General features: G+C 49.4%; 2 protein-coding genes across 6 annotated transcripts; one reads left to right on the top strand and one right to left on the bottom strand.

The window, feature by feature from the left end:
• The first annotated feature begins 8982 nt into the window (after positions 1-8982).
• MFSD4A (major facilitator superfamily domain containing 4A) lies at positions 8983-32922 on the top strand. Its single transcript, XM_058856082.1, has 10 exons — positions 8983-9339; positions 16072-16270; positions 17450-17689; positions 21686-21854; positions 24049-24164; positions 25133-25306; positions 26860-27007; positions 27562-27632; positions 28411-28531; positions 31797-32922. Exons 1-10 carry the CDS (start codon positions 9110-9112, stop codon positions 31859-31861), a joined length of 1533 nt encoding a protein of 510 aa, XP_058712065.1. The 5' UTR covers positions 8983-9109; the 3' UTR covers positions 31862-32922.
• Positions 32923-33282: 360 nt separating this feature from the next.
• Positions 33283-57535, bottom strand: ELK4 (ETS transcription factor ELK4). 5 transcript variants are annotated; one of them, XR_009279435.1, is made up of 8 exons: positions 57363-57476; positions 50274-50557; positions 47770-47985; positions 45567-46499; positions 43704-43820; positions 40595-42554; positions 34227-34290; positions 33283-33828 (listed from the first exon to the last, which is right to left on the bottom strand). XR_009279435.1 is itself a non-coding variant. In XM_058856086.1 (6 exons), the coding sequence occupies exons 3-6, from the start codon at positions 47974-47976 to the stop codon at positions 42456-42458; spliced, it is 1356 nt and encodes a 451-aa protein (XP_058712069.1). In that variant the 5' UTR covers positions 47977-47985; positions 50274-50557; positions 57363-57476; the 3' UTR covers positions 34533-42455. The 5 variants fall into 5 exon arrangements, 3 of the variants coding, with proteins under 3 accessions (XP_058712069.1, XP_058712070.1, XP_058712071.1); XR_009279434.1 differs by having other exon boundaries at positions 33283-34290; XM_058856086.1 differs by lacking the exons at positions 33283-33828; positions 34227-34290 and having other exon boundaries at positions 34533-42554.
• Positions 57536-59366: the final 1831 nt, after the last annotated feature.

Here is a 59366-nt window from a genome sequence, read left to right on the forward strand (position 1 = left end):
GGATGGGGACTGACATTTGGGATGGGGACTGACATTTGGGATGGGGACTGGCTCCTGAGACTGGCACTTGGGATCAGGATTGGCATTTGGGAATGGCTCCTGGGATGGGAACTCTGACACTTGGGATTGGGACTGGCACCTGGGATCAGGATTGGCACCTGGGACTGGCACCTGGGATCAGGATTGGTATTTGGGACTGGCACCTGGGATCAGGATTGGTATTTGGGACTGGCTTCTGGGATGGGGACTGACACTTGGGATCAGGACTGGGGACTGGGATGGGAACTGGGATGGGGACTGGCACCTGGGATTGGGACTGGCATTTGGGATTGGCCCCTGGGATCAGGACTGGCTCCTGGGATCAGGACTGGCATTTGGGATTGGGACTGGCATTTGGGACTGGCACCTGGGATTGGGACTGGCATTTGGGATTGGCCCCTGGGATCAGGACTGGCCCCTGGGATTGGGACTGGCATTTGGGATTGGGACTGGCATTTGGGATTGGCCCCTGGGATCAGGACTGGCCCCTGGGATCAGGACTGGGATGGGGACTGGCACTTGGGATCAGGACTGGCATTTGGGATTGGGACTGGCATTTGGGACTGGCTCCTGGGATCAGGACTGGCTCCTGGGATCAGGACTGGCATTTGGGATTGGGACTGGCATTTGGGACTGGCTCCTGGGATCAGGACTGGCCCCTGGGATCAGGACTGGCATTTGGGACTGGCTCCTGGGATCAGGACTGGCTCCTGGGATCAGGACTGGCTCCTGGGATCAGGACTGGCTCCTGGGATCAGGACTGGCTCCTGGGATCAGGACTGGCTCCTGGGATCAGGACTGGCATTTGGGACTGGCTCCTGGGATCAGGACTGGCTCCTGGGATCAGGACTGGCCCCTGGGATCAGGACTGGCCCCTGGGATCAGGACTAGCCCCTGGGATCAGGACTGGCATTTGGGATTGGGGCTGGCATTTGGGACTGGTCCCTGGGATCAGGATTGGCCCCTGGGATTGGGACTGGCATTTGGGATTGGGGCTGGCATTTGGGACTGGCCCCTGGGATCAGGACTGGCCCCTGGGATCAGGACTGGCATTTGGGACTGGCTCCTGGGATCAGGACTGGCCCTTTGCTCCGGGATCCAGCTCTCCGTGGGGCTGTTCCCTCCTGGAGCAGGGAGTCATTCCTTCACCAATCCTTGGGAAATGCGCAGTGGGAGGAACAATGAGCCCCTGGAGCTCCCTGGGCGGCTCCTCCCGGTGCCCCCAGAGCTGTGTCCCAGCCCAGGCCCCAGACATCTGCATTGTTTGAGGTTTGCCCATCCCTGCTCCGTTCCCTTCCCGCTGTTTCCAGCCCACAGCCGCCCGAATTGTTCCCTAATTAATTCCAGTGGGTAGGGAAGAGCAGGAACAGCCCCCAGTGACGCGTTTGGGGCCGTGTTTTCCTGGTCCCCATCCCCGGATCCTGCTGAACTCTCCCCCTGCCATCTTTTCTCCCACCAAGGAATTTCCTTGGGATCAGAGCTGAGCTTCCCAGGGCTCCTGTCAGGAATTGGCAGGATGTGGACACGATTCCTTCAGCTGGGGAGAGGAATTCTGGTGGATCCAGGGATTCTGCTTCATCCAGAGGTGAATCCTGCCCCATCCAGGATATCCCTGAGCTGTCTTTGTGCAGTTTTCCTGCTCTTTTTTCCCCATTCCCACACTCTGAGAGTGGGAATAAACTTCCCAAGGGCACTGGGTGTCCAGCTGAGCCATCCCACATTCCCACTGGGCCACCAGATCCCATATTCCTGCTGAAGGTCAAGGCAAACTGGGGAGAATTCTGGGATCTGGGAAAGGCCCTGGTGGCTCCTGTTTATCCTCTCACAGCTTTTCCCTTTTTCCCTACAAATCCCCCTGAAAGGGGCAGATTCCCTCTCTCATGAGAGAATCCCCAACCTTTGGCAACGCCCAAAACCCTGGAAAAACCAGGAATTTCTTCCCTCCTAAACTTTTTTATGGAGCAGGGCATTCCTTTCTTTAGAATTCCAGCTTTCCCAAGGAGGTTTTGCCGGATTTTCCAGGATTTTTTCCCCTCTGGAATCACCCCCAGAACCCCCAACTTTCCATCAACGGAATTCCAGAGAATTCCAAAGGGTTCCAGCCCCCCTGAAAGGAGACACCGTCATCCATCAGCCCCAATTCCAGATATTATCCAGGTTTTATCCCAGGGATTTGGTGGATATTTGGAGTGTAAATATTTGGTGCCGCGCCGCGCTCCGATCTCCACAGCTGGGAAAAAAAAAACAGAGCAGGGAATAAATCCTGGAGTGAAATCCCTCTTTTCCCACCTCTGGGATAAAATTCCAGCCCTTTTAGGCTGGGTTTAGTGGGAAAAAACCTCCTGGATGCCCCATCCATAAAAAAACCTCCCGAGCAGAGCAGCTCCCCCGCTCCTGCCTCATCCCTGGGCAGCATTTCCCAGGTTTCGAAGCCCTGATTGGAATTTCCATGAAAATGTTGGGAATTTCCGTGGCTTTCCAGCATTTTTTCCCAACATTTCATGGATTCTCCCATGGAGGAGCAGCAGGGAGGGGAGCTGTGGCAAAAGGAAGCGGTTGCTTTGTCTTCCATGAGTCTTTCTTGGAATTTTTCCCTTTTTTTTTAAGCAAAAAACGGGATTTTTGGCTGGAAAATCCATATTCCTGGAATTCTTTTGTCTCCCCAGCCCATGGTTGGGTAAAGGAATAGAAATAAATCCATGATTGAGGTCAGGGTTTGGGAAAACAACAACAACAAGACTTGGAGGCAGAGCTGTTCCATCCCATCCCATCCCTCCATTCCCACATGGATCCGCCTTTCCTGGCCCAAATCCACGTGGAGAATTTAAACAACAAAAACTCCCTTGGATTTTGGAGATTCAGGATTCAATAAGTGCATTTTATTTCCTTCTTCTTCATACAAAAAAAAAATGAAAAAAAGTGGAATTAAAGGGAATTTTCCCCGCGGTTTTTCCGGTGTTTTGTTGTTTTCCAGCTGTGCTGCACATCTGTACACTCAAATTGTGCAAAATTGGATTTTTGGGTGTCCCTGTGAGCACAAATAATGAGAAAAATCCACATTTCCTCATTGCCTCAGCATCCTGCTCATCCTCCAGCGGGAATAAAAACCCCGATGGAAGTGGCCAGGATGGATCCCCCAAACTGTGAATGTTCTCTGGGGTGATTGGGGGGCAGAAAAACGATAAGAAATGTATTTAACTAGTGCTGTACAAATGAAATGTGCATTTTAAAATAAATGATTTTGAAGATTTATTCCGAAAGAAGTAATGATTTTTTTTTTTTTTTAATATATATATATATAGAAAGAGAAAGTTTTTCTGGGATAAACGGAAAGGTACGAACAAAAAATAAAATAATAAAGGATTTTATCCATCTGTCAACCTGTCTTTCTGTATTTTTTATAGGAATATTTTTATATATAAATATATTTTATATAGAAATATTTTATATATAAATATTGTATATATAAATATTGTATATATAAATATTTTATATATAAACATTTTATATATAAATATTCATAAATATTTATATATATTTTATAGTAATATTTCCATATTTTTATTTCAGATGTGACCTGGATGATTTTGTGCTCCTTATTATACAAAAGGGGGAAAAAAAGGGCATTAAAGAGCATTTTCCCAAGGTTTTCCAGTGTTTTGTTTGGAGTTTTCCATCTGATCTGTTGGATTATGAATTCTCCAAAGACCAGACATTAAAATTTATGGAATATGGGATGGGTTTGTAAATATAAATGTTAATATAAATATATAAAAAATATATATAAATATATAAAAATATATAAAATATATAAAAATATATATATATAAAAATAAATAAAAATAAAAATAAAAATAAAAATAAAAATAAAAATAAAAATAAAAATAAAAATAAAAATAAAAATAAAAATAAATAAAAAATAAATATAAAAATAAAAATAAATATAAATATATATAAAAATATAAATATATATATATAAATATATATAAATATATATAAAAATAAAAATAAAAATAAATAGAAATAGAAATAGAAATAGAAATAGAAATAGAAATAGAAATAGAAATAAGAATAGAAATAGAAATAGAAATGAAATATAAATATAAATATAAATATAAATATAAATATAAATATAAATATAAATATAAATATAAATATAAATATAAATATAAATATAAATATAAATATAAATATAAATATAAATATAAATATAAATATAAATATAAATATAAATATAAATATAAATATAAATATAAATTTTTTTCTCTGTTTTAATTTTGACAGGAGAAGGATCTGGGGGTTTTTTGGAGTGGAAGGAAGGTGGCAAAAGCAGCTGGATCATTCCACGTCCACCTTCCATCCCCAAATCTGCTTTCCCTGCAGCTCCAGGACCCTTTCCCCGCTGGAATTTTGACCTTCCCAAGGAGAGGAGCTTTGCAGGAGCTGGGACCGCCCCAGGAAAACGTCCCTGGTGTCCCTTGCAGGGATCCCAAGGCCCTGAACAAATATTGGCACAACCCAATCGGGCAAATAAAAGCCAGAGCTGGCAGGCCCAGCCCAGGCTGGGGAAGGGACCAGGGAGACTTTTCCCACAAATCCCCCGGGATCGGGGATGGGCAGCTCTGGGGGTCCCCTCGGGATATTCCTGCAGCCCCTGGAGGTGTGGGGAGCTGGGAACAGCTGGAGCAGCTCTGGGGGGTCTCTGGGATCTTTGGAGCTGGGATTTGGGAAGGGGACGGATCCCTCCATCCCCGCCCAGCCTGAGTCACGTCCCGGCCGAGGGCAGCTCCCCGGGCAGGGCCGGTTCTCTAAACCTGTTCCTCCGTGTGCCACCCTCATTCCTGCACCGCCGGATCCGGGGAATGCTGCCCGGTGTCCCCTCCAGCCTTCCAGATGTTCCCAAATATCCCCAGTAGCCCCGGATCCCCTCCCGCCTTCCAGATGTTCCCAAATATCCCCAGCAGCCCCGGATCCCCTCCCGCCTTCCAGATGTTCCCAAATATCCCCAGCAGCCCCGGATCCGGGGAATGCTGCCCGGTGTCCCCTCCAGCTTCCAGATGTTCCCAAATATCCCCAGCAGCCCCGGATCCCCTCTCGCCTTCCAGATGTTCCCAAATGTCCCCAGCAGCCCCGGATCCAGGGAATGCCGCCCTGCATCCATCCCCTCCCGCCTTCCAGATGTTCCCAAATATCCCCAGCAGCCCCGGATCCAGGGAATGCTGCCCCGTGTCCCCTCTCGCCTTCCAGATGTTCCCAAATATCCCCAGCAGCCCCGGATCCAGGGAATGCTGCCCCGTGTCCCCTCTCGCCTTCCAGATGTTCCCAAATATCCCCAGCCCCGGATCCTGGGAATGCTGCCCTGCATCCCCTCCGGCCTTCCAGATGTTCCCAAATATCCCCAGCAGCTCCCCGGGGATGCTCCAGGGTCCCCTGGGGTGACACCTGCTGCCCCAGAGGAATGATTTGGGTGTCCCTCTGTCCCTGGCTGTCCCATCCTGGCACGGATTTAGGGCAGGAGAGGAGGAAGCTCCAGGGGAGTGGGTGTGGGAGTTATTTCAGCTGGGAGGGGACCCAGGAGAGCAGAACTTCCTCCTTCCAGACGAGCCTGGCGAGCTCTGCCACAACTGGGCCGAGACTCCGGGCTCGTGCTTGACCTAGAACTGGAGCCAAGCTCCCCAAAGCAGCTCCCCCAGCCCGTTTGGGAACTCCTGACCCCAAAACACACGAGGTGAACTCCCCTTTCTCTCTCTCTCTGCACTGCTGAGCACCTTTCCCCCAGCCAGGAGCAATCTCACCCCTCAGACACGGAGCTTGCCCAGGATTTTCTCCTCCAGGTTCAGAGTTATTTTCTTATCAGCTCAAGCTTTGGGTGTTGTTGGGGTTTTTGGCTGATCCCATCTCACACGGAGCTCCTGGTCCCATCACATGTGGCTGCTGGGGGAACTCTTGGGCTTTTAGGGGTCTCTCAGCCCCAATTTGCCCTAAAGGGAAAACTTTACCAATATCTGAGCTCCGAGTCCTTGGCCAAGCTGCCAACCCAAACATTGGGGAAAGCCTTGGAGGAGCTCCAGGAATCTGCTGTCCTGTGGGGCCTCAGGTGGTTCCACCCCAAGGAAACCCTTGGAAAATTTATATTTAGAGCTGGATTTCCCCACTGTGCTGAGGCTGGGCTGAAAGAGGCGATTCCAACAGCACAACAAATCGGGGTTGGAGCCCTGCAGCCGCTGCAAGCAGGACCCAGCATGATAAAAAATTGCTCCTCTGGTTGGAAAGATTACTTTATATACATAAAAAAAATCCTTTCTGCCCCAGGAATGTGCGAGGGCATGGAAAAACGAAGGGAAAGTTGTTTCCCAAAGGCCACCTGGACCCTTTGGAGCTCTCCAGGGACGCGGTGGCTGCAGCTCTGCCCTCCCCTCATTCATGGTTTCACTCTGCAGCCTGCAGCAAGTGCAGGACTGGGGGTGTTTTAATTCAGCTCGAGCACAACATTGATTGGAGTTTGGAAAACAGCCTGGAAGTGCCTCCTCGTGGAGCTAATTCGGGGCTTGCATCTCCTCGGAGCCCTGGGGCTCGCATTTTGATGAGCTCCCTCCGGGGAGAGGAGCTGCATTTCTGTGGAAGCAGGAGGGATCTGTGCGTTCCTGTGCTGACTAAACCCACCCACGCCTCGGGGCTTATTTGCAAGCAGATCCTGCATGGTTTGTGTCAGTCCTGATGGAAGGGACTGATATTCCCGGGAGATGGCATCCCGATATTCCTGGCAGCATCCAGGTCATTCTCGGTGTGGCTGTGGGGTTAATTTTTGTCACCTTGGTGCCTGCAGAGGTGGGGAGGGCATTGCTGAGCCATTTTAGGGCTGGGAATTGGAGCCCTGGAGAGCTGGAGAGGGGGATGGAGCGGTGAGTTCAGGTCTCCCAGCTCCCTGGATCTCCTTGATCTCCAGATAAAGATCTGGAATGCGGCCCAGGAAAAGCTTTGTCAGTGGTTTTTTTTGGGGGGGGCAGAGCCCCTGGAGCGAGGGAGATGAGGATCAGCTCCTCCATCAGCTCCACGCACAGGGAGATGGATGGAAAAGGGAGCGGGGACATCTCAGAATCATGGAATTGTTTGGGTTGGAGCAGAGCTGTGGAGATCACGCAGCCAGGGTCACCTGGAGCGGGTGACACAGGAACAGGAGCATGTCCAGGTGCTCCTGTCCGCCTTTCCCAGCAGTTTGGGATGGAAAAGCTTTGTTATCCCCGTCCTTTCTCCCCCACCCTCCGCCTGAGGACGGGGAAGGGAAGCAGAGGCTGCTGCAGCAGCGCGGCCTCAAATGGAGATTTTCCCTGGCAGGGAGAGCCCGGGGCTGTGGCTCAGCAGCCCCATCCAGGCCGGTTTGGGAGGTGTTTATGATAAATAATAAATGAGAGATGATAAATTCCGATTTCCTCCCGTGCCCTTGACTCATTCCCTGTCCAGGGGCCTCATTCCAGCCCATCAGGCAGCGGGATGAGGACACCGGGCTCTCCAGCACCTCTTTTATTCTTTAATAGTTCCCGGCAGCCTCAGAAACCCCGAATTTGGGGCAATTTGGGGTGGTTTGGGTGCGATTATCACGCGTCAGAGCCCCTTTGTGCCCCGCGGTGGCTGCAGGGGTGGTGATGGCAGGATGGCACGGCGGAACAAGGGCTGGGATAAATTCGGGCTTGGCTAAACATTAATCTGTGGCCAGGTGGGAACGAGCAGCATTCCAGAGGCACGGGTCACAGGATGGGTGAGCACCTGCAGCCGTCATGGCCCAGCTCCGCCGGCTCTGCTCTGCCTGGAAAGAGTGTTCTAAAAATTGCCAGCCTTCCCCCAGCTAAAGTAGGTGAAATATTTATAAACCCATCCTCTAGAGAAGACCTTTTTGCGTAAGCATCAACCGCTCCGGCTTTAAAACCCGCGCCCTCCCCCCGCCCCGAGGCGGCTTGTGCTGCTCATCCGGGGAAGGGGCAACTTTAATTGCGTTTGTCGGGCACGGTGACACCTTTTCGGTGCCGCGGGGACCGCGGGCAGGGCTGGCAGAAGGGAGGGAAATAAATAAAAATGGGATTTCTGGATTTGCCGCCTCTGTTCCATCGGGTGTAGCCGGGATTTAATGCGGGGAGGGGGCGCGGATCGCGAACAGGGGTCACCCAGATTTTGGGAGGATGATGAGACCCCCGCGGGGGGCAGCTGGGAGGGGAGAGGGTGAGGAGGAGGAGGAGGGGGATGAGGGAGAGGATGAGGGAGAGGGTGAGGATGAGGATGGGGATGAGAGTGAGGATGAGGATGAGGGTGGGTATGAGGATGAGGATGAGGATGAGGATGAGGATGGGGATGAGGATGAGGAGGAGGGAGGGGATGAGGGAGAGGATGAGGATGAGGGTGAGGATGAGAATGAGAATGAGAGTGAGGATGGGGGTGAGGATGAGGATGAGGGAGAGGGTGAGGATGAAGATGAGGAGGAGGATGAGGGTGAGGAGGAGGATGAGGGTGAGGATGAGGATGAGGAGGAGGATGAGGATGAGGATGAGGATGAGGAGGAGGATGAGGATGAGGATGAGGATGAGGATGAGGATGAGGATGAGGATGAGGATGAGGATGAGGATGAGGATGAGGATGAGGATGAGGATGAGGATGAGGATGAGGGAGAGGGTGAGGATGAAGATGAGGAGAAGGATGAGGGTGAGGAGGAGGATGAGGATGAGGAGGAGGAGGAGGAGAAGGAGGAGGAGGATGAGGACGAGGGTGAGGTTGAGAATGAGAATGAGAGTGAGGATGAGGATGAGGATGAGGATGAGCAGGGACACACGACGCTGCTCCCAGCGCCCGAGGAATGCGCCGATCTCCGGCGGGGCGGCTCCGGGGGCGGTGGGGATGGAGCGGGGCCCCGCTCCGCCCGGCCCCGGAGGCGGAGCCAGCTCCCGGCGCGGCGGGATCGGGAGCCACATCCCGCAAAGGAGGAGCGGGGCCGGGCACGGCAGCGGGGCGGCGGCGGGGCCGGAGCCCAGCGCCGGAGCTCCAGCAGCGGGGCCGCCCCGCGCCGCCGCCAGCACCGCGCACCATGTGGTGGGACGAGCGGGTGTCGGCGCGGTTCCGGAGGAACCTGCAGCCCACCCTCACCTACTGGAGCGTCTTCTTCAGCTTCGGCCTCTGCATCGCCTTCCTGGGGCCCACGCTGCTGGACCTGCGCTGCCAGACCCAGAGCTCGCTCTCGCAGATCACCTGGGTCTTCTTCTCGCAGCAGTTCTGCCTCCTGCTCGGCAGCTGCCTCGGAGGGGTCTTCAAGAGGACGTAAGAGCCTGGAAAACTCTGAGCTCCCCCCCAGACCCCCCTCCTTGAGCCCGGCCGCCCCTTCCCCGGGGGCTGCGGGGCCGAGCCGGGGATGCCGCGTGGGGAAAAACCATTCCCGAGTGGAATGGAGCTCGGGGGGCGTCGCGGAGGGTCCGCAGCTCTCTCGGCAGGGAGGGGAGGGGTCTCCGCTGCCCCCGGCAGCCGCAGCTCCGCTCCCGGTGCGGCTCCATCCCCTTGGAGAGGAGTCTCCGCTCCCTGGAGCCCCGCGCAGCCACAGCCTCAGCGTGAAGTTCCAGCCAGAACTTCCCGAGAGGGTTTTTTTTTTATCATTATTATTTTTTTTTTTTTTTCCCTTAACCTTGGTTGTTTATCGCCCAAAAAATTTATTTTTGGAAGCGTGTTTTAATAACCTCGGCGTCGGAAATGGTGGCGGCGCCGCGTTTTCCAGGAGTTTGGGAGAACACGTGGAGGGATGCGAGTGGTCCTCGTGGTCTGGCTGAGGTGGGGGAACACCGGGCCAGGGGCTGGGGGGGTCAGCAGGGACCTTGAGGAGCCGCCGAGAGCCCCGAGCAGGGATTCTCAGCCAGCCCCGTGTCCAGGATGTGTTGTTAATAAATAATCCACGCTGGCTCAAGGCTGAAGATTGCCAGGGAGGCGTTTGATTTGGGGCTGGGTGACAGCTCCGGGGATCAGCTGATTATTTACGGGGCGGTGATGTAACGTGTCAGCTCCGTGTGTGTGTGAGAGATCCACGCACCGCGAGTGGGGCTGGGCTGGGGACGGAAAACTCCCCAGGAATCCTTTAAAAACCTCTTTAAACCCGCTCGGTGTCGAACATTTGCGAGCTGAGGGTTCACCTGGAGCTCACAACACCTGGAGAAGGTGTTGGATCTCCAGCGGGGGACGTGGAGCTGTGGCCGGGGAGGAGGGGGCGAGAGGGGCGCGGGGGGATTGGGGACAGTTCGTGGGGGTTGGGGACAGCTCGTGGGGTTGGGGACAGCTCGGGGGGTTGAGGACAGTTCGTGGGGTTGGGGACAGTTCGTGGGGTTGGGGACAGCTCGGGGGGTTGGGGACAGCTCGGGGGGTTTGGGGACAGCTCGGGGGGTTGGGGACAGCTCGTGGGATTGGGGACAGCTCGGGGGGTTGGGGACAGCTCATGGGGTTGGGGACAGCTCGGGAGGTTGGGGACAGCTCGTGGGGTTGGGGACAGCTCGTGGGGTTGGGGACAGCTCGGGGGGTTGGGGACAGCTCGTGGGGTTGGGGACAGCTCGGGGGGATTGGGGACAGCTCAGGGGGATTGGGGACAGCTCGTGGGGTTGGGGACAGCTCAGGGGGATTGGGGACAGCTCGTGGGGTTGGGGACAGCTCGTGGGGTTGGGGACAGCTCGGGGGGATTGGGGACAGCTCGGGGGGATTGGGGACAGCTCGGGGGGTTGGGGACAGCTCGTGGGGTTGGGGACAGCTCAGGGGGGTTGGGGACAGCTCGGGGGGATTGGGGACAGCTCGGGGGGTTGAGGACAGTTCGTGGGGTTGGGGACAGTTCGTGGGGTTGGGGACAGCTCGGGGGGATTGGGGACAGCTCGGGGGGATTGGGGACAGCTCGGGGGGTTGGGGACAGCTCGTGGGGTTGGGGACAGCTCGTGGGGTTGGGGACAGCTCGGGAGGATTGGGGACAGCTCGGGGGGATTGGGGACAGCTCGTGGGGTTGGGGACAGCTCAGGGGGATTGGGGACAGCTCGTGGGGTTGGGGACAGCTCGTGGGGTTGGGGACAGCTCGTGGGGTTGGGGACAGTTCGTGGGGTTGGGGACAGCTCGGGGGGTTGGGGACAGCTCGGGGGGTTGGGGACAGCTCGTGGGGACCTCGCTGCGGCTCTGCCACCTCTCCGCCAGTGCTGGCTCAGCAGCAGAGCCTCTGCCAGCCCCCGGGCTGCCTCGCATGTTTGGAGGAGCGGGGAAGGAAAATGCAGAATTCCTGCTGTCGGCTCCTTCCCAAATCCATCGGGGGGGTTTTTGTGCTTGGAGGTTCCCGAACTTTTAACTCTGAGCTTTGAGAGGGGGGAAAAGCGTGTTCGGTGCTGGTTGTGATGCCAGGGTTTGGGATTTTGGAGGAAAAGGGATTTGTGGAGTGCCTGTGAGCCCCACTGGGGACTGACAGCCCTGCCAGGCAGGCAGGAGGGAATATTTGGGATATTTGGAGCCTGTGAGTGTTGTGGGGGTGTTACTCAGAGCCTTGCAGCCTCCAAATGTGTGGGAATAATAATTGTTCAGGCTCCAGGAGCTCCGGTACAATCCCTTCTTCAGGGATGGATGGATTGAGCTGTCCTGCCAAGGCTTTATAAATCAAATTACGCCGCCCTCGGGGCCTCGGTGCCAGGCAGGGAGGAGCAGTGGCCAGGTCATCTTTTCCAGTTAGGAGATGGAAAGCTGCCGTGGAGCATCCCTGGAGCTTGGCTGAGGGCTGAGTGGGATTCCTGGTGCCTCGAGGGACGCAGATTTTGCTGCTTCCTTTGGATGAAATCGGTCTGGGTGACTCGTGAGGGGTCTGGGGCAGGAATGGGTGGTGGCACCTCAATCCAGGTTCTGCTGTCCCCCAGGTGCTGCTCCCTGCTCCTGGAGCACTGGGAGGAGGGGTTTTAGTGCTGGTCTGTCCCTTCAGCTCCAAAATTCCCTCTTGTGCGAGATTTGGAGGAAATAGGAAGTTTGATCCTGCCACGCTCTCTGGGGGATGGAGGAAGGGATCTGCTGCTCTGCCCCAGAGCCCTGGGATTGCTGTGGGTCCCTTCCCTGGGGGCTTTTGGGGGAGCAGCCCCCTAGGAAATGTGGTTTGAGGTTGGCCTCAGGCTGCTGCTCCCCGGTGATGCTCCCTGGGTGACATTTCCCAGGAAATTCAGCTTTTCCAGGGGGGTTTTTGCATCTCTGGGCTCGGGGTTTGAGCCCCCCTGAGCCCCTGGTGCTGCTGGGGGGGCTCCAGGAGCACAGCGAGCCCTGAGGACTCCTCTTGCCTGGAATCACCTGGAAAAGATTCCCAGGATGGGATGGGAGTGCTGGGAGGACCAGCCTGGGCTCAGATATGTGAAGAGGAGGTGAAATTTTGGGGAAATTCCCCCTCCTGGCACTGCCAGCTCCAGGAGGGAGCTCTGTCCACCCGCATTTCACTTTCCTTCCCCATTTTGCTGCATTTCAGGCTGGAATTGTGAAATTAACGTCCTGCACACGCCGGTGACAGAAGCACCAGAGTGCCCCAGATTGGTGTTGGGATTTTTTTAATTCAGGAACGGCATTTTTGTGTCTTTTTGAAAACTCGCTTCTGCTGGCAGGGTTTGGGGCTGATGCCAGTGGTGTGGGCAGAGATGAGGAGGGCACTGGGCAAACTGGAGCTGTGCTGGGCAGGCTCCTCCCAGCGTGATCCACCCCATTCCTGCAGGGCTGAGGAGATGCGAGCCTTTTATTCTCCTGTCACCAGCTCCCAGGGACGGCCCTGTTCTGTCCCTGCCCCCAAATTCCCGGCTCCTGGAGCTTTCTGGAGCTCTCAGGACACTTCACCTGTCACTGCCGCCTCTTGTTGATCAGAGAGCAGCGCAGGATGAGCTCCTCGGGGACACAAAACTGCTCCCTGCAGGAGACGAGGGGATCTGGAGGCTGCTGTGGGATAATCCTCGCCTCCTCCACGTCCTCACCTTGTCCCCTCGGGCCTTTGGGTTTTTAATGATCAGTTTTGCAAGTCTGACTTGGCCTGATTATCATTTTCCTCCTTGATGTGAGGGATTTGGGAAAACGCTCCCTGAGGTGGGGGAAAAAAAACCCCAAACCTGTGCTGGGAGCTGAAGAAATCCTGCTGCAACCTCGGGAACACCGAGCTGGGGGCTCCTGAATCCCTGTGCGAGGGAGAGGGGGAGCTTTGCTGGCTGGGATTTGCTGTGGAATTGCCCTTCCTGACCCTATGGATCAGCCCAAACCTCTCACGGGCTCGTGATGGGGTCAGGAAATGCTCTGGGTGCTCCCAAAATGAAATCTGGGGCGTTGTGAGCCTCGTTTCACACCCTGCTGGAGCAGAGCCTGCCCTGGGCTGTGCCAGAGCTGTGCTGGGGACACAGAGAGCAGGCTGTGACACCCGAGCTGCTTCTCCAGCCCTTTGGAGGGGTTTGGCACCATCAGGACACGCTGAATTCACGGGGTTTTGGGAGCTTTCCAAGGGTTTTGTGTCTCAGGAAATCATTCAGGGCCCCCCAACCCCACCTGGGGCCTGGCATTGGCAGCAGCAATTCCTCCATCCCCCCTTGTGCCAGGGCCAGCAGGGCTGGTGCCACCCCGGGCTGGTGGCATTTCCAGGGGGTGTCGTTAACCCACGGCTGGAGGCAGGAATTGTTAACCGGGGTGACATTTTTAGTGCTCATTAAACACATAACATCCCCCCCCAAGCCGTGTTTGGCTGTGCTGATGAACCTGCTGCCCAGCCAGGCGGGGAGTTCTGCAGAGGAGGCGTTTTGGGAATGATCCCTGAGGTTTTCCCATCGCTCCCGGCCTCGGATTCAGCAGCTGCTGGTGCCTCTCTCCCCACCCTGGAGGGAGCAGCCTCGGAGCTGCTCCTCTCTCATTTGCCAGGCGCTTTTCCTGCCGTGACTGTGCACATCTCGCCCGGCTCCCTCCCTCCTTCCCTCCCCCAGAAATCCCACGGCTCTGCTGGCAGAGGGACCATCAGGAGTCACCGCTCTGCAAAATATTGTCTGCTCCTGCCCTGCCCTGCCCTGGGCACCGCGGGGCTCTGGCACGGCCAGGAGGACAGAGGGGTGCAGGGGGTGCAGGGGATGCACGAGAGGTGCAGGAGGGATGCAGGAGAGGTGCAGGGGATGCACGAGAGGTGCAGGAGAGGTGCAGGAGAGGTGCAGGAGGAGAGGTGCAGGAGGGGTGCAGGAGAGGTGCAAGAGGGATGCAGGAGGGATGCAGGAGGAGAGGTGCAGGAGAGGTGCAGGGGATGCACGAGAGGTGCAGGAGAGGTGCAGGAGGGGTACAGGAGAGGTGCAGGGGAGGTGCAGGAGGGGTGCAGGAGAGGTGCAGGAGGGATGCAGGAGAGGTGCAGGAGGGATGCAGGAGGGGTGCAGGAGGGATGCAGGAGAGGTGCAGGAGAGGTGCAGGAGAGGTGCAGGAGGAGAGGTGCAGGAGGGGATGCAGGGGATGCAGGAGAGGTGCAGGAGAGGTGCAGGAGGGGATGCAGGGGGTGCAGGAGAGGTGCAGGAGAGGTGCAGGAGGGGATGCAGGGGGTGCAGGAGAGGTGCCCTTGGTCTCTTTGCTCCAGTGGGTGCAGCAAGCAGGACATGGAGGGCCAGGTCACTGTGGGGCTGCAGGGGTGGCTGAGGGCTGTGACAGGGCCAGGGGGCTGTGAAAGGGCCATGGCAGTGCCAGGGCCATGTCCAGGCTGGCTTGCACCCTCCTCCTCCTCCTCAGTGCTTTCTCCAGCCTGGCTGGGGCAGTGGGGCAGGGATGCTTTTCCTGGCTGGGGATGTTCCTTTCCCTTTCCCTTTCCCTTTCCCTTTCCCTTTCCCTTTCCCTTTCCCTTTCCCTTTCCCTTTCCCTTTCCCTTTCCCTTTCCCTTTCCCTTTCCCTTTCCCTTTCCCTTTCCCTTTCCCTTTCCCTTTCCCTTTCCCTTTCCCTTTCCCTTTCCCTTTCCCTTTCCCTTTCCCTTTCCCTTTCCCTTTCCCTTTCCCTTTCCCTTTCCCTTTCCCTTTCCCTTTTCTTCCACCTTCCCTCTTGGCAGCCCTGGGGCCGTGTGGTGCCAGCCCTGGGAGGGGACACATCCCAGCTCTCCCAGGGGACACATCCCAACCCTCCCAGGGGACACATCCCAACCCTCCCAGGGGACACATCCCAACCCTCCCAGGGGACACATCCCAACCCTCCCAGGGGACACATCCCAACCCTCCCAGGGGACACATCCCAGCCCTCCCAGGGGACACATCCCAGCCCTCCCAGGGGACACATCCCAGCCCTCCCAGGGGACACATCCCAACCCTCCCAGGGGACACATCCCAGCCCTCCCAGGGGACACATCCCAACCCTCCCTGGGGACACATCCCAACCCTCCCAGGGGACACATCCCAACCCTCCCAGGGGACACATCCCAACCCTTCCAGGGGACACATCCCAGTGCTCCCAGGGGACACATCCCAGCCCTGGGAGGGGACACATCCCAGCTCTCCCAGGGGACACATCCCAGCTCTCCCAGGGAACACATCCCAGCCCTCAGGATGCTCCCAGGGAGCAGGGATGGTGCTGCCAGGGGCACAGAGCACGGAGAGGGAGGTGCAGAGACTTCCCTGGGAGCAGGTCAGCCCCTCCAGGCAGCTCTGGGATTGCCAGCAGCTCTGCTGTGAGCAGGAGAAATTCCCTGGAGCTGCTCAAAAATCGGGATGTGGCCTCACCTGCAGAGCCCCACGTCCCTTTCTGCGCCCCCACAGAAAGGCCAGGTTGTTATTCCGCCTCCAATACAGGTTTGGAGGGATGGTTGTGCTTCTCCTCAAGGGCTGGGTGGAAAATCTGCCTCTTGGAGGCATCACCCTCCAGGCAGGAGGAGCAGGGTGACAGCGGCCTGCGGGGTGTGGAGCATCTCCCTCAGCGGAAAAACCGCGGCTGCCGGAGCTGGAGCTGCAATTCCTGGGGTTGGGAACGGGAGGTGAGGGTGGCGTGGCCGCTCCTCTGCTGGTGGCGCTGATTCTGTGCTGCCTTTCCCCTCCCCAGGCTGGCCCAGTCCCTGCTGGCCCTGTTTGCCTCGTCCCTGGCCATCTCGCTGGTGTTTGCCATCATCCCGCTGTGCCACAACGTGGTGGTGCTGGCCGTGGTCATGGCCGTGGCCGGGCTGGCCATGGGCTGCATCGACACCATCTCCAACATGCAGCTGGTCAAGATCTACCAGAAGGACTCTGCCATCTTCCTGCAGGTGAGAGCGGGGCCCTCATCCCCCTGGGAAGGTCTAGGATGGATTTTAGGAGGAATTTCCTCTCAGGAATGGTGGGTGGGCATTGGGATGGCATCACCATCCCTGGAGGTGTTTGAGGAAAGCCTGGCTGTGGCACTGCAGGGCCCTCATCCCGCCTGGGCAGGTCTAGGATGGATTTTAGGAGGAATTTCCTCCCAGGAATGGTGGATGGGCACTGGGATGGCATCACCATCCCTGGAGGTGTTTGAGGAAGGCCTGGCTGTGGCACTGCAGAGCCCTCACCCCGCCTGGGCAGGTTCAGGATGGATTTTAGGAGGAATTTCCATCCAGGAATGGTGGATGGGCACTGGGATGGCATCACCATCCCTGGAGGTGTTTGAGGAAGGCCTGGCTGTGGCACTGCAGAGCCCTCACCCCGCCTGGGCAGGTTCAGGATGGATTTTAGGAGGAATTTCCATCCAGGAATGGTGGGTGGGCACTGGGATGGCATCACCATCCCTGGAGGTGTTTGAGGAAAGCCTGGCTGTGGCACTGCAGGGCCCTCATCCCCCCGGGAAGGTTTAGGATGGATTTGAGGAGGAATTTCTTCCCAGGAATTGTGGATGGGCACTGGGATGGCATCACCATCCTTGGAGGTGTTTGAGGAAAGCCTGGCTGTGGCACTGCAGAGCCCTCATCCCCAGGAAGGTTTAGGATGGATTTTAGGAGGAATTTCCATCCAGGAATGGTGGATGGGCATTGGGATGGTGGAGGCCCCATCCCTGGAGGTGTTTGAGGAAAGCCTGGCTGTGGCACTGTGGGGCCCTCACCCTGCCTGGGCAGGTCTAGGATGGATTTTAGGAGGAATTTTCTCCCAGGAATGGTGGATGGGCATTGGGATGGCATCTCCATCCCTGGAGGTGTTTGAGGAAAGCCCGGCTGTGGCACTGCAGGGCCCTCATCCCCCCGGGAAGGTTTAGGATGGATTTTAGGAGGAATTTCCTCACAGGAATGGTGGGTGGGCATTGGGATGGCATCACCATCCCTGGAGGTGTTTGAGGACAGTGACACTCAGGTCCTGTGACAAGATTGCACTCAATGACCTCAAAACTCTATTGGGACTGAATTAATTCTGCGATTCCTCGGAGGAGGAGCCGGCGGCTCTGCCACCCTCCCTCTCCACCTCCTCACCTCTTGCAGGCCCTGCACTTCTTCGTGGGCTTTGGGGCTCTGCTGAGCCCCCTGATCGCCGACCCCTTCCTGTCGGACACCAACTGCATCCTGTCCAACGGCACGGCCAACGCCTCCAGCAACCTCCCGCACATCCGCAAGTCCCTGCTGCCGCACCACCCGGGCAACCTGTCCCACTTCGACCTGCCCATGAAGGGCCTGGTGGTGACACGGGTGTCCTACGCCTTCTGGATCATGGCCCTCATCAATGTAAGCGCTGGAATATCCCGCCGGGAACGTCCCCGCTCCGCGGTTTGGGGGGTTCTGGGAATGGCTGTGGTGGCTCACAGCACACGTGAAAGGTTTATTTGGTGCCAAATCCTGATTTTATCAGGGCACTTCACTGCTGGGAGCGATGCTGGGATTTGTCCGAGCTCTCTGGGAGAGGTTGGTGCCTCCAGCAGCTCCTGGGCAGGAGCTGGAGCAGCAAACCCCGCTCAGATCCAGAATTTTTCCTTCATGCTCAGCTGGCAGCTCAGGGATGGACACGCAGAGGGGATTCGCAGGGATATTCCCAGGAAAGAAGTGATCTGAGCCTCTCCCCATTTATTATTTTCCCTGGAGGTCACAGCAAGATGTAAAAGTCCTTCCTCTGAGGGGGAGATGAGGGATCTGGTGTTCCTTTTGCCCACCTGAGGGGCTCCTCAGGGTGATCCTGCCTGGCAGGATCCGGGCAGATCCAGAGGATTCCTTCCCTCTGGAATTCAGCTCTCAGGGCTGGAGGATGTGCTCATTTCCCTGCTCCTGTCCCTGGCCACCAAAGCAGGCCCAGGTTTGCCACCAGCACCAGGAAAAGGGAGCTGTGGTTCCTTTTCCTGGGCTCTCCCCATTTATTCTATATTCTATATTCTATATTCTATATTCTATATTCTATATTCTATATTCTATATTCTATATTCATTACTATTATTATTATTATTACTATTATTATTATTATTATTATTATTATTATTATTATTATTATTATTACTATTATTATTTTCCCCCATCCAGGGGTTTTCAGGCCCTCCCAGCTCCCTGTGGGAGGAGCTCAGGCAGGTGCTGGGATGAGTTTCTGGGCAGAGTTACCCAAAAAAGGCCCAGCCTGGGAGGAGAGGCAGCTTTAATTACCTCCAGCTCTGCCTGTGCCACGGGAAATGTGCTTTTAATTACTCCAGAGCCAGCGGATCCTGAGCAAACCGATTTAGTTTGGAAGCAGAGTTTAACACCTGCTCTGAAGCCGATGTTGTGCCTGATTTTGGGAGCTCCAATGGGAATTTCCAGCCCCGTCTCTGCCCCCAGCAGAGTCCTGTGGGTGTTTTTGGGGCAGGCTGTGGGTTTGAGCTGGGTTTCTGCATCAGGACACGCTCAAGTGCTGCATGCACGGGAGGGTGGGTGGAATACAGAATTCCCAGGCTGTGGAGGAACACCAGGAATGTGGAAAGGAGGGTGGGAGACTGGTTTTGGGATAAGGGTTAAATAACAAATACAGAGGGGGGAGTTGGATGTGCTCAGCTCTGGAGCCAAGATGTGATTGCCTTTCCCAAATCCTTGATTTTATTCCATGTTCAAACCACCCCAGCCCACTGGAGATGCTCAGCTCCAAACTGCTGACCCTCCTCAAGGTGGGAACAGCCCAGGAAAAATGATGGGAAGGGGTTTTTAAACCCCCAGGGGATGTGGATGAAAAGAGTTAACAACAGAAATGGAAACCAGGAGCAGCAGCTCGGTTCTAAAATGGCCAAATCCCACATTTCCATCCCGGTTTTTGTGTGGATTCTGACAAGGCACGAGCTGAAATGATTCATTTCGAGCTCTTGCTTTTGTTTAGAGTGGAAATGTCTCAATCTGACTCTGGCACAAGTGCTCTGTGCAGAGCTGACAGTGGAGTTGTGCCGATGTTTTTGAAGCAAAATGGGTTTGCTTTGGGAAAATGAAGCAGCTCAGCATAATCAAAACAAAGCGCTTGGATCGCTCCCAGCCAAAATCTTTCACTCAAAGAGAAAAAATTTTTTGCCTTTTCATCCCGATTTTTTGGAACGAAACCCCCATATTTTAAATTTCAGTTCACCCACAGAAGGGAAATTTCATCACCCAGCCCGTTGCAAGGGGTTAGAAATTAGGGAAATGTTCCTTGGAGAGGGATGTGTTTGTCCGGAAGGTGCTTCCCCAGGGGAAGTGTGGGACACTCCATTGTGCTCTAAAGCAGCCTGGGATACAATGGCAGGGAATAATCCCGGATTCCTGGGGGGAACAGACTGAAATAGCAGCGGGAGGGAAGGAAGGAGCTGGAATATCCCCACGCTGAGCTGGGGGATGCAGCAACTTGTTGAGTTTTTGAGGATGGATAAAAGCTGCCAGGAGAGGGGAGGGAGAAGCTCTGGGAATTTGGGAAGTGGAGCTGGAGCGCTGGGTGAAGGGAACTGGGGGCTCCTGGTGGGGGATGATGCTCTGGTTCTCTTTTTTCCCTTGGGGAAAGAAAATCTTCCTGCCAAAATAACCCCAAAATAACCCAAAAAGCAGCAAAAATATCCTGAGAAGGAATTCTGGGAGAAAATGGTTGTGGCACCAAAATCTGGCTGTCCAGGAGGGATGGTCAGGGGTGGGATGGGGGATCCAGCGTGGGGGGCACAGCCATGGGTGGGACCTGCTGGAAGTGTCCCAGCCTGGTGTGGAGAGCAGGGATAACCCAGAGTGGGACTGGGAATTGGGGAATCCCAAACTGGGGATCAGGGATAACCCACAGTGGAATTGGGAATTGGGGAATCCCAAACTGGGAACCAGGGATAACCCAGAATGGGACTGGGAATTGGGGAATCCCAAACTGGGGCCCAGGGATAACCCAGAGTGGGACTGGGAATTGGGGAATCCCAAACTGGGAACCAGGGATAACCCAGAATGGGACCGGGAATTGGGGAATCCCAAACTGGGGCCCAGGGATAACCCAGAGTGGGACTGGGAATTGGGGAATCCCAAACTGGGAACCAGGGATATCCCAGAATGGGACTGGGAATTGGGGAATCCCAAACTGGAGCCCAGGGATAACCCAGAATGGGACTGGGAATTGGGGAATCCCAAACTGGAGCCTTGTCCTCGAGGCTGGGAGTGTCCAGGGCTGTTATCTGCACAGCCAGGCCCTCTGGGGGTGGAATATTTTTGCTAAATCTGCAATTCAGAAGAATGAAATCTGCTCCTGACCTCCGGAAGGATCAGAACTATCAAGCAAATGCGTTTTTCTTCCATGGGACCGAACTCACTGTTCCTATTCCCATTGTTCCCAGAACAATGCCGACCTCATAAACGAATTCAGGCACGAGGGGCGGGGTGTGAGGGAGGGGGGGGAGTTCTCCATACATTTAAATCATGCCACGAGCCAACAAAAGGCAGGAAATTCGGAGCTGGAGCTCACACTTGCTCCCAGACATGTAGAAAACAAGGGAATGAGCTGTCACTTAGGATTTCCTGGCTTTCTCCCCCAGTTGGTTGCAGTGTAAACACCGCTGGGTTGTGCTGGGAGGAGACGGGAGGGTTTCGTTCGCTTCCCTCTGTTTCCTCGCCGGGGAAAGAAAAAGCAATTCCCTGTGGAACTGGAGGCACCACGGAGTCGTGGGTGTGAGCTGGGAGCCGCTCATCCCATGGGATCAGCTGCCCCATGGATCCTGGGGTGGGACTGTGGGAATTGTGGTGGGATCGTGCTGGAGCATCCCTGGATGCTGTGGCTGGACCCTCTGCTTCACTCAGGCTGTCCCTGTTGGCCTGGGAACCACGGGCTCCTCTCTCAGGAGATGCTGAGCAACCCCTGGGGATGGGGCTGGGAGCAGCTCCCTCTTCCTTCCCGCAGAATTCCAGCCCCAGCTCCAACCGCTCCCGCTGGGGTTTCGTTCTTTGGGCTGGAGCAGAAGGTTTGGGGTTTGCAGGGCTGCTGTGGCGCTTTGGGAGGTTTGTCCTGGGGTCTCTGTGCCCATCTCCAGGTGAATGCTGGAACCTGGGACAGGCTGGGGGTGCCCCAGCACATCAGGAGATTTTTCTCCCGGTTTTCTCCCTTTTTTCCCCCCCACTCTCTCCCATCCCACCTCAGCATCCCCTTGTCCCATCCCTCCTTGCTCTCGGGATTCCCTTCAGGCGCCTCCCCTGCGGATCCCAGCGCCTGGAAACGCTGCTGCAGGGGAGCTGGGCTGTGCCTTTGGGATGTCCAGGAGCTCACCCAGCTCTCTGTCCCCTCCCCAGCTGCCCGTGCCCATCGCTGTGTTCTTCCTGCTCTACAAGGAGAGGATGGTGCCCTGCTTCAACGGCAGCAGCCACCCGCTGCTGTCCGCTGACGAGCTGGCCCTGGAGACACGGCCTGGGGACAAGGACGAGCTCTCCACCGCTGCCCAGAGACCCCACACAGCCACAGGTGAGCTGCAGGTGCCTCTCTCATGGATTTTGGGGGGGAAAAAGCCGAATTTGAGCGTGTCTGGGTGTAAGGGAAGAGGCAGCGCTGATGTCTGAGGAGGAAACGTCGCCAAGTGTGCGCAGGGATCTAATCCAGGAATACCCAAACAATCCATTTGGTGCCCAATTGCCCTCAAATTAGATGGAATCTTGAACAGAGATCGGTATCCCAGTCCTAATGAGGTCTCCAGGCCGTGTTTCTCCATTCCATATTTCTCTGAGCCATCCTAAAGCCAACCCTGGTCCCCCCAACCCTTCAGGGACACGTGGCAGTTGTGCCCCTTCATTCCCTCCTGGTTTGGGGTCACATTTCTTACTGATTTTTCAGTTTAAAAGCAGTCATTGCGCTGCAGACACTGATTTTTATAAGAAAGGAATAAGAAATATTTAATTTCCCCTGCCTCTTTTGAGGGGAAAAGTGAAATCCAGCAATAGTTTGCTCTCCAGCTCATGGCTGCACCCTGCCTTGGGGACAATGGTGACATTGTTCTTTGCCACCCAGGAGAGACGTGTCAGAGTCAATTCTTTGGGTAAACAGTGAATCTCAGAAGTAAATAGGGTTTGGGACCGTGGGGAGTGTTCTGTGTTATTCCTGGAAGGATGGATTTGCCCCTGGGCAATAAAGGGGGATTTCAGCGAACTCCTGAAGGTGAGGGAGAGTTGAGGTGTGGGAAGGCTCAGGTGTGTGTGTCCCCTTTTCCCAGGGGTGATTTGTGGGTGGAAATACCCATTATCCGAGGAATGGGAGCTCTCCTGGGCAGGGCTCTCCCGTGGGGTGGCTCCAGGGATTCGGGGATTCGGGCCAGGGGTGCCATGGTCCAGTTTTTATTGCCAGAGCAGGGCCAGAAGTGTGGAGCCATGAAATGGGAAAAGGAGCACGAGCAGCTGCAGTGAGAGAAGTGGCAGGAGAGCCCAGGGGTTTGGGGTGTGGAGATCCAAGATTTTGGGGAGTGGAGAGCCCAGGATTTTGAGGTGTGGAGATCCAGGATTTTGGGGTGTGGAGATCCAGGATTTTGGGGTGTGGAGAGCCCAGGATTTTGGGGAGTGGAGATCCAGGATTTTGGGGTGAGGAGAGCCAGGATTTCAGGGTGTGGAGATCCAGGATTTAGGGGTGTAGAGATCCAGGATTTCAGGGTGTAGAGATCCAGGATTTTGGTGTGTAGAGATTCAGGATTTTGAGGTGTGGAGATCCAGGATTTTGGGGAGTGGAGATCCAGGATTTTGGGGTGTGGAGATCCAGGATTTTGGGGTGTGAGGAATCAGGATTTCAGGGTGTAGAGATCCAGGATTTTGGGATGTGGAGAGCCCAGGATTTTGGGGAGTGGGGATCCAGGATTTTGGGATGTGGAGAGCTGGGATCCTGGGGAGAGCCCTGGATCCTGGGATGTGAAGAGCCCAGGATATTGGAGTGTGGAGATCCAGGATTTTGGGGTGAGGAGAGCCAGGATTTCAGGGTGTGGAGATCCAGGATTTAGGGGTGTAGAGATCCAGGATTTTGGTGTGTAGAGATTCAGGATTTTGAGGTGTGGAGATCCAGGATTTTGGGATGTGGAGATCCAGGATTTCAGGGTGTGGAGATCCAGGATTTTGGGGTGTGAAGAGCCCAGGATTTTGGGGTGAGGAGAGCCAGGATTTCAGTGTGTGGAGATCCAGGATTTTGGGCTGTGGAGATCCAGGATTTTGGGCTGTGGAGATCCAGGATCCCAGGCTGTGGAGATCCAGGATTTTGGGTTGTGGAGATCCAGGATTTTGGGCTGTGGAGATCCAGGATCCCAGGCTGTGGAGATCCAGGATTTTGGGCTGTGGAGATCCAGGATTTCAGGGTGTGGAGATCCAGGATTTCAGGGTGTGAAGAGCCAGGATTTTGGGGTGTGGAGATCCAGGATTTTGGGATGTGGAGAGCCAGGATTTTGGGCTGTGGCCAGATCCCATACCCATTCCCATTTCCCTCTGGAAGCACAGAGGAAGGTGAAGGTGAGGTGGGGCTCCCCCAGCTCAGCAGTGCTGGGCGTTCAGGGTCCTGGCTATGGGTTTATGGACAGGTTTGTGGGTCTGTCCTGCAGCTGTCCCACAAACCAAACCCCACAGAGGGCTGGCAGCCACCCAGCCCCGGGGGGACGTTCTGCTCAAGTTTGTTTTGCATTGTTCTCCACCAGGTCACGAGGATTTGTTCAGCTGCTGCCAAAGCAAAAACTTCCGAGGGGCTTCCTTCACCTATTTCGCCGTGCACATCACCGGGGCTCTGGTTCTCTTCATGACTGATGGGATCGTGGTGAGTTCAGTTGCCCAAATCTCTGGATTTTTTGCTTTCCAAACCCTTGTGACACCACCAGGAGCTGAGGGGTTAATGAAGGGAGGTATGGGGATATCCCAGGCTCTCCATCTCCAAGGATAAGCAACCCTGAGCTCTAAAAGTGATGTCTGGGGAGTGTGGAACTCGGTTTGGGGAGTGTGGAACTCTGTTTGGGGAGTGTGGAACTCTGTTTGGGGAGCGTGGAACTCTGGGGAGTGTGGAACTCTGTTTGGGGATTGTGGAAATCTCTTTGGGAGTGTGAAACTCTGTTTGGGGAGTGTGGAACTGCATTTGGGGAATGTGGAACTCTGGGAATAGTGGAACTCTGTTTGGGGATTGTGGAACTCTGGGGAGTGTGGAACTCTGTTTGGGGAGTGTGGAACTCTGGGGATTGTGGAACTCTGGGGAGTGTGGAACTGTTTGGGGAGTGTGGAACTCTGTTTGGGGAATGTGGAACTCTGTTTGGGGAGTGTGGAACTCTGTTTGGGGAGTGTGGAACTCTGTTTGGGAGTGTGGAACTCTGTTTGGGGATTGTGGAACTCTGTTTGGGGATTGTGGAACTCTGTTTGGGAGTGTGGAACTCTGATTGGGGAGTGTGGAACTCTGGAGAATGTGGAACTCTGATTGGGGAGTGTGGAACTCTGGGAGTGTGGAACTCTGTTTGGGGAATGTGGAACTCTTTGGGGAGTGTGGAACTCTGTTTGGGGAGTGTGGAACTGTTTGAGGAGTGTGGAACTCTGTTTGGGGAGTGTGGAACCCCAAAAAGGAGGGAGTATCTCTGGGCTTTTCCCTGGAACGCCTGTGGAGCTTTGCCCTTTTAGGACAGACTAAACCCCACATCCTGCTGCTGGTGGATCTGCAAACCCTCAGGGGCTGTTCCAGAATAACTGAGGGACAGAGGAGGCTGGAGTCCCCACGGGGATGTCACAGGGAGGTTTTTCCTGCAGGGAGAGTACTCAGGCTTCGTGTACAGCTACGCCGTGGAGGAGCCGCTGGCCGTGGTGCACAAGGTGGCCGGGTACCTGCCCAGCCTCTTCTGGGGCTTCATCACCCTGGGCAGGCTCATCTCCATCCCCGTGTCCTACAGGATGAAGCCAGCCACCATGGTCTTCATCAATGTGGTGAGGATGGGGTTAACCCCTTGGGTCCCTCTTTCCGTGGGTGGGTTTGGAGCTGCAGCTCCTCTTGGGGGGGCTCACACAGCTGGGGTGGACAAGGTTCCCTCCAGATTTAAATCTTCATTTCCTGAGCTTTCAGTGAGGGTTGGGAAAACAACCAGCAGGGTTGGCACTAAAAAATCCACCAATTTTATTTACCTTGCACTGTGCCTCCTTCATCCACAGGGGAAATGAATTCCTGGGACAGCCACGGGAAAGGGAAGGAAGGAATCGCTGTAAATTCGCTGCTTAGGCAGGAAAAAAGTTGCTGAGGTTAATAAAACCCCTGGGGAAAGGGGCAGGAATCCTTTGGGGATGTGTGAGGAAGATCTGTGTAAGGATGTGCAGAAAACAGGGAGGGGATGATTCCAATCCTGTCTTAGAGAGAGGAAAAGCACGAGCAGGCAGTCAGCTCCCAATTTCCTTGGAACCAGGAGTGATTCTGGTGGCTGGATTTTGGTAATCTAACACATTCCAAACATCTAACAGGGTGGGGAGGAGATTTTGGGATGCTCTGAGTAAAAATCCACCTGACCCTGAGCAGTGCTGGGAGCTGCTGTAGGATCCAGCAGCTCCTGGAGTCATTGCAGCCTCATCATCACAAATTCCAGCTCGAATTGGGCTCCTTTAGCATCCAAATTTCTCCTGAAATTCAGCACTTGCGCAATCAGGGCCCGAGCAATTAAAACAAAAGCAGCTGGAATATCAGAGCTCCCTCTGCTGACTCTGCCCTGGATCACTCGGGCATTTCCCAGAGCTTTTGGTTATTTCCCATTGAGGGAAATTTGATTTAAATGCAGTTGCCTCTTCGGCTTTAATTCTGTGGCTGCTTCTGAGCAATTATTGAGAGTTAATTCTGTAATTATTGAGAGTGACTTCAGCCTTACTCAGCAGAATAAAGAATTGTTAGCTATTAACACATGTGAATATTGTGGTAGGTACTATTGTATCTAAAAGTAGATTTTTCAGGTAAAACTCTAAGTTTCTACATAATGAAATTGAGACTTAATTACCAAAATTAGCAAATTTTTTAAAGCCAGACGGATTTTCTTCAGCCTTTCAGTTTCTCAAACATTGATTTTTCTTTTTCCTCAGCATATTTTCTCTTCCAGACTATATCCTATTAAAAACAAACATATTTTCTCTTCTAGACTATATCCTATTAAAAACAAACATATTTTCTCTTCTAGACTATATCCTATTAAAAACAAATATATTTTTCTCTTCCAGACTATATCCTATTTAAAATTATATTTTAAATTATTTAAATTAAATTATAGGATTAATAAATTATTTTTTAAAATTATTTTATATTTATTTATAGGATAATAAATTATAAATTATTTAAATTATTATTTTAATAGTAATGTTAATTATTAAATTATTATTATTAATTTATATTTTATTATTAAATTAATTTTTATTCTTAAAATTAAATTTTATTTCCTATTAAAAACAAACTCTAGACTGTCACTCTCAGCATTTTTCTGACTGATTTTTGTGGGTGCTGCTCACAGGTCGGGGTCCTCATCACTTTCCTGCTGCTCCTGATTTTCTCCTCCAGCGTGGTTTTCCTGTTCGTGGGCACAGCATCCCTGGGGCTGTTCCTCAGCAGCACCTTCCCCAGCATGCTGGCCTACACCGAGGACATCCTGCAGTACAAAGGTGAGCTGCCATGAGCATTTTTGGATCCCATCCCCTTTTTTTCAGCTCTTTCCCTCCTCCTTTGGCCAGCCTGGAAGTTCAGGTTTGCTTCTCAAGGCAGATTTGTTGTAGAAAAATGTTAAATTCTCTGTTTTGCTGGTGAGTAATGATGCCAGGCAGGGATGTAGCTTTGGTTCCTGGTTTGGGGAGCTCAGGGAGAGGCAGGAACGCTGCTTTGGAGGGAAATAGATCTAAAACATCACCAGATTACCTGAGCTGGAAACCCCAGAGCCTCCAGGATCCCTCTGTCTCCAGGAAAACGAGACACAAAACCAAAAACCTTCCCAGCAAGAGGCAACATCAGCTCTGCCAGCACACACAGGTGACAGGAGACTGATTTTTTTTGACTCTTTCACCTTTCTGCACTACTTCAGAGGAATTTCCAACACAAAGTGGGAATATTCATTGAATATTTGTGACTTTTGTGCGGTGGAAAAGCTTTAAAGGAGCACAGGGTGGCCCTGCTGGCTGTGTCACCTCTGCTGCCACCACCCCTCACCCTTTTTCCCTTGCAGGCTGTGCCACAACCGTGCTGGTGACCGGAGCTGGCATTGGAGAGATGGTGCTGCAGCTGCTGGTGGGCTCGGTGAGTAGCCAAAAATATAAAAACCCCAAATAAACTTGGGATTTACAAAGTCAAAACCTCAGTTCTGGGCACTGCCTGAGCTTTATCCACCAGCAAAGCCCTCCCTGATGATCCAGGAGGAATCTGAGTGGTGTTTGATGCCTTTATTTCCCATCTGTGGAAAACGAGGTTCACATGATTTTTATAGAATTTAAAAATTTAATTAAAAAAAAAACAATTAGGAGAAAAAAAGTAAAGTAAATATAAAGTATACAAATACAGCCAGGTGTCTCTGCATTCACCTTACTAAAAAGGATTGTCCCTTAAAAACAGAACCCTACTACATATCCATAAATTCTCATACATATTCATACATTATTCTTAGGATCTTTGGTGTTCTTCTCTTTAGTTTTCTCTTGCCCCTTTCCCAATAGATCCATCTTCTTGGCACCATTGAGATTTACATTCCCTGATACCAGAAATGCAATAAATTCCTCCCCCCCAGAGTTTTGGTCACTGCTGTCTTCATCTGGATAAGATATTTACAAATGCAGGAGTTCTCCAGCTATTTTTTTTTCCCTCAGTCTTTGGTTTATACAAACAAAAGCAATTTTTATTTTAATACTCTGCCATAGCCTAACATATATGTATTATACCACTATTCCTAAATTTCATCAATAACAGAAACAAAGAAAACTACATTAACACAACAAAAATTCCTCATTCTTACACACATAACATTCATTTTAACATATGTGAAAATCCAACAATATAAAATATATCTATAATACCATCCCAGATTATCCATGATCGGGGCAGCTACAGTTTCCTGGTGTGTGGGATGATCTTTGGATGCTTGGCCTTCACCTTCTACGCCCTGCTGGTGTTTTTCCACAGGATGTACCCCAAACCCTCCCCAGGTAAGGGAGCCCCAGCCCTGATGCTGCTTTGGGTTGGGAACGATGGAACTCCAGAGTATTCCAGCAGAATGCAAGGAAATGTTTATTTTACTGCTGCTTCCTCTCTCCTTTTCCTGCTTTGTCTTGCCCACAAAGCCTTGGCAGCCACAGCTCAGGGTTTGCTTTCTTTTCTGCTGGAGAAGGAAGGGGAAAAAGCAGGAATCACAGACAGCAGCAGCTTCCCTGGGCTGTTCCCTGGCTGAAATCCAGGGAATGAGTAGGGCTGCCATCCAAGGGCAGCTGGCAGGCTCTTGGAAAAAGCCTGACTGATAAAGGATTTTTTAGTTATCACCTCAGTCTGGAGCTGCTGGTTGTTTTTATACAAAAGGAGCGGAGTGAAACAGGGAAAAAAAACAAATCCAGGTGTGGCTTGGGCTGTTCTGGGCACTGGGGGGGTCAAAATTCAGGGATGGGTCCAGTTCTGGAGCCCCAGTTTGAGGGGTGGGAAGGGAATGGAGGATCCTGAGGAAACTGGGAAGGGTTTGGAGAATCCTGAGGGATCTGGGAAGGGTTTGGAGAACCCTGAGGGAGCTGGGAAGGGTTTGGAGAATCCTGAGTGATTTAGGAAGGGTTTGGAGAATCCTGAGGGATCTGGGGAAGGGTTCAAGAGCTGGGGAAGGGTTTGGAGAATCCTGAGGAAACTGGGAAGGGTTTGGAGAATCCTGAGGGAGCTGGGAAGGGTTTGGAGAATCCTGAGGGAGCTGGGAAGGGTTTGGAGAATCCTGAGTGATTTAGGAAGGGTTTGGAGAATCCTGAGGGAGCTGGGAAGGGTTTGGAGAATCCTGAGGGAGCTGGGAAGGGCTGGAGAATCCTGAGGGAACTGGGGAAGGGTTTGGAGAATCCTGAGGGATCTGGGAAGGGTTTGGAGAATCCTGAGGGAGCTGGGGAAGGGTTTGGAGAATCCTGAGGGATCTGGGAAGGGTTTGGAGAATCCTGAGGGAGCTGGGAAGGGTTTGGAGAATCCTGAGGGATCTGGGAAGGGTTTGGAGAATCCTGAGTGATGTAGGAAGGGTTTGGAGAATCCTGAGGAAACTGGGAAGGGTTTGGAGAATCCTGAGGAAACTGGGAAGGGTTTGGAGAATCCTGAGGGAGCTGGGAAGGGTTTGGAGAATCCTGAGGGAGCTGGGAAGGGTTTGGAGAATCCTGAGGGAGCTGAGGAAGGGTTTGGAGAATCCTGAGGGAGCTGGGGAAGGGTTTGGAGAATCCTGAGGGAGCTGGGAAGGGTTTGGAGAATCCTGAGGGAGCTGGGAAGGGTTTGGAGAATCCTGAGGGAGCTGGGAAGGGTTTGGAGAATCCTGAGGGAGCTGGGGAAGGGTTCGGAGAATCCTGAGGGAGCTGGGAAGGGTTTGGAGAATCCTGAGGGAGCTGGGAAGGGTTCGGAGAATCCTGAGGGAGCTGGGAAGGGAATGGAGAATCCTGAGGGAGCTGGGAAGGGTTTGGAGAATCCTGAGGGAGCTGGGAAGGGTTTGGAGAATCCTGAGTGATGTAGGAAGGGTTTGGAGAATCCTGAGGAAACTGGGAAGGGTTTGGAGAATCCTGAGTGATTTAGGAAGGGTTTGGAAAATCCTGAGGGAGTTGGGGAAGGGTTTGGAGAATCCTGAGTGATTTAGGAAGGGTTTGGAGAATCCTGAGGGATCTGGGAAGGGTTTGGAGAATCCTGAGGGAGCTGGGAAGGGTTTGGAGAATCCTGGAGGAGTTGGGGAAGGGTTTGGAGAATCCTGAGGGAGCTGGGAAGGGTTTGGGGAATCCTGAGGGAGCTGGGAAGGGTTTGGAGAATCCTGAGGGAGTTGGGAAGGGTTTGGAGAATCCTGAGGGAGCTGGGAAGGGTTTGGAGAATCCTGAGGGAGCTGGGAAGGGTTTGGAGAATCCTGAGGGAGCTGGGGAGGGTTTGGAGAATCCTGAGGGATCTGGGAAGGGTTTGGAGAATCCTGAGGGAGCTGGGAAAGGTTTGGAGAATCCTGAGGGAGTTGGGAAGGGTTTGGAGAATCCTGAGGGAGCTGGGAAGGGTTTGGAGAATCCTGAGGGAGCTGGGAAGGGTTTGGAGAATCCTGAGGGAACTGGGAAGGGTTTGGAGAATCCTGAGGGAGCTGGGGAGGGTTTGGAGAATCCTGAGGGATCTGGGAAGGGTTTGGAGAATCCTGAGGGAGCTGGGAAAGGTTTGGAGAATCCTGAGGGAGCTGGGAAGGGTTTGGAGAATCCTGAGGGAGCTGGGAAGGGTTTGGAGAATCCTGAGGGAGCTGGGAAGGGTTTGGAGAATCCTGAGGGAGCTGGGAAGGGTTTGGAGAATCCTGAGGGAGCTGGGAAGGGTTTGGAGAATCCTGAGTGATTTAGGAAGGGTTTGGAGAATCCTGAGTGATTTAGGAAGGGTTTGGAGAATCCTGAGGGAGCTGGGAAGGGTTTGGAGAATCCTGAGGGAACTGGGAAGGGTTTGGAGAATCCTGAGTGATTTAGGAAGGGTTTGGAGAATCCTGAGGGATCTGGGAAGGGTTTGGAGAATCCTGAGGGAGCTGGGAAGGGTTTGGAGGATCCTGAGGGAGCTGGGAAGGGTTTGGAGAATCCTGAGTGATTTAGGAAGGGTTTGGAGAATCCTGAGGGAGCTGGGAAGGGTTTGGAGAATCCTGAGGGAGCTGGGAAGGGTTTGGAGAATCCTGAGTGATTTAGGAAGGGTTTGGAGAATCCTGAGGGAGCTGGGAAGGGTTTGGAGGATCCTGAGGGAGCTGGGAAGGGTTTGGAGAATCCTGAGTGATTTAGGAAGGGTTTGGAGAATCCTGAGGGATCTGGGAAGGGTTTGGAGAATCCTGAGGGAGCTCGGAAGGCTCAGGCTGGAGAAAAGGAGGCTCAGGGGGAATTCCTGGCTCTGCACAAGTCCCTGCCAGGAGGGGACAGCCGGGGGGGATTTGGGATGTTATCCCAGGGAACAGGGACAGGAGGAGAGGGAACGGCCTCAGGCTGGGCCAGGGGAGGCTCAGCTTGGACAGCAGCAGGAATTTCCTCATGGAAAAGGTTGTTAAACATTGGAAGTTCCCTGGAATTTGGAGCTCCCATCCCAGGGAAGGCCTGGATGTGGCGCTGTGGCTGGTGAGGAGGAGGGGATGTTTGGCGGGGGGATGGAATAACAACATTCCTGAGGGGAAAAACCTCACACCAAACCCCTTTAATCTCAATTTAAGTGTCCATTGAGGTGAAATATCAAACTAAGCTGAAATATTGAATGATTCTTTTGCAGAGCTGGACGAGGCCTCCCCTGACAAAGCAGCAGTGCCTGAGGACACGGGGCAGTACCAGCGCTGAGGGAGGGCCCAGCTCTGCACAAGCAATAAACCCACCCCTAATTAAACATTAACTCCCAAGGGTGATTTCACATTTAATGAACTGAATCATGCAAGTTCTCTGCAATCAAAAGCACAGCAGGTGGGGTAAGGCAGAGTTGAGGAAATCAAGCCCAAAACGTCGAGCTGAGCACGGGGTTGTGCCAAAAAATCCTGGGAAATGCCAGGACTAAAAGCAGGGATGTTTGCACAGCAGTTCCTCCTACAAATGAACTTTATTTTTTACCTGCTCAGGACAGAGGGTGGGAAGGAAAAGCTGCTCTCAGCTCCTCATCCAAGACTGAATGTCTCCTGGCTTGGTCACTGCATTGAATAGTTTTTATTTCTGGCCTGTGCTGCACAGGACCCCCCTCGAATTTACAGCACAATTCTGGGTTTTAATTCATTTTTGTGACTCGAGTCAGTGTCACCTCCCTTGATCCTTCCAAAGGGGGAGGAAATTCCAGTGGCAGAGCCCCTCCAGGTGCACACAGGTAGCAGGGCCTGTCTTTATTTGCACACTTAATTTCTGTATATTCCACCCTCTAAACAGTGTCTTACTCAGCATGCTCAGGCCTCTTAAATGATTTAAGTAATCATTTATTTTTCTATTTTTTTTTTTTTTTCAGGGCAGGGGGGTGGTTTCTTTTATTTTTTTTAAGTCAAGAATGAGCTGTGCTGGTTTGTTTTGCTTTAAGTCACTCCTCGAGCTGCTCCAGCTGCGGTGTCTTTTATATATATATTTTTTTTTTCCCAGCCAAGCTCCAAGAGAGAAAGGATTTATTTTTATTTTGGGAGCCAGGCTCCAGCTGCTTCACCTGTGCAATCTCCTCATCCAGGTGCCTTGTGTAAGGTACTCCCACAGCCCAGGCATGTCCCAGCCCCCAGGAAAGGAGTGGATTTTTCAGGAATGTCCAGGCTCCATCCAGCTCCTCCTGCCGGGAGTGGCTGTGGATTTAACTCCTCGCTTCAACTGCTGTATGTGATGTACATATGTACGTGTGTATATAAAGCAGTGTTTAATTAAAGGTGATTGATTGCTAATTGATTGATTGCTGGCTGGACTCATTCCAACACCCTCCATTTCTCAGGTTTTTTAAACTCAGGCTGAATCTAATTTTTTTTTTAATTAAATTTTTTTGAATTAAATGTCATGGGTTAGCTTCACATTTAAGACCGAGTGAAAAAAAGAGGAAGTTGAAGATACTAGTGACTGATGGGAGTTTTTACTAGTGACTGATGGGAATTTTTTTTCAAAAATTTGAAATTAAATTTTTTTAAATTAATTTTTAAAAATTAATGTTTAAATTTATTTTTTAAAATTAATTTTTAAATTAATTTTTAATTAATTTTTAAAATTAATTTTTTAATTTTTTTTTTTTTTTTTTTTAAATTTAACTGGTTTGTGCATTTGAAGAATTGTGGAATGGTTTGGGTTGGGAGGGACCTTAAATCCCATCCTGCCATGGCCAGGGACACCTCCCACTACCCCAGGTTTCTCCAGCCTGGCCTTGGACACTTCCAGGGATGGGACAGCCACGGATTCTCTGGGAAATTTCCTCTTTTTCCAAGCAACAGCTCTTCCCTGCCATAAAATATCCCCACAAACTCCTGTAGAAAAGAGCCTGGAGCTGTTGAATTGCCATTTTCCTGCCTTCAGGCGAGTTTGGATCAAGTCAATGCAGCTGAATTCTGGATTTAGCTCATCCCTGGAATTCAGGGATGTCCTCCTGCCCCAAATCCCGCAGTTGGAATCTATTCTGTGATCCTACAACGAACCTAAACCGAATTCCAGGCCAGGCTGGAGCACCCTGGGGCAGGGGGAGGTTTTTAAGCTCCTGCCACCCCAAACCTTTCTGGGATTTGATTCCAAGCCCAAGTTCTGTTCCAATCCTGGCTGTAATTCTCCTCCAGCTCCACAGGATGCCACTCTTCCTCTCCTGGCCCTGCCTGCAATAAATCACCCGGAATAAAACAGGGAATGCAAAAAAAAAACCCCTCAATCTGTGCTTCCTCCAGCCCCTCCCACCATGAGAACATCTTTGGGCCCTGCTCAGAGGAAATGAGCACCAAACATTTCCAGGAGGGAGCAGATTTGGGAAGAAATCTCCTCAATTTGTGTCACAGCAGGGCTGGCAGCTTTTAAACCATCCCTCCTTCTGGCCTGGCAGGTTTGGTTAAAACAGAGCTCAGCTGATTCTCAGTTAAAACCCACCATCACAATTCCTGGGTTTGGTAATTCCAATCTCCATTTTGGCTGCTTGGAAACAAAAATAAATCCTATTTTAAGGAAATTTTCACCAGAATAGCACCTGATTTAGTAAAAAAAACTTTAAAATACAATTTACCTCAAGGTCTTAACAATTCCCTCCTTATCACATCCCCTGCAGCTGTAACTTTCTATTTTCTCTACTGAAAGAAAAAAAAGACTCAGTCAAATGAGCAGAAACTTTGTTAAAAATATTTATTTAAAAAAATACAATTGTTTTGCATGTCTGGTTGCACATAACTATTAACATATGATTGACTTGAATAATTTGCTACAATGCTTTTTTTTTTTTTAAAGCCAGCTTGCATTATACAAAGCAAAATCCCTCTGTCAGTTCTTACATAAAATAGTTTTCTTTAACTATTCCCACCCCATTTTTTAAAAAAAAAAAAAAAAAAATTGCAATACATTGATTTTTATTTTTATTTCTTTTTTTTTTTTTTTTCTTTTCTTCTTTTTTTTTGCACAAAAATCGAAGCAATAGAAAAAAGTCACCTGATTTCTCAGGAAAGACCTTCATGATGTTTGAATAACAATTCCCAAAGAGCCACTGCCAAAGCAGCATTTGTCACTTTGAAGTGTCAGGACAGTGCAAAGGAAGTTTTAGCATCTTAAAAAACTTTACCTCCCAATCGTATTCAAACCTGAAATGTGCTCAAAAAACTCCATCCCTGCCCTAATCCAGTTGCTCAGACTTTGAATTTTCAGGATGATTTACACACTGAAGGTCTTCCTAAATGTTATCTCCGAAGGTTAAATAAAAGCAAAATTTATTAACACTGAACAATTACTGAAAACTTTGGCTATTTATGTACTTGCATTACATACCAGCATTTTTTTTTTTTTAAATTTTTTATTATTATTTTTTTTTTAAACACAATGGCATTAAGATAACTCTAATAAGGTATTTAAAAATAAAAAGTCAGACTGAGAAGCAATTCTGTCCCAGGCAGGGTCACCCAGCTGGAACAAGGGGTGACTTTTACAGTTGTCTTGTCCAGAAAAGTCTCCAGTGTAGGAAGTTTCAGACACTCACTACAACAAAACTTTGCCTCTTGAATTTGTACTATATATATATATGTATATATATATATATATATTTATAGAGAAAAGAAAAAAATGCAACTCTGTTCTGGAAAGAGCCACTGGAAATGTTCCCCATTTTTTGCTGCATTTCAGGGGAGTTTTCACCATTGATTGTTCTGAAAACCCCGAGGGAGGGAAAACTGGGAAGGTAAAACTCCAGCCCAGAGTTCCAGAGGGAGGGATCTGCTCCCAAAAAAATAAACCTGCCAAGAACCCAGCTCAGCCTGAAAATTCCAGCGAGGAATCCACCCCCAAATCACCTTCCCAAATCAGATGTGCACTCCAGGAACGGACAGGACAACACAGGCACGTGGAACCAGGGCTGGATGGGGAGCTGGAGCGGCTAAAAATTGATTTAAATTGATTTAAATCCCTCCCAAGACACAAAAATCTGCCCAGCCCAGGGGAAGCTGGAGCAGCTGGATATGTGCTGATTCCCAGGATTCACCCCCAGATGAATTCCAGCTGCCCTGATCTCCTTTAGGGAACACAATTGCTGTGTTTCCCTTTTATTTTTCCCTTTTTTTTTGTTTGATTTATTATTCCAAATCAACTTCTCAGCTCTAAAAACAGAGGGGAATAAGCATTAAATGTGCTACTGTACCCATCACAAAGCACTGTGACGTACATAAGGCCATCTGGTAACACTGCAACAGGCTACAAAACAAGTTGGAAAAGGGAATTTTAGGATCTTTTTCAAAGCTACAAAGGATAAATCTCAACCCTGTTCACAGAGAATGAAACGTTCCAAAAGTATATTTTATATAGAAAAAAAACCCAAAAAACAACAACTCTGTGCAACTGAACAACAGCAGAACAACAACAACAAACAAAAAAAAAAGAAATCAACACAATTCTAGGAAGCGGTTTCAAAGCTTGGAGGGGTTAGGACATGCTAGGGAAAAATAAAAAATAAAAATAAACAATCCCAAAATTCATCCCAAGGAGCTGAGAGCAAAGCCAGGGATTGGAATATCAGAACCCAGCACACTCCAGGAACCATGCACAGACCACCCTTGTTCTAAAAAACACAGAAAAATAACCCAAAAGGAAAGAAAAAAACCAAAAAAAAATGAAAATAAACAACGACAGCTTCCAGTTATTGGTACAGCACTGCTGAAATGGGCTCTGGAATCAGAATTAATTCAGAATTCAGAATTCCAGCCTCTCTCCACTGCCTCCACTCACATCCCTGTTTTCCAAAGGGTCAGGATTCCCCTAGCCCTGCTTTGAGATGAAAACCTCCTGCAACACAACCTCAGCAGAGAAATCTTTTCAAATCAAGCCCAAACTTTTGTTCCATGCACACAAAACTACTCAAAAAACACATTTAAGATGCTTTTTTTTTTCCAGGAGATGCAGAATCCAACAGCATCATAAAAATAACCTTTGGCAACTCACAGGTCCAAGCTGGGACAAGATTGATTTGAGTGCTAAAAGAGAAGAAAAAGCCCAAAAAAAACCTCCAAAAGGGGTGCAAAATATTTCAAAGTGGTGACTGCACAGTGCAGAATCTGCTCAGAGAGGGAGGATGGGGATATTTATGTGGATTTTTGGGAGCACATCCTGCCAGGCGTGATCCACGTGTGCTCTCTGGGCAGAGCTGTTCCAGCCATGTTTAAACACTGAGGAATCTAAAAATAAAAAATAAAAATAAAAAAAAAATCACAATTTTTCAGCTCTGACTGTGCTTCTCATTAGGGCCTGGAAGAGCTCCACGAGCAGAATCTGCTGCTTTCTTTGGGAAGGGGAATGAAAATTCAATTCTTGCCAGTTTTAGGGTGGTTTTGTTCCAAAATAATTTATAGCAAGCAGATATCTAGCTGTTCCAACGGGGAAATATTGGAATATCCAGGGAGAAACAGGGCCCTGCCCACCTGTGATCTGACAGAAAAACAAATTCTCATGATTCCTGCTCGTTCCTGGCAGGAATAAAATCCCTCATTTTGGGATTTACTGACACCAAACCCAAAATCCCACCTTTTCTGCTGGCTCAGGGAATCCCACAGGAATGGGCAGCACCGCCCTCGTGGCTCCTGTTTCACCCTCCTGACTAAAATCAGCCTCTGGAGGAAGATTTGGTTCCATTTCCAAGGATTTTTCTCTGTCCAGAGCCACCTCTCACCTCCCCAGGTGGAATCTCCACCTCCCAGAGGAATTTCGTGCCCAAAAACGCCCCAGGAACAAACAGGACAACACAGGCACGTGGAACCAGGGCTGGATGGGGAGCTGGAGTGGCTAAAAATTGATTTAAATTGATTTAAGACACAAAAATCTGCCCAGCCCAGGGAAGCTGGATGTGTGCTGATTCCCAGGATTCACCCCCAGATGAATTCCTGCTGCCCTGATCTCTTTTAGGGAACACAATTGCTGTGTTTCCCTACAATTTTTCCCTTTTTTTTTTTTCTCCCCATCAGCTTTATTATTCCAAATCAACTTCTCTGCCCTAAAACCTTGGAATAAGCATCCCCCAAGGCAAAGGGACACCCTGGAGAGCTGCAGAAAACTCTCCCTGCATTTTATCCCAAAATCTTCCTCTGATTCCAGCAGCTCCAGCCTGTCCCACTCCCCTGGATCCCTCACTCTCAACAGCCACTGCTAATTGCTGCTTAATTAACTCCAAATCAAACCATAAATGAGTTTAGGCAGCTCAAGCCTCACCAAACATCCTGGAGAGGTCCTGAGTGAATCCTCAGGGATTTTGGGGCTGCTCCAAATACCCCACTGTGATTTTTAGGATAAAACAACCCCATTCCATCACCTCAGAAACCAAAAAGTCTCTTTTTTTTTTTTTCCCCATTTCTACTCTTCCAAATCCAAATTCCATTCCTCACACAGAGCTGAGGAAGGAAACAGAAAATAATTTGGGAAGAGGAATGAAAATTCAATTCTTGCCAGTTTTAGGGTGGTTTTGTTCCAAAATAATTTATAGCAAGCAGATATCTAGCTGTTCCAACGGGGAAATATTGGAATATCCAGGGAGAAACAGGGCCCTGCCCACCTGTGATCCGACAGAAAAACAAATTCTCCTGATTCCTGCTCATTCCTGACACAAAGGCAGGAATAAAATCCCAAAACTCCAAAAAGTTTTTAAATACCTGTGGATTTTAACAACATTCCCTGACCTGCTGCTGAGGTTGATTTCCATGAGAGGCCTGAGATGGACTGGAGACAAACCTGCCTTAAAAAATGGGAGAGGTGAAACTGCAGAGCACATCAAAAACTGCCACAAAACAGGAGCAAAAAAAGGTAATTACAGGATAAATGAGGAAAGGATGGGAGCTGCATCTCAGCTGGAGGAAAAGCCCCAGGAGGGGATGAGGGCACTTGGATCCCATCCCAGCTGGAATTCCCAGGGAATCCCCCAGGGATGCAGCTCCCTGGGCTGGGGGAAGCTGGAGAAGGGAGATTTGCACCTCAGCAGCTTCACTGCCCTTAAAATGAACGTCAGAAATCCAAAATAATCTATTTGTGGGATGGCTGAGGCTTGAAAATGCATCAGAGGGAGAAATTATCCCAAGGAAAGCCCTTCTGCTCTCCCATTATCCCAAAGTTTGCATGGATTCTGAAGCCTTGGGATGCTCCAAGTGAAAACAAGGAATTGTCCAACTCCAGGAAAACAAAGCTTGAATGTGCCAAAATCAGGGCACAGGAATTGCATCCCCTGCAGAGGACAGGTCTGAAACAAAGCTCTAAACCTAAAGCTGCTGCTAAAAACCACCAAAATTCCTCTTTTTCCCAGGAAAAGCAGGACACCCACGGCTCCACAACCAGGGACCGTTTCTCTGCTTCCACGGGCAGCTGAAAATCCAGGATCCAAACCAGATCCCAGACAGCAGCTCCCCATGGAAAATAAACAAAACCAAACCCTAAATCCTGCCAGTGCCTTGGGTTCCATGGAAATACAGACAGCAGGGATTCAATTCCCATCTCCAGAACCTGGGGAGGACGCTGGGTTCTTGTTTTGTCTTCTGCCAAACCCTTTTTTGTTCTACACCAAATGCTTTGACCTTCCTTGGCACCCAAGGAATGAGCTGATCAAAAAATTGCCAAGCATTCCACAAAACCAGCAAGAGGAACCTCAGGGGGAAAAAAAAAAAAGTTTCTGTAATGCTGCATTATTTTTTTTTATTTATTATTATTATTTTTATATATATATATATTTTTTTTTTATTTAAATCACCACGGTACGGAAATAAAACGGAATCTACTCTAACCCCACCTGGCTTAGGCTAAATTAAAAATAAATTGTGAGGAGCTGCACAGAAAGGGCTCCTGAAGTGACCTAAAGATCCAGCATGATCCATGAGCCCCCAGAGAGGCAGGAATGTGATCCCAGGAAAAGCTGGAGGTTCCCTGTCAGTGAATGTGGCTGATGAGGCAGCACACAAGGAAATATTCCCTTAAGTGACCTGAAAATTGCAGTGGAGAAAAGGCAGCAAAAGCTGCTCCTCTCCCAGCTCCTCTCCCTTTCCCAGCTGCTTCCTGAGTTTATCATCCCATGTGGACTCGGATTATTTTTTTTTTCCCTTAAGAAGCCAAAGCCATCCCATTCCTGCTCTGCCTGCTGGATTTTACAGGGTGGGAACCACCCCAATCCAGGCTGCATTCCACAGGAACTCGGCATTCCCAAAGGAAAACCTGGATTTCTGTGGCAGAGCCACCTTGGGAAGCTTCCTGGAGAGGAGCAGGAGCTGAGAAAAAGCAATTTTTTAGGGCCTGACCCTCTGCCCAAAGCGATAAAAGTTCACAAAGGATTAAGTGCACAAATTTTCAACAGCTAAACTTGGCTTTTCTCCACAAGGGGAACAAGGGGGGAAGGGAAGCAATTAAATTGCAAGTTTTTTTAGTGCTCATTCATGAATTTTTCAATTCCAATGCCAGCCTGCAAACGTCGCTGTCTCAAAAAAAGACCACGGATTTTGGTAGGCATAAAATTGGCTGACCTGAACCAACCAAAGTGCTGCTATTTATACATAGCTATAGAAATTTTCCCAGAGCAGGCTCCAAACATGCAAACCAAAAATAAAAAAAAAATAATAATAATTCCAGATGCTTGCTCTTCACCATCACCTGCAGCTCCCTCTTCTGCATTTCAAAAAATAAAATTACAAAAAAAATAAAAAATAAGGTCAATATTGCACATTTTAAGAGCTGCTGGCGCAGGAATTTCCTCCTGCATCTGCTGATGTCTAAAAGTGAAGCAATTTTTTGCCTCTGACAGGAGCCAACAGGAAGACAGGTCACTCCATGAGCTCACTCCCTGCTTCTCCACCTGAAAAAGGAATATTTTTTCTTCTCCCACTTTTCCCCTGTGCAGGTGAACAATGCCCGAAAAAAAGCGACTTTTGTTCCACCCACCTGTCCCAGGTGTCACATCAGGAACATCCACACACACAAAAAAAAAAAAAAAAAAGTGGTTTTTCTGTATCATAGAAAAGGGAAACATCAAGAAAAGTCTTGGGTGTTGTGGCTTTCAAGGGAATTCCAAGCCTGCAAAAGGAATAAAACAAAACCTCTGGAAAAGCTGGAGTTCACCAGGGATCCATGGAATAGGTGCAGTTATTTACAGCAAACACTGTCAGCTCCTCGTGCTGGAGAGGGAAAAATCTTCCTCTGCTCGTGGCAGCTGTGAGGATGCTGAAGGAAAGAGATGTCTCCATCTGTTTTCTGGGAATATTTTTAAGGAGAAGATCCTCTGACACCCCCAACTCGAATCCAGAAGTTGCTGCCTGGCTTCAGATGCCCAAATTGGCGGGACACAGACCCAGAGCCCAACTCACCCTGAGTGAGGGGCTGAGAGAGGAGAATCTCTCCTTTTTTCACCCCTCAGTTTTCTTAAAAGGCCTCCTGAGGTGTAAAAATCCACCTACAAATCCCATCTCATCTCCAGTGGCTCTGGAAAACAATCCTGCATTATTCATCCAGCACATCAAGGAGGTGAAAACAGATTTACCACGAGGCTGAATCCCGTGGAACATCTGGGGCTGCTCTGGGGTCAGCCCCCAAAAAACAAAAACCAACAGCTCCACTGACAAATTCGGGATAAGAGCTGGCAAAAGAGGAGCTTTTCCACGTGGGGAAAAGCAGGAAGCTTTTCCAGGACTGTGGGGAAAGAGGAGCAACATTAATGCTGGGATGTTGCTGTTCTCACCCCACTGGGGATTCCAGCTCAGGCAGCAACCTCCCCCAAAAACCACAGGGAAAATCCCCCAAAAACCCAGGAAAATCCCCCAAAAACCCAGGAAAATCCCCCAAAAAAAGCAGGGAAAATTCCCCCCCCCATCCTGCTCATCCAGCAGGGAGCTCCCAGGCTCTGGGACAGGTCTCTGGCACAAGAAATGTTTGGACTCCAGCATTCAAACTCTGTGAGAAGTGAAGGGAGCTCATCCAACCATCCATGGAAAAAGGGAAGGAGGGCAGGGAAGCATCCAAAATCCAGCCCCATCTCTTCTCCCAAAGGGGCTGTTGGGCCACACCACCCCTCCACAGAAATGTCCTGGTCACAAACTTGGAATAAATCCTTGAATAAAAATTTCTATCTGCAAAAAAAAAACCAAAAAACCAACAACAACAACAAAAGAAAAAAAAAACCAACAAGAAAAGACAAGGCCAGCAGAAAATGCCCGGCTGCTTTTGTTGCTGCAGAGTTCTGGTACCCCCAGGGCAGAGCTGAGAGCACACACCCCATATTCCCAAGCATTTCCTGGAATTCCAGCTTCCATCAGGATTCAGGGTTCTTCCTTGCCCAGCCACAGGAAGCAGAAGAACAGAGGGGTTTTTTTGTTTGTTTTTTTTTTGTTTGTTTGTTTTTCCAAGAGTCACAGAGAAAATCCTCCTCTGGTGCTGTTTGCTGCAGTCAGTGCAGAATCAGTCGCTGCAACACCACCCAAAATTCCTTTTGGACAAGGGGAAAAAATCTTCCAAACCGAGGAGGAGAAGAGATTGGAGCTGCAGCTCCTATTAAGGCGTTTGCATATACATTCCCAACCTGGGTTCTTCCAAAAAAAGAAAAAAAAAAAGGGAATTTTTTGCCAAAAAAACAAAGAAAAAAAGGCATTTTTCATTTTTTTTTGATTGGGGAATGGCAACAACTACAACCATTGAGAATCTCTGTGGAATTACAAACTGCTCTTTTTTTTTTTTTGAAATAAAAAGAAAGGTGGTTGAAGAGAAGTGTCCTATCTTTGCCTTGCTTGTCCTTTTCCAGGAATTCCATGTGCTATGTCTTCTGGAGATCCGGGGAAAAAGGGCCAGGGGTGGAGGGTCCATCCAGTCCAGACAGCGTAAATGGGCCATGACTGTTCAGCACTGATGGAAACTAAGAGGTAAAACAAGAATCATTAAAAAAAAAACAGTTTAATTCACTGTTCCTCCCATATCTGTGCACAAAACATGGAAAAAAAGATCCCCAAACGCAACAAAATAAAGGAAAACCACCCCAGGCTTCAAAGAATCCTCTTGGCTTCTCGCTTTTAATTTATTTTTTAATGCCAAGAGGGGTGACAGTGAGCCCTGAGCTGAGCTCTGCCCCATATCCTCATTAAAATGTGACTTTAATCCAGGTTTTGGGGAAAATGGGGTCTAAATTGCCCCTCAGTTAATTATCAATAATTAAATTTAATTTTTCCAGGGTGAAAAATCCAGTGTCATTTCAGCCCTCCTTGTTTTATTCCCTATCCTCATGGTACAGATGAGGAATTTCCTTCATCTCCATGGAGATGACAGATCCCAGCCCAGATTTAATTCAATTCTTTCATTTCAATGAAATTAAATAAAAATTCCTTAAAATTGGTTAAATTCCACCCCTTCCCTCAGCAAATTCAGGCTGCAAATGTGGTAATTCCAATGCCAGAGTGGAAGTGAGGGAAAAATATGAGAATTACAAATAAAGGAGGGTTTTTTCATTAAATAAAGTGGATTTTTTTAATTCTACAGTAAAGAAAATCCTGGCCTTGGGCACTTCCAGGGATCCAGGAGCAGCCACAGCTTCCCTGGGCAACCGTGCCAGGGCCTCCCCACCTTCCCAAGGGTGAATTTTATGGATTTCTTCCATAAAAATCATCCAAATCCGTGCCACACATCATCACAGAGATCAAACACATGCTCTTTCGCCTCATTAGTTGTGAGATTAATTGATACTTTTTAGTAGGAATGATTGGAATAATCAAAAGATCAATATTCTCAATAGAAAATTGCAAAATTCAGGAGAATCCCATCAGAAAAAAGTTACAGGGAGGAAATTTTTACAGAACTAAAAAAGAAAAATAATCTCTCTCTAAAGCAGTCTGTGCTGCAGTTAATATCAAATATTCAAAACACCAAACATCCTGAAATAAAACCGGGTAAAAAACTAAAATTAACTCCCTCAAAAGCCACCACAGGGGGTAAGAAACAACAACTCCTAATTTTATTTGTGCTGTAAATATTTGGGAATAACTGATTGCTGGAGGAATAAAGTGGGACTCACCTGGAAGAGGGTGTTAGCACCTTGTAACCTGGCAGGGCTGAGAGGAGCCACCGGGCTCAGGGTGCTCCAGAAGTGGATGCTGGAGAGCAGAGGGCTGGGAGTCAGCAGGATGGGAGTCTGAAAATTCAGGAAAAACAGCTGTGAGATCCTTTCCCCTGGAATTCCAGCCACAACAACCCCCCCCTTCAGCTGGCAGGGATTTCAGGAACTCCCATCCCCTCCTTCCTCCTCCTCCTCCTCCTCCTCCCTGCCAGCCCCATCCCTGAAGAATCTCAACCCTTTTATTCCCAAATCCTGCTGGAAGCCAGAGCAGAGCAGCTCCTCCTCCAACACAGCACCTGCACTCTGGAAAAGTGGGATTCTGGGTTTAAAAAGGAAATTATCTGGGTTTAAAAAGGAAATTATCTGGGTTTAAAGAGGAAATTATCTGGATTTAAAAAGGAAAAAACAGCAGGCACACCCCCCTTCTCCTGAATTCCTGAACAACAAAAGGAATTTCCATCCTGCTCCTGAATATTCCAGCTTCACCAGCCAAGCACTTCCCAGGCTGCCAGAAGAGCAACTCCACTTGGATTTTGTTATTTTCCTTTTTTCCCCCCCCCATCTTCAGCCATTTCGGTTTTCAACCAGCAGCTTCCCCACGGTTTCACTCTTAATTCCAATTTCTTGCAGGGGAGAGATTCTCCAGATCCAGAATGATTTAACAGCCCTGCTGGATTCAGTTCTCTTCCAAGTTTTCCATGAGACACGAAAGCTTTCCTTTCCCACACAAAGATAACAAGCAAATTAAGCAGCTGCTCTTATTGCTGCTGGCTCACAAGACTTTGAATTTAACTAAATGTTACAAAATGAGTAAAAAAAAGCTGAGCAGAACCTCTGTGGGTCCCTGTTTTTGAAGGAGTTTCAAGCCCAGCTGGAGGATTTAGGAATAATTCAGTATTCCCCTGGCAAGGTTGACAAAGATCCTGCTGGAGCTGGTTTGGGTTTTGTTTCCTTGGGCACACTTTGGGGTGAATTAACAGCAATTGTGAAATCAAACTGGTGTTTGATTAAAAAACAAAACTAAACTAAACTAAACAAGCTGGGAGTGACATCCTGAGTTTCAAATCTCTGTGTACAATGAGTTATTCATTTTCCACTTGGCTGTTTTCGAGCATAATGTCGTCATTGCTATTGTTAGTTAAAAAAATATAAAAAATATTTAAAAAATCATTAAAAAATATATCATTAAAAAATCATTAAAAATAATTAAAAATCATAAATCATAAAAATCATTAAAAATAATGAAAATCATAAATCATAAAAAATCATAAAAATAAAAGATCATAAAACATCATTGAAAATCATTAAAAATCATAAAAAATCATAAAAAATCATAAAAATCATAAAAATAATAATATAATAAATGTATAATATATAATAAATATATGTTAATTATATATTATATATTGATAAATATAAATAAATATAATAAAAATATACTAAATATAAAATAAATATTAATAAATAAAGAATATAATAAATATATTATATATTAATATAATTATATATTATATATTATATATAGATATAGATAAATATATATAGATAAATATAAATATATATAAATATATATAGATAAATATAAATAAATATAACAAAAATATAATAAAATAAATATAGCATAAATATTAATTAATAAATAATAAAACAATTATAAAATAAATATAATAAATATATATTAATTATATATTATATAAAGAGAAATATAAATAAATATCATAAAAATATAATAAAATAAATAAAAATAAATAGAAATAAATAATAAAATAAATATAAAATAGAAATAAAAATAGAAATAATTCAGGAAAGGAATTTGGTCACCTGAGAGAAAAGTGCTGGAGTAAGAGAAGCAGTTGGGAGAGAAGGACTCAGGATGCCCAGAGGACTCGGATCGCTGCCTGTGATGACCAGAGTGGGAGCCAACTCCAGCCCTTTGGGTTTTTTGGATCTGGAGAGGTGATTGGCAAATTCCTTCTCCAGCACAGCCGAATCCTGCTGCTCTTTGGGCTCTGGGGATTGGTGCTGGAGGCTCTGAGCCTGCTCCAGCTGCTGGGAAGCCACAGATTCGATGTCCGTGTCAATGTCCAGGTCGGGGTTGGAGCTCAGGGGCGGCGAGGGGGGCGTGGAGGGCACCTGCAGGCCGGGAGAAACCGAGGACATGGGGGGGGTCGGGGTGAAGCTGCTGCTCAGGTTTGGCAAAGGTGCTGGAGGAGCCTCAGGGACGCTCAGCTTGGGCAGGACCAGCGTCTCCAGGCTCTGCAGAGTCTCCTCAGAGCCCAGGGGAAGCGAGGAGGACACGGTGGGGGTGGCAGAAGCCGTGGAGGTGACGGCCACCGCCGAAGCGCTGGACACCAGGGGGACAGAGGGAGGAGGCTTTTTGGAGGGCATGGTGACAAATTTGATGACAGAGGGGGTGGGATCCTGAGGTTTCTTCTCCGTCAGCTTCTCAGCCGGGTTCTCAATCTTGATGGACCTGAAGAGCTTCACGCTGGAGGAGTTGAGGGAGTTGAGGGTGAAGGAGGAGTACAGGCCTGAGTGGATGTAGTCATTTCGGCTGGAGGATTTAGCACAGGACTGGGATTTCTCCTTCCCACAGTTTTCCACGTCCTTGGGAGCGCTGGCCACCTCCCCAAAGCCGGGCATTTCAGGGTCCCCCTCGATCCTGCCCACCACGAGAGGATCCATGTTCAGGATCTCTGGGTACGACACGAATTTGTACACAAACTTCTTCCCGTTCACCTTCTTAATGATATTCTGTGGGGAAGAAGGCAAAGTATATTTAGAGCTTTCTGCAGATTAATTTTCTTCCTACAAACACTGCCTAAAATAGGCAGAGGAATTAAAGTCTGTAATCTTTCAGCCAAAAAAAAAAAACAAAAACCTGAATGTTTCTTTTTTTCCTGTTTTAAAAACACCCTTGCGTGTTCCAGTTCTGCTCCTGGAGCTGGCAGACAAAACACTGCAACAGGTGAGCTTAACCTGACATGAAACACACTAAAAACAGTCTAAAAACTGCCAAGAAATCCTGTTTAACATCTTCAATTAAACAAAAAATGCCCATCATCCCCATCAAGGATCACTATGGGTAATTTAATAGTAGAACTTGCTAAAGGGTTTCTCCAGGACTGCAGAATTGAGAGCTTGTACTTCAGATCAAACCACCTTTATTCTTAATAAGATGATAATAAAGGAAAATAAGCAGCTGAACTCGTCAGCAGAATGCAGGCTAATCAGTTATTTCAATACCACACAACAGCATCTGCCAAACTTGTTTTGCTCCTTGGAGAAATGCCACACACACTTTGGATTTGGGATTATTTATCATTCTCTGATTGCTGCTGAGATCTCTCAGTATTGAGGAAGATTTTGTGCCACCCAGTAATGGACACCAGCAACCTCCCACCTGCTCCAGGCTCCTCAGAAATTGGGGGTTATTTTTATCTGCTCCACTCACACACGTGGGATAAAGGGAAAACAAAGGTGAGCCTCGAAGATGTTGGATAAACAAAAGCTTCTTACTCTGCTGGGCTGAAAACTGTGGTCAAAATGAAGGGGAAATTCTGAGTGCACAGAGAAAACAGAAATCATTTGGGGTGAGAAAAATGTTTGTTTTGAAAGAAATAAACATAAAGCTGTAGAAAGATCTGAAAGTGGTGCAATGTTCATGCTCTCCATCATCATCCTCTCCCAGTGCTTTACCTGATGAGGGTTTTAACCCTTGCAAGGGTGTGTATTTTTGGAAAGGGGATTAAGATCCAAAGTCAAATCTGTATTAGCAAAAACACCAAACCAACGCTTTGCACAAAGCCACCAGAACCTCCCAAAACAACCAGCGAGGAGGAAACAGCGCAACCATAAACGAAATTAAAAAAACCAAACCAACACCTTTAAACAAAGCAGCCCAGCTTCCTTCAACCTGGCAGAGACACAGCAGTGCCACCCCTCCCCTGGAGGAGGGAAGGCAGGAGGAAACAAAGCTCCTTAGCTAAGAGGGATAAAGCTTGGAGCAGGATTTCCACCCTACCTTCACGTAGTAGTAGCGCAGCGCCCGGCTGAGTTTATCATAGTTCATGTTGGGCTTGTTCTTGCGGATCCCCCAGAGCCTGGCCACCTCCTCTGCCTGCAGCAGCTTGAATTCCCCGTCGTTGGAGGTCCAGCAGATGATATCCTTGTTCTGGGGCTCTTGGAGCAGCTGGAGGAGGAACTGCCACAGGGTGATGGCACTGTCCATAGCAGAGAGCTGCAATTCACAAAGGCAGGTTAAGCCCAGAGCATTTCCCTCCTCTCTCCCTACAAGGAGGGGGGGTGGGGGGTGGAAAATGGAGCAGGGATTGTTATTTCCAAAGCCAGCAAGAGTAAAAAATTATTAGTCACCAGTCGTGAAAGATGTTCCCTGCAGAACTGAGGGGCTGAGTGCCAACTCTGGCGTCTCCTCCCACATGTCAGTACTTTTCACATGGGTTATATTTAGCCTCATTTAACTAAATCAGGTCACTTTGGGTAAGTTGCAGTGAGTCACTACCCCCAAAAAAAATGTTTCCAAGTTGTTCCATGTTCACCCACTCTGGCTTGTGCTGCTTTGTGAGAAACAGCTCAGGTACACCCAGGTAGGGATGAAACCACCCCCTCACCTCCTCCTTTCCGCACCTGCTCCCACCTCGCAGAGAACAACGAGGAACTGCAAAGCTCCAGCAAGGTGCCAGAGCAAAAACAACTCAATTTTCCCTCAGTTTCTATTCCTGCCTCTTCCCCAGCAGCCCTCTCAATCACCCCAATCTCTCCTTCAAATCCAGGTATCACCTCTGGTTGGTTTGTTTTTTTTTTTAACGAGAGTAAACACAAAACTAAATTAAAATTATTCCAAACACTGCCTTTGCTCAACTCTTAATTCCTGCCATGCCTTACCCACGTCAATGATTTAGGCTGGGACTTTCTAGGACTGATATCTGCCAGTTGATTCCTGCTCTAAAGTTGGTGATGCATAAATCCATCAAGGACAGACCAGGCAGAGAAATCACATTTTACCTTGACCACATCTGACTACACCGAACAGTATTTCCACAAACATTTTTAAGCAGAACACTCATCATTCTGGATATGATACAGTGTGAAATAAACCAGACAAAATAATAATTGAGCATCTCCTATAGATTCTCTTAGTCCAGAACTTTAATTAAGGCAGCTTAAACTTCTTCCTGTGAAATAAAAACAGAGGAAAAACACTCTGGGATAGTGAATAATGCTAAAAATATCTGGATATACATAACCACCATATTCTTCCCACCAAAATAAAGGGGGTTCAGGGGTTGCATCTGGTTGAAATTGATATTGAAATGCTATTCCCAAGCTCCAAACCAAAGGCATGGAGGCCAGGCTGGCGTTGGTGACAGTCCCTGTGTACACAGGGCTCGCTCTGAGATCCAGCCAGCTCATCTTCGCTCCCAAAGCCTTTTATTCCAATCTCATTAGTGCCCAGCACTTATCCAGCCCTATATAAGGAAGGGAAGCGAGTCCAGGGGAGAGGCTGAGCACTCAGGGAGCCCTGGGACAGGATTAGAGCTGACACTTCACACAGGGCTCTCGGGGAAATGAGGTGCCCCAGGGCATTTTTTGGGCTCAGCCCTTGGCATTTCAGCCCTTCTGCAGAATCCCTGCCTCATGGCACCACAGGCTGATGTGACATTGATCCAGCCAGATAAATTGCTGCAATTAAATGGAACGATCTCAAAGTGAAGGACACCCACACCCCCTCGTTAGGCTGGCCCGAGGTGCTTTCCTTGTTAATTACTGCACACCTACAACTCCCTGCTTGCCCAAATTAATTGCTCGGCACTCGAAGAAATTGGAGGCTGTGCTTCCAGACTCTTCCCACACTGCTCTGTGCCGTGCCAGCTGATCCATACAGGATTTAGGAATTGGGTAAACACCTTAAAACCCTTCCAGGACCGCCTGGCGTTGCCATTTATCCCCAACATCCCAGATTTGGAACGCCAGGCCCGCGCCTCGTTATCCACGGGGATGATGCAGCCACACGTGGTGGCGTGGAGAGCACGAGGACTCGGTTCTGCCACCCAGCAGAGCTGTCAGGAGCAGTGAGATGTGCTAAGAGAGAGCAGGGAAATGAAGCTGAGTGATTATTCCCACGCTGAGTTTATCTCTGGGAGCACTGCACCAAACGGCGCTGACTGATGTAACGTGGAAATCAGATTAGCAACAGCATTTCACAGTGGAAAGGCTTTTTTTGTTTTTTTGGGGGTTTTTTTTTCCCCCCTCCCCTGCTTAAAAATCCACGCAGCTTCCACCCCAGAATTGAACTGGTGTTATTTCATGAGGCTGCTTCCCTTTAGGAAGTCCCACCTTGCTGTTAATTCCAAGCTGACCCAAGCCAAGCGCTGCTGCCCGGGTCTGGAATCCAGCTGGAGATGCACAAAACAGCCCAAACTTCTGTAAAACAGCACACACAGAGCGGCCAAAATGATGGAAAGTACTGGATATTAAAAACCAAACAGCAAAAAACCAAAAAAACACCTTTCCCAGAGATGAGCTAAATCCTTCTGAGGAGCGTTTCCCAAAGTTAAGAGTTCACCCTGCTCAAAGCCTGGAGTTTTCCAGCTGGAAGGATCCTCACAGAGTCACAGACTGTGCTGGAGTGAAGTTTTGATGAAGTTCCTCCTGATGTTTCTGGCACTTGCAGCTTCAGGCGTGTCACGATTCTGTCCATCACTCTGAGGACACACACAGCACATCCCCAGCTTGGAAAAGTCTCGTCTAGGAAACATTCAAAGGGTGGAGAGGCCTCGCTGATTCCCTGGCTGTCACAAAACAGGAGCAGAGAGTACTCTGGAATTGTTCATGGATGGGTTTTATTGTGTAAAACAGAATGAATATTCCTCTTTTGTTAAATATTCACTGCCTTCATCTCCAGGGAATGATGGAGACCCTGCAGCAAAACCTCAAAGAAATGGAGAATATGGAGTTTTCCTGGAGGTTATATCCAAAGGGAAGGCCAGAAAACAACTTTGCTCAAAGCAATGGGATCACAGGTGGATTTTGCCCTTTCAGAGTCCAGGAGAGAGCTGTTACCTGGCAAAGTGCAAGGTGTGTTAGGAGACAATGTTGTGTCTCATGGAACTCTCACCTAACTTCAGGATACACAAAAAACCTCTTGTTTCCCCAGGAAAAAGCAGAATATTAAAAAAAACCCATCACACAAGATGTAAAATTAAAACCAGCACAGGTGAGGTGAGCACTTCTCTTTGGCTGAGCACCACCAAATGTGGGGAAAAGGTTTTTCCTTCTCCAGACCTGGGGCAGGAGGCAGCTGAAGCCTTTCCTGAGCCTTTCCCTTGGCACCAACAGGGATGAGAAGTGGCTCAAGAACCCCCTGTCCTGCTCCTAACCTATGTGAACTGAGGGTAAAATGATCTCTGAGTTTGTAAACAGCATTTCAACTTTTTAAATTCCCTCAAAAGGCCCCACTCTCCTCCTCTCACAGCTCTCCACCAGCACAAAAACCCTCCCAAGCCCAACTGCTTTTCCTCCAGGATGAAGACATCAATAATTACAAACACAGAGCTGCAAAACCATCCTTTTGTGGAGGTTCTTCTCCCTCCTAAGAGAAGAAAGGAAAAGGCCTCACTGGAAAAGGGAATGAGGTGGAGAGGCAACAGCCTTTCCCCTCCTGCACCATGTGAGGAGGAAGAAAAAAATAGTTGCTAGAGGCAGAGGGCAGCTCTGCTTTGTAATGAGGGAGCAAAAATAGAGAACTATTATTGTCTTGAGATCTTCTCCGACGCCTACGGGTGACCCTCGGAGCTCAGGAGCTGCCAGGCTTTGGCTGCACAGCTCCCAGCAAAGCTGAGCTGCTGCAGGCTGGGCTTTGCAAAGCCTTCAGCTTATCCACAAAAGCTGGGATTTGGGATTTCTCCGGTGATTTCTCCTCCCCTGTGATCCGTGGGATTGCAGGGTCCACGGGCTTGGCTTTTCCTGGGAATGTGAGGGTGAGATCAGGGCTGGCACGGAGGAGTTTAGGAAGTGGCACAATAAATCCAAATTGTGGCACAATAAATCCAAATATTCACCCTCTGTGCTCCAAAAGGATCCCTCTGCACACCCTGGGAAGGGAGCAAAGGCAGGATTAAGGGGGTTAGGCCTGTCCTAACCCACTCCTTCGAGGTCTTCTGGCAGATTTCCTGTGCTTTGACTCAACACCAAATAATCTCCAATAATCTTTCGCCTCCATTTGTTGCAGCAGCCTCTGGTAAAGCATCTGCAGCCTGATGACTTCTGCAGATGGGCTGAATAAAAAAAAAACCTTGTCAGGCCCCCACACAGGAACAAAGGCCCTGAGGAAAGGAAGGATGTCACAGCCACACAGCAAAACCATCCTGAACTGGCACGGTGACAGCAGCCCTGGTGTCACACGGAGGGGACAGCCCCAAAAAATGCCTTGGGAAGTGGTACCGAGCAGAGAAAACTCAGGGAGACACAGAAACAGCTCCCAGCCCCAAAATAAAAATGGAAATAAAGGCAACAGCAGGTCTGGGGAAAGCTCATGGTGCAGGTGAACAAATCATGGCTTCAATTCCAGGAGATTCCAGGAGATTCCAGGAGATTCCAGGAGATTCCAGGAGGGCAGAGCTCAGCCAGCACTTCCCAAAGCCATTCCCAGGGATTTTTTAAGCACTTTGGGAAGGCTCACGGTGTGTGAGCAGGAGGAATTCTGCAGACAATAACCCCAAAAAATGCCTTGGGAAGCAGCACCGAGCAGAGAAAACTCAGGGAGACACAGAAACAGCTCCCAGCCCCAAAATAAAAATGGAAATAAAGGCAGCAGCAGGTCTGGGGAAAGCTCATGGTGCAGGTGAGCAAATCATGGCTTCAATTCCAGGAAATTCCAGGAAATTCCATGAGATTCCAAGAAATTCCAGGAGATTCCAGGAGGGCAGAGCTCACCAGCACTTCCCAAAGCCATTCCCAGGGGTTTTTTAAGCACTTTGGGAAGGCTCACAGAGTGTGAGCAGGAGGAATTCTGCAGACAATAACCCCAAAAAATGCCTTGGGAAGTGGTACCAAGCAGAGAAAACTCAGGGAGACACAGAAACAGCTCCCAGCCCCAAAATAAAAATAGAAATAAAGGCAACAGCAGGTCTGGGGAAAGCTCATGGTGCAGGTGAGCAAATCATGGCTTCAATTCCAGGAAATTCCAGGAGATTCCAGGAGATTCCAGGAGATTCCAGGAGGGCAGAGCTCACCAGCACTTCCCAAAGCCATTCCCAGGGGTTTTTTAAGCACTTTGGGAAGGCTCACAGTGTGTGAGCAGGAGGAATTCTGCAGACAATAAATCCTGCTCTCTTGTGCAATAATATTGCTGTGGACACAAGGCCTTGGTGGCTGTTCCAGGAAAATAAACAGAGTTGGGTGAAGGAGACTTTTGGAGGTCACGGGCTCAAGTCCACACTGAAAAACTCAAAATCTGAGCAGGATTTTCCCCCCCCAATCTTTGTCCAATTAAATAAATGAATAAATAAATGGCTGCCCCATCCCTTTTTATTGTGGTGGCACAGCTGATGAAGTATCCAATGAAGTGGTTATCAAAATAAAACCAAGCAACAATTTCATCAGCAATTATTTATTCCTAATAAACCTTTTCTAAAAGCTTTTCCAGCTCCTGGAAAAAGGCTGTGACTCACCTGAACCAGTACTTTTAGGATTTTATCAATTTTAATTTATTTTAGAAAGAGCCTACTGTTAAAAAAAAACCCAAAAAAATCCACAAATCTACTGCCCAAAACCTGACTTGGTGGGGAAGCACAGCAGGGAGCTGAGCACACATAGGTGAAATGCCAGGTAAATGCCTCTTACATGTGTAAAATAAAGGAATTAAACAAGGAATTCAAACTAGAAATGCAGAATTCTACACCTCCCTTAAAAAAAAACCTCCAACTCCTGGCAGCTTTCCAGGTAGTAACCAAAACATCTCTTCTTTAATAACTACCTAAAATCAGGTAAAAACACAGGAAAAAACACCCCAAACACCAATAAATTCTTGTTTTCCCCTTGCCTCTGGCATTCCCTGCACCGCTGTTCCCAATCCAGGCAGGAAAATCAGATTGTTGTGAAGGAGAAACTGTGATTATCGAGGCAGGAAGTTCCTTGGAAGGAAATGCTGAAGGATGTCCTCATGATAAGAGCTGCTCCAGAGTTTTCATTGCCTAATCCCACTCCAAGCCTCTCTTTTTTATTTTTTTTTTTAAACTCAAGGCAAATGTTGCAATAAATTTCGCCTCTCTGGTTCAAAAATTAAGCTGCTTGAGACGAAATTAAGGTGTTTAATCAAATATTTGGGCGGGTTAGGAACCAACTGTTTCAGCTTTTAAGTTCTGAGAAAGAAGTATTGCTTTTTCTTTGTTATTTTCCAGTTTTTTCTCTGTGTTTTCTGGCCTTCCCTGCCTTTCTGAATTAGCCAAGATCAGGAACAAACCATGAAGGACAACAATGACATCAGGATTTCCATGGGACTACGGCTGCAGCCTCAGGTTGGCAGCAGATGAGCCAAGCAGCTTTTTGGGGATATTTTAACCCTGACACTGAGACAAAAGGGGCCCCCCTTTTTGTTATCAAATATTATTTTGATTATCTTAAACTTTTAATGTTTAACCTGATGGAAAATAGGGGGGAAAAGGGGATTTTCAAGCCCATTCTGTGTAATTCCTGCAGTTGCTTCAATCACTCTGCTTCTCCATCCCTGCCTGGGGGGGACTGACATCCCAACTCTTTTTAGGACAGACCAAATCTCCCTGATTTTCCACATCTGGATGAGCATTATCCCTTCCCTATCTCGTTTTTTTTTTTAAGATATGAGATCCCAGGGAAGGTTTAGGACACGCAGAGGGGATGGGAAACTTCAAAACCAAGAGGCCTTTGATGGGTTTGTGCCCCTGCTGGGATTGTTGCCATAAAAACTCTGATTTCCTGGAAGCTCCTAAGGAGATTAAACTGCCTTCCTCCTCATCTGGGCTCAGGGCAGTGTTTACCAACAGCAGATTAAATTGGTTTAAAGGGGCACCATCCCTCTGCTGGAAGGAAAATCATCCCCAGCTCAGAGCAGGAATAACCCCAAACCCCAGGTTAAAATTCCTCCCGTTTATCCCGAGCGGATGGTGAAAAGGGAAATCTGATTTAAGCTGGAAAAGCTCCCCTGGAACAATGTTTATGGTACACTCAGCCCTGTTGCCATGGAGATGGAACAACTATTCCCTGCAAACAGGAGAGGAGACCCTAAAAATAAACAGCCCGAGCGAAATCACGCACCGGGAGCGCGTTTGGTGGGAATGGGATGAAATGAAATGAGAGAAATGTTTCATTAATAATCACTGGAGCCTCCAAAGCAAATCCCTGCCTTCCTCAGGAGCTGCTCCTTAAAATCCTGGCTGGTGTCCAGCCCTGCTGTTGGTTGTTGGGGCTGGAGGTGGCACACAGGTAATGTGTGTGTGTAGCAAAGAAAAAGCAGGATTTGCAGGATTTGCATACTTTCCCCTCCGCCTCCCCTATTGATGTGGGCAGGAATCCACCCAGTTCAGACAGGGGAGTGAGGGAGGATGAAAAAAAAATCGTAATAGTGGTGAAGAATTAAAAAAAAGCCAACGAAAAACGGCAGCCATTGGATGCAAGCAGCCCTTGGAGCTAAATAAGCAAAGCCTGGATCCAAACAACTGCTGGGCTCAACCAACAAAGCTCTGCACCCAAAAATCTCCTGGATCCAAAATTCCCTGCATCCCACCAGGCAATCCCTGGACACAAAAATCTCCTGGATCTCACCAGGCAATCCCTGGATCCAAAAATCTCCTGGATCTCACCAGGCAATCCCTGGACACAAAAATCTCCTGGATCTCACCAGGCAATCCCTGGACACAAAAATCTCCTGGATCTCACCAGGCAGTCCCTGCATCCAAAAATCTCCTGGATCTCACCAGGCAATCTCTGGACACAAAATTCCCTATATCCCACCAGGCAATCCCTGCACCCAAAAATCTCCTGGATCTCACCAGGCAATCCCTGCACCCAAAAATCTCCTGGATCTCACCAGGCAATCCCTGGATCCAAAATTCCCTGCATCCCACCAGGCAATCCCTGCACCCAAAAATCTCCTGGATCTCACCAGGCAATCCCTGGACACAAAAATCTCCTGGATCCAACCAGGCAATCCCTGGACACAAAAATCTCCTGGACCTCACCAGGCAATCCCTGGATCCAAAAATCTCCTGGATCTCACCAAGTAACCCCTGGATCCAAAATTCCCTGAATCCCACCAAGTAACCCTTGGATCTAAACAACCTTCTGGACCCAAAAATCTCCTGGATCCCATCAAGCAATCCTTGGATCCAAAATTCCCTGCATCCCACCAGGCAATCCCTGGATCCAAACAACATTCTGGACCCAAAAATCTCCTGGATCTCACAAACCAAGCCCAGGGTCTAAACAATCCTTGGACCCAAACAACCAAACCCAGGACCCAAAAAATCTCCAGGATTCCACCAAGCAATCCTTGGATCCAAACAACTCCTGGACCCGAAAATTCCCTGAATCCCACCAACCAACCTGTGACTCCAAACAACCTCTGGACCCAAACAACCAAACCCCAGACCCAAAAAACCCTCCCAGATCCCACCAAGCAATCCCTGGATCCAAAATTCCCTGCATCCCACCAAGTAACCCCTGGATCCAAACAACCTTCTGGACCCAAAAATCTCTTGAATCCAAGCAAGCCCAGGGTCCAAACAATCCTTCTGGACCCAAAAATCTCCTGGATCCCACCAGACAATCCCTGGATCCAAACAACCAAACCCAGGACCCAAAAAACCCTCCCAGATCCCACCAAGCAATCCCTGGATCCAAAATTCCCTGCATCCCACGAAGTAAAACCTGGATCCAAACAACGTTCTGGACCCAAAAATCTCCTGTATCCAACTAAGCCCAGGGTTCAAACAATCCTTGGACCCAAAAATCTCCTGGATCCAACCAAGCCCAGGGTCCAAACAATCCTTCTGGACCCAAAAATCTCCTGGATCCAACCAGGCAATCCCCGGATCCAAACAACCAAACCCAGGACCCAAAAACCCTCCCGGATCCCTCCAAGCAATCCCTGGATCCAAAATTCCCTGCATCCCACCAAGTAATCCCTGGATCTAAACAACCAAACCCAGGACCCAAAAACCCTCCCAGATCCCTCCAGGCAATCCCTGGATCCAAACAATCCTTGGACCCAAAAATCTCCTGGATCCAAACAATCCTTGGACCCAAAAATCTCCTGGATCCAAACAATCCCTGGACCCAAACAACCAAACCCCGGACCCAAAACCTTCCCCAGATCCCTCCAAGCAATCCCTGGATCCAACCAATGCCCGGAGCCAAAAATCCCCGGGATCCCAGCGGGCACCCCCGGCTCTGCCACAGCCGAGGGACCGAACCCTGGATCCAAATCATCCCCGGAGGGAGCGAGCGCAGCCGGGGCCCGGCCTCTGCCCGTGCCCGGTGCCGGTACCGAGGGGCGGCCGGGGGCACCGCCCGCAGCCCGGCCCGCCGCTTCTTCCCCCCCACCCCTCCGCCCCCGCTCACCGAGGAGGAGCCCCGCCGGTTCCCGGGTGCCGTCGGGTGCCGGTGCTGGCCGCGGCCCCCCCGCCGTCCCTCATGCCCGGCCCGGCCACCGGGGCCGCATCCCGGGGCGGCCGCGTTCGACACGGCCGGGGGCGCGCGCGCGCGGGGACCCTCCGCGGCCGCCGTAGCGCCGCTTCCGCCCACGGGCCCGCGGAGCTCGCGGGGGGCGACCAATCAGAGCGCGGCAACGGGAGGGAACGGACCAATGGGAGAGCGCGGTGCGGGGAAGGGGGCGGGGCCAAGGCGGCGGGAGGACGCGCGGTCCCGGTGCCCGGAGCGGGGCCATGTGCGCGGGCCCGGCCCCGGAGCGGAGCCCGGACAGGGCAGCCCCCGCTACACCCACAGCTCCCGGAGCCCGGACAGGGCAGCCCCCGCATCCCCGGCAGCCCCCGGATCCCCGGCAGCCCGGGCAGGGCAGCCCCCGCTTCTCCCGGAGCCCCGGCAGGGCAGCCCCCGCCGCTCCCGCAACTCCCGGGGTACAACCGTGAAGACCTTTCCGCCTCCCGGGATGCTGAGGGAGGACGGGGACAGCGCCTCAAAACGCTTCCAAATGTCCAAAACTCCTGGATTTTCCAAATCAACCCAAGGAGAAGCGATTTGGACGCGCGGAGGTCGCCGCTGGAGCGGGGGACTCGCTCTTCCCTCTGCTGCTCTCCCTGCCATTGGGACTCCCAGTTTTTCCCAGTTTTTCCCAGTTTTTTCCCTTTTTTCCCACTTTTTCCCAGGTTTTCCCCAGTTTTTTCCTAGTTTTCCACATTTTCCCCAGTTTTTCCCATTTTTTCCTCATTTTTTCCCCATTTTTTCCCATTTTTTTCCCAGTTTTTCCCCATTTTTTCCCATTTTTCCCCAGTTTTCCCATTTTCCCCGCGTTTTTCCCACTTTTTCCCACTTTTTTCCCAATTTTCCCAGTTTTTCAGTTTTTCCACTTTTTTCCCAGTTTTTTCCCAATTTTCCCCAGTTTCTCCTAGTTTTTCCCATTTTTTCCCAATTTTTCCCCAGTTTTTCCACTTTTCCCCATTTTTTCCAGTTTTTTCTCACTTTTTCCCAGTTTCTCCCACTTTTTCCCAGTTTCTCCCATTTTTTTCCCAGTTTCTCCCAGTTTTTTCCCAGTTTTTCCCAGTTTGCCCATTTTTTCCCATTTTTCCCCCAGTTTTTTCCCACTTTTCCCCAGTTTCTCCCAGTTTTTCCCAGTTTTTCCCAATTTTCCCCAATTTCTCCCAGTTTTTCCATTTTTTTCTCAGTTTTTCCCAGTTCTCCCCAGTTTTTCCCCAGTTTTTCACTTTTCCCCACTTTTTCCCAGTTTTTCCCAGTTTCTCCCAGTTTTTTTCCCAGTTTCTCCCATTTTTTCCCATTTTTTCCCCAGTTTTTCCCAGTTTTCCCAGTTTTTTCCAGTTTTTTCCCAGTTTCTCCCAATTTTCCCCATTTTTCCCAGTTTTCCCCAGGTTTTTCCCAGTTTTCCCCCAGTTTTTCCCATTTTTTTCCATTTTTCCCAGTTTTTCCCACTTTTTCCCAGTTTTTCCCCAGTTTTTCCCAGTTTTCCCAATTTTTCCCATTTTTTTCCCATTTTTTCCCAGTTTTTTCCATTTTTTCCCAGTTTCTCCCAGTTTTTCCCAGGTTTTTTCCCGATTTTTTTTTTTCCCAGTTTTTTTTCCCAATGTTTTTTTCCCCAGTTTTTTTCCCAATGTTTTTTTTCCCCAGGTTTTTCCCGATTTTTTTTTTTTCCCCAGTTTTTTTCCCGATTTTTTCCCCAGTTTTTTTCCCAATTTTTTTTTCCCCAGGTTTTTTTTTTTCCCAGTTTTTTTCCCAATGTTTTTTCTCCCAGTTTTTTTTCCCGATTTTTTTCCCAGTTTTTTTCCCAATTTTTTTTTTTCCCCAGTTTTTTTCCCAATTTTTTTTTTCCCAGGTTTTTTCCCAATTTTTTTTTTCCCAGTTTTTTTCCCGATGTTTTTTTCTCCCAGGGGATTC

Source organism: Poecile atricapillus, chromosome 23, assembly GCF_030490865.1.
Source record: "Poecile atricapillus isolate bPoeAtr1 chromosome 23, bPoeAtr1.hap1, whole genome shotgun sequence".
In the NCBI taxonomy this organism is placed as follows: Eukaryota; Metazoa; Chordata; class Aves; order Passeriformes; family Paridae; genus Poecile; species Poecile atricapillus.

Bases quoted from the DNA above. Each gene is read 5' to 3' on its own strand.
- ELK4 (XM_058856087.1), bottom strand. From the start codon at position 47,976: ATGGACAGTGCCATCACCCTGTGGCAGTTCCTCCTCCAGCTGCTCCAA. The intron at 43,821-45,566 runs GTGACCAAATTC...CTGAATTTTCAG, and splicing joins CTCCAGCACTTTTCTCTCAG to ACTCCCATCCTGCTGACTCC. The intron at 42,555-43,703 runs GTGAGTCCCACT...TTTACCTCTTAG, and splicing joins GTGCTAACACCCTCTTCCAG to TTTCCATCAGTGCTGAACAG.
- MFSD4A (XM_058856082.1), top strand. From the start codon at position 9,110: ATGTGGTGGGACGAGCGGGTGTCGGCGCGGTTCCGGAGGAACCTGCAG. The intron at 25,307-26,859 runs GTGAGGATGGGG...TGCTGCTCACAG, and splicing joins CCATGGTCTTCATCAATGTG to GTCGGGGTCCTCATCACTTT. The intron at 27,008-27,561 runs GTGAGCTGCCAT...TTTCCCTTGCAG, and splicing joins GGACATCCTGCAGTACAAAG to GCTGTGCCACAACCGTGCTG.